The following is a 72089-nucleotide window of genomic DNA, read 5'->3' on the forward strand; positions in this document are numbered from 1 at the left end:
TACTCGGGTTCAACATTCCAGAAGCTTTACTAACACTCTCCCCACTTGGAGAGTCAGTGCATTTAACCTCCTGTTTGGCACACTTTGCAATTTCTGCCCAAGATGAACAGGAATAGGGAGAACCAATGAGAGACTAGCTGTTGGTGTCTGCACGGGCAAATGGAATGCTCATTTCCCACCAGGAAGAGGAATTAACCAAAGGCTCAGCGTGCCCTGCCAGAAACAGACTAGGGCCTGAAGCAATCCTGCGGTTTTGCGGCCAGCTCACAAGAAAGCGTGTTGAGGAAAGGAGCTCAGGGGCACTGTAATTCACAAACCTGCAGAGTTATGAATGACAGCTATCGTCCAAAAATGTATTGAAGTAAGTCTTCGAAGAGGACTTGAAAGCGGGGCAGAATTTCAGGAAAACGATTTCAGGGGGTAGACTGGAATTGCACTTAAAGCATAGGAAAAGAGGCAGAATGTCGACAATGATGCACTTGGCCAAAAAGGGCGTATGCGTTTTCTCCTGAATATATTCAGGAAAAAACGCATACGCCCTTTTTGGCCAACCAAGCAAGCGTGTAAAGGAAATGTGTACTACAATGAAGTCTCACTGCCCCCGGGTCAAAAGGGCCATCTGAAAAATGTGTAAATTCCAGAAAGGCACTACAGGTCATGGAGAACAGGGAGCCTTGTTATGCTGATGGGCGGGATGTAAATTGCCAAAAGCCACTCTGGAGAAGTCTATGGTGTTTCCTGAAACACCTAAGAAACAAAGCAACGGAGACTACGGCACTTCCACTTATGGTCTTATAGATCACGGAAATTAAAATCAAAAATAGACAGCCACCCCAAAGTGTCGGACGGCTCTGTTTACAAGAACCTCGTCTACAGAACAAGTTAAATATCCCAGAAAGCGAAAAATGGATAAAGAAGTGTGGTACGTACGTAGAAATGAATATCACTCACCAATGAAATCTATTTCATCAGGCCCGTCGCGGCATAATGAGTGGATTCAGGTACGATGATTCTAAGTGAAATAAGTCACACAGAAAATGAAACATCATAAGTTATCACTAATACACGGAATGTAAACTTGGCTACACATGAACTGAATTACAAAACAGAACAGGGTCTCAAATTTAGAAAACCAACTTATGCTTGCTTAAGGGGAAAAGTGAGTTGGGGTGCTGCATAAAAGCAGAGATAGAAATTAGCACAGATACCTTTCCATAAGCCAAATATGTAATAGTCAAGACCTACCCCTTGCTCAACGAAATGGACTAAACACCTCATATTCAACGCCTAGGAATACACCTGACTAGTAAGAATCTTCAAACCCATGGATTTATATGTCTCCTTAAGACAATCAAGCGTGTGTACAGCTGCATGATCGCAGGAGAGAAAATTCAATAAATCCCATTATCAAAATGAATTAGAAAAACAAAACACAATGAGAGTGAAATAGAGAGCAATTCTTAAATAATTCATTCAGGGCATGTGATGCAACCTGGATTTACCACATCTACATCCAGAGCTGGGTGAGACATAAGGCTGGACACTTCGGGCTGATAGCATTGGTGAGGTTCGGTGAGCAAACGCAGACCCTTTGAAGTCATACTTCATGGTACCCATTCCATGGGTCCCAACTCTCAAGGTTTAAGGGATTCTTCCTTCAGCTAAAACATGCATGGGAAACCCACAGAACTGTGCACTGTGTGACCGGGAAACGTTTTCAAATGCATCTCAGTTTTCGTCCCCTGGTACTCGGGTTCATTATTACAGACGCTTTACTAACACTCTCCTCACTTGGAGAGTCAGTGCCATTAACCTCCTGTTGGCACAGTTTGCAATTTCTGCGCAAGATGTACAGGAATAGGGAGAACCAATGAGAGACAAGCTGTAAGTGCCTGCATGGGCAAATGGAACGCTCATTTCCGACCAGGAAGAGGAATTAAACAAAGGCTCAGCGTTCCCCCCCGGAAAGAGATTATGGCCTGAAGCAATCCTGCGGTTTTGCGGCCAGCTCACAAGAAAGAGAGTTGAAGAAAGGAGCTCAGGGGCACTGCAATTCACAAACCTGCAGAGTTATGAATGACAGCTATCGTCCAAAAATGTATTGAAGTAAGTCTTAGAAGAGGACTTGAAAGCGGGGCAGAATTTCAGGAAAATGATTTCAGGGGTTAGACTGGAATTGCACTTAAAGCATAGGAAAAGAGGCAGAATGTCGACAAAGATGCACTTGGCCAAAAAGGGCGTATGCGTTTTTTCCTGAATATATTCAGGAAAAAACGCATACGCCCTTTTTGGCCAACCAAGCAAGCGTGTAAATGAAATGTGCACTACAATGAAGTCTCACTGCCCCCCGGTCAAAAGGGCCATCTGAAAAATGTGTAAAATCCAGAAAGGCAGGACAGGTCTTGGAGAACAGGGAGCCTTGTTATGCTGATGGGCGGGATGTAAATTGCCAACAGCCACTCTGGAGAAATATATGGTGTATCCTGAAACACGTAGGAAACAAAGCAACACAGCCTATGTCACTTCCACTTATGGTCCTATAGCTTAAAGAAATTAAAATCAAAAACACACAGCCACCCCAAAGTTTGGGATGGCTCTGTTTACAAGAACCTTGTCTACGGTACAAGTTAAATATCCGAGAAAGGAAAAAATGGATAAAGAAGTTCTGGTACGCACGTACAATGGAATATCATTCAGCAATTAAATCTACGTCTTCAGGCCCGTAGCGGTATAAGGAGTGGATTCAGGTACGATGATTCTACGAGAAATAAGTCACACAGAAAAATAAACATCATAAGATATCAGTAATACACGGAATGTAAACTTGGCTACACATAAACTGAATTACAAAACAGAACAGGGTCTCAAATTTAGAAAACCAACTTATGCTTGCTTATGGGGAAAGGTGAGTTGGGGTGCTGCATAAAACCAGAGATTGGAATTAGCACAGGTACCGTTCCATAAGCCAAATATATTATAGACAAGACCTACTACTTGCTCAACGAAATGGACTCAACACCCCATATTCAACGCCTGGCAAGATACCTGACAAGTAAGAATCTTAAAAACCATGGATTTATATGTCTCCATAAGGAAAAAAAGCGTGTGTACAGCAGCCTAAACGGAACAGTGAAAATCCGGTAAATCCCATTATCAAAATAAATTTCAAAAAAAAAAACACAATGACAGTGAAATAGAGAGCAATTCTTAAATAATTCATTCAGGGCTTGTGATGCAACCTGGATTTACCACATCTACACCCAGAGCTGGGTGAGATATAAGGCTGGACACTTCGGGCTGATAGCATTGGTGAGGTTCGGTGAGCAGACGCAGACCCTTTGAAGTCATACTGCATGTTACCCATTCCATGGGTCCCAACTCTCCAGGTTTAAGGGACTCTTCCTTCAGCTAAAACATGCATGGGAAACCCAGACTATCGTCCGCCGTGTGATTGGGAAACGTTTTCAAATGCATCTCAGTTTTCGTCCCCTGGTACTCGGGTTCACCATTCCAGACACTTTACTAACACTCTCCCCACTTGGAGAGTCATTGCCTTTAACCTCCTGTTTGGCACAGTTTGCAATTTCTGCGCAAGATGAACAGGAATAGGGAGAACCAATGAGAGACTAGCTGTTGGTGTCTGCACGGGCAAATTGAACGCTCATTTCCCACCAGGAAGAGGGATTAAACAAAGGCTCAGGGTGCTCTGCCGGAAACAGATTAGGGCCTGAAGCAATCCTGCGGTTTTGTGGCCAGCTCACAAGAAAGCGAGTTAAAGAAAGGAGCTCAGGGGCACTGTAATTCACAAACCTGCAGAGTTATGAATGACTGCTATCATCCAAAAATGTATTGAAGTAAGTCTTCGAAGAGGACTTGAAAGCGGGGCAGAATTTCAGGAACACGATTTCAGGGGATACACTGGAATTGCACTTAAAGCATAGGAAAAGAGGCAGAATGTCAACAATGATGCACTTGGCCAAAAAGGGCGTATGCGTTTTTTTCTGAATATATTCAGGAAAAAACGCATACGCCCTTTTTGGCAAACCAAGCAAGCGTGTAAAGGAAATCTGCACTACAATGAAGTCTCACTGCCCCCCGGTGAAAAGGGCCATCTGAAAAAAGTGTAAAATCCAGAAAGGCAGGACAGGTCATGGAGAACAGGGAGCCTTGTAATGCTGATGGGCGGGATGTAAATTGCCAACAACCACTCTGGAGAAGTGTATGGTGTTTCCAGAAACACGTAGGAAACAAAGCAACACAGCCTATGGCACTTCCACTTATGGTCCTATAGCTTAGGGAAATTAAAATCAAAAACACACAGCCACCCCAAAGTTTGGGACGGCTCTGTTTACAAGAACCTCGTCTACGGTACAAGTTAAATATCCGAGAAAGCAAAAAATGGATAAAGAAGTTGTGGTACCCATGTACAATGGAATATCACTCAGTAATGAAATCTACGTCATCAGGCCCATAGCGGCATAATGAGTGGATTCAGGTACGATGATTCTACGAGAAATAAGTCACACAGAAAAAGAAATATCATAAGATATCACTAATACACGGAATGTAAACTTGGCTACACATGAACTGAATTACAAAACAGAAGAGTGTCTCAAATTTAGAAAACCAACTTATGCTTGCTTATGGGGAAAGGTGAGTTGGGGTGCTGCATCAAACCAGAAATTGAAATTAGCACAGATACCGTTCCATAAGCCAAATATATAATAGACAAGACCTACACCTTGCTCAACGAAATGGACTCAACACCACATATTCAACGCCTGGGAAGATACCTGACAAGTAAGAATCTTAAAACCCATGGATTTATATGTCTCCATAAGGAAATCAAGCGTGTGTACAGCGGCCTGAACGCAGCAGTGAACATCCGATAAATCCCATTATCAAAATGAATTTCAAAAACAAAACACAATGACAGTGAAATAGAGAGCAATTCTTAAATAATTCATTCAGGGCTTGTGATGCAACCTGGATTTACCACATCTACATCCAGAGCTGGGTGAGACATAAGGCTGGACACTTCGGGCTGATAGCATTGGTGAGGTTCGGTGAGCAAACGCAGACCCTTTGAAGTCATACTGCATGGTTCCCATTCCATGGGTCCCAACTCTCCAGGTTTAAGGGATTCTTCCTTCTGCTAAAACATGCATGGGAAACCCACAGTACTGTGCACTGTGTGACCAGGAAACGTTTTCAAATGCATCTCAGTTTTCACCCCTGGTACTCGGGTTCACCATTCCAGACGCTTTAGTAACACTCTCCCCACTTGGAGAGTCAGTGCCATTAACCTCCTTTTTGGCACAGTTTGCAATTTCTGCGCAAGATGAACAGGAATAGGGAGAAGCAATGAGAGACTAGCTGTAGGTGTCTGCACGGGAAAATGGAACGCTCATTTCCCACCAGGGAGAGGAATTAACCAAAGGCTCAGCGTGCCCTGCCGGAAACAGATTAGGGCCTGAAGCAATCCTGCGGTTTGGCGGCCAGCTCACAAGAAAGCGAGTTGAAGAAATGAGCTCAGGGACACTGTAATTCACAAACCTGCAGAGTTATGAATGACAGCTATCGTCCAAAAATGTATTGAAGTAAGTCTTCCAAGAGGACTTGAAAGCGGGGCAGAATTTCAGGAAAACGATTTCAGGGGGTAGACTGGAATTGTACTAACAGCATAGGAAAAGAGGCAGAATGTCGACAATGATGCACTTGGCCAAAAAGGGCGTATGCGTTTTTTCCTGAATATATTCAGGAAAAAACGCATACGCCCTTTTTGGCCAACCACGAAAGCGTGTAATGGAAATCTGCACTACAATGAAGTCTCACTGCCCCCCGGTCAAAAGGGCCATCTGAAATAAATGTAAAATCCAGAAAGTCAAGACAGGTCATGGAGAACAGGGAGCCTTGTCATGCTGATGGGCGGGATGTAAATTGCCAACAACCACTCTGGAGAAGTGTATGGTGTTTCCAGAAACACGTAGGAAACAAAGCAACACAGCCTATGGTACTTCCACTTATGGTCCTATAGCTTAGGGAAATTAAAATCAAAAACACACAGCCACCCCAAAGTTTGGGATGGCTCTGTTTACAAGAACCTTGTCTACGGTACAAGTTAAATATCCGAGAAAGGAAAAAATGGATAAAGAAGTTCTGGTACGCACGTACAATGGAATATCACTCAGCAATGAAATCTACGTCTTCAGGCCCATAGCGGCATAATGAGTGGATTCAGGTACGATGATTCTACGAGAAAAAAGTCACACAGAAAAAGAAACATCATAATATATCAGTAATACACGGATTGTAAACTTGGCTACACATAAACTGAATTACAAAACAGAACAGGGTCTCAAATTTAGAAAACAAACTTATGCTTGCTTATGGGGAAAGGTGAGTTGGGGTGCTGCATAAAACCAGAGATTGAAATTAGCACAGATACCATTCCATAAGCCAAATATATAATAGACAAGACCTACTCCTTGATCAACGAAATGGACTCAACACCGCATATTCAACGCCTGGCAAGATACCTGACAAGTAAGAATCTTAAAACCCATGGATTTATATGTCTCCATAAGGAAATCAAGCGTGTGTACAGCGGCCTAAACGCAGCAGTGAAAATCCGATAAATCCCATTATCAAAATAAATTTCAAAAACAAAACACAATGACAGTGAAATAGAGAGCAATTCTTAAATAATTCATTCAGGGCTTGTGATGCAACCTGGATTTCCCACATCTACACCCAGAGCTGGGTGAGACATAAGGCTGGACACTTCGGGCTGATAGCATTGGTGAGGTTCGGTGAGCAAACGCAGACCCTTTGAAGACATACTGCATGGAACCCATTCCATGGGTCCCAACTCTCCAGGTTTAAGGGATTCTTCCTTCAGCTAAAACATGCATGGGAAACCCACAGTACAGTGCACTGTGTGACCGGTAAATGTTTTCAAATGCATCTCAGTTTTCGTCCCCTGGTACTCGGGTTCACCATTCCAGACGCTTTACTAACACTCTCCACACATGGAGAGTCAGTGCCATTAACCTCCTGTTTGGCACAGTTTGCAATTTCTGCGCAAGATGTACAGGAATAGGGAGAACCAATGAGAGACTGGCTGTAGGTGCCTGCACGGGCAAAAGGAACGCTCATTTCCGACCAGAAAGAGGAATTAAGCAAAGGCTCAGCATGCCCTGCCGGAAAGAGACTTTGGCATGAAGCAATCCTGCGGTTTTGCGGCCAGCTCACAAGAAAGCGAGTTGAAAACATGAGCTCAGGGCACTGTAATTCACAAACCTGCAGAGTTATGAATGACAGCTATCGTCCAAAAATGTATTGAAGTAAGTCTTCCAAGAGGACTTGTAAGCGGGGCAGAATTTCAGGAAAACGATTTCAGGGGGTAGACTGGAATTGTACTAAAAGCATAGGAAAAGAGGCAGAATGTCGACAACGATGCACTTGGCCAAAAAGGGCGTATGCGTTTTTTCCTGAATATATTCAGGAAAAAACGCATACGCCCTTTTTGGCCAACCAAGCAAGCGTGTAAAGGAAATCTGCACTACAATGAAGTCTCACTGCCCCGCCGGTCAAAACGGCCATCTGAAAAAAGTGTAAAATCCAGAAAGGCAGGACAGGTCATGGAGAACAGGGAGCCTTGTCATGCTGATGGGCGGGATGTAAATTGCCAACAACCACTCTGGAGAAGTGTATGGTGTTTCCAGAAACACGTAGGAAACAAAGCAACACAGCCTATGGCACTTCCACTTATGGCCCTATAGCTTAGGGAAATTAAAAACAAAAACACACAGCCACCCCAGAGTTTGGGACGGCTCTGTTTACAAGAAACTCGTCTACGGTACAAGTAAAATATCCCAGAAAGTAAGAAATGGATAAAGAAGTTGTGGTACGCACGTACAATGGAATATCACTCAGCAATGAAATCTACGTCTTCAGGCCCGTAGCGGCATAATGAGTGGATTCAGGTACGATGATTCTACGAGAAATAAGTCACACAGAAAAAGAAACATCATAATATATCAGTAATACACGAATGTAAACTTGGTTACCCAGGAACTGAATTACAAAACAGAAGAGGGTCTCAAATTTAGAAAACCAACTTATGCTTGCTTATGGGGAAAGGTGAGTTGGGGTGCTGCATAAAACCAGAGATTGAAATTAGCACAGATACCGTTCCATAAGCCAAATATATAATAGACAAGACCTACTCCTTGCTCAACGAAATGGACTCAACACCCCATATTCAACGCCTGGCAAGATACCTGACAAGTAAGAATCTTAAAACCCATGGATTTATATGTCTCCATAAGGAAATCAAGCGTGTGTACAGCGGCCTAAACGTAGCAGTGAAAATCTGATAAATCCCATTATAAAAATAAATTTCAAAAACAAAACACAATGACAGTGAAATAGAGAATAATTCTTAAATAATTCATTCAGGGCTTGTGATGCAACCTGGATTTCCCACATCTACACCCAGAGCTGGGTGAGACATAAGGCTGGACACTTCGGGCTGATAGCATTGGTGAGGTTCGGTGAGCAAACGCAGACCCTTTGAAGTCATACTGCATGGTACCCATTCCATGGGTCCCAACTCTTCAGGTTTAAGGAATTCTTCCTTCAGCTAAAACATGCATGGGAAACCCAGACTATCGTCGGCCGTGTGATTGGGAAACGTTTTCAAATGCATCTCAGTTTTCGTCCCCTGGTACTCGGGTTCACCATTCCAGACGCTTTACTAACACTCTCCCCACTTGGAGAGTCAGTGCCATTAACCTCCTGTTTGGCACAGTTTGCAATTTCTGCGCAAGATGAACAGGCATAGGGAGAACCAATGAGAGACTAGCTGTTGGTGTCTGCACGGGCAAATTGAACGATCTTTTCCCACCAGGAAGAGGAATTAGCCAAAGGCTCAGCGTGCCCGGCCGGAAACATATTAGGGCCTGAAGCAATCCTCCGGTTTTGCGGCCAGCTCACAAGAAAAGGAGTTGAAGAAAGGAGCTCAGGGGCACTGTAATTCACAAACCTGCAGAGTTATGAATGACAGCTATTGTCCAAAAATGTACTGAAGTAAATTTTCAAAGAGGACTTGAAAGCGGGGCAGAATTTCAGGAAAACGATTTCAGGTGGTAGACTGGAATTGCACTTAAAGCATAGGAAAAGAGGCAGAATGTAGACAATGATGCACTTGGCCAAAAAGGGCGTATGCGTTTTTTCCTGAATATATTCAGGAAAAAACGCATACGCCCTTTTTGGCCAACCAAGCAAGCGTGTAAAGGAAATCTGCACTACAATGAAGTCTCACTGCCCCCCGGTCAAAAGGGCCATCTGAAAAAAGTGTAAAATCCAGAAAGGCAGGACAGGTCTTGGAGAACAGGGAGCCTTGTTATGCTGATGGGCGGGATGTAAAGTGCCAACAGCCACTCTGGAGAAATGTATGGTGTATCCTGAAACACGTAGGAAACCAAGCAACACAGCCTATGTCACTTCCACTTATGTTCCTATAGCTTAGGGAAATTAAAATCAAAAACACATAGCCACCCCAAAGTTTGGGATGGCTCTGTTTACAAGAACCTCGTCTACGGTACAAGTAAAATATCCCAGAAAGTAAAAAATGGATAAAGAAGTTGTGGCACGCACGTACAATGGAATATCACTCAGCAATGAAATCTACGTCATCAGGCCCGTAGCGGCATAATGAGTGGATTCAGGTACGATGATTCTACGAGAAATAAGTCACACAGAAAAAGAAACATCATAGGATATCACTAATACACGGAATGTAATGTTGGCTACACATGAACTGAATTACAAAACAGAACAGGGTCTCAAATTTAGAAAACCAACTTATGCTTGCTTATGGGGAAAGGTGAGTTGGGGTGCTGCATAAAACCAGAGATTGAAATTAGCACAGATACCGTTCCATAAGCCAAATATATAATAGACAAGCCCTACTCCTTGCTCAACGAAATGGACACAACAGCCCACATTCAACGCCTGGCAAGATACCTGACAAGTAAGAATCTTAAAACCCATGGATTTATATGTCTCCATAAGGATATCAAGCGTGTGTACAGCGGCGAAAACGCAGCAGTGAACATCGGATAAATCCCATTATCAAAATGAATTTCAAAAACAAAACACAATGAGAGTGAAATAGAGAGCAATTCTTAAATAATTCATTCAGGGCTTGTGATGCAACCTGGAATTACCACATCTACACCCAGAGCTGGGTGAGACATAAGGCTGGACACTTCGGGCTGATAGCATTGGTGAGGTTTGGTGAGCAAACGCAGACACTTTGAAGTCATACTGCATGGTACCCATTCCATGGGTCCCAATTCTCCATGTTTAAGGGATTCTTCTTCAGTTAAAACATGCATGGGAAACCCAGAGTATGGTCAACCGTGTGATTGGGAAACGTTTTCAAATGCATCTCAGTTTTCGTCCCCTGGTACTCGGGTTCACCTTTCCAGACGCTTTACTAACACTCTCCTCACTTGAAGAGTCAGTGCCTTTCACCTCCTGTTTGGCACAGTTTGCAATTTCTGCACAAGATGAACAGGAATAGGGAGAACCAATGAGAGACTAGCTGTAGGTGTCTGCACGGGCAAATGGAATGCTCATTTCCCACCAGGAAGAGGAATTAACCAAAGACTCAACGTGCCCTGCCGGAAACAGATTAGGGCCTGAAGCAATCCTGCGGTTTGGCGGCCAGCTCACATGGAAGCGAGTTGCAGAAAGGAGCTCAGGGGCACTGTAATTCACAAACCTGCAGAGTTATGAATGACAGCCATCGTCCAAAAATGTATTGAAGTAAGTCTTAGAAGAGGACTTGAAAGCGGGGCAGAATTTCAGGAAAACGATTTCAGGGGGTAGACTGGAATTGCACTTAAAGCATAGGAAAAGAGGCAGAATGTCGACAATGATGCACTTGGCCAAAAAGGGCGTATGCGTTTTTTCCTGAATATATTCAGGAAAAAACGCATACGCACTTTTTCGACAACCAAGCAAGCGTGTAAAGGAAATGTGCACTACAATGAAGCCTCACTGCCCCCCGGTCAAAAGGTCCATCTGAAAAATGTGTAAAATCCAGAAAGGCAGGACAGGTTTTGGAGAACAGGGAGCCTTGTTATGCTGATGGGCGGGATGTAAATTGCCAACAGCCACTCTGGAGAAATGTATGGTGTATCCTGAAACACGTAGGAAACAAAGCAACACAGCCTATGTCACTTCCACTTATGGTCCTATAGCTTAAAGAAATTAAAATCAAAAACACACAGCCACCCCAAAGTTTGGGATGGCTCTGTTTACAAGAACCTTGTCTACGGTACAAGTTAAATATCCGAGAAAGGAAAAAATGGATAAAGAAGTTCTGGTACGCACGTACAATGGAATATCATTCAGCAATTAAATCTACGTCTTCAGGCCCGTAGCGGTATAAGGAGTGGATTCAGGTACGATGATTCTACGAGAAATAAGTCACACAGAAAAATAAACATCATAAGATATCAGTAATACACGGAATGTAAACTTGGCTACACATAAACTGAATTACAAAACAGAAGAGGGTCTCAAATTTAGAAAACCAACTTATGCTTGCTTATGGGGAAAGGTGAGTTGGGGTGCTGCATAAAACCAGAGATTGGAATTAGCACAGGTACCGTTCCATAAGCCAAATATATTATAGATAAGACCTACTTCTTGCTCAACGAAATGGACTCAACCGCCCATATTCAACGCCTGGCAAGATACCTGACAAGTAAGAATCTTAAAAACCATGGATTTATATGTCTCCATAAGGAAAAAAAGCGTGTGTACAGCAGCCTAAACGGAACAGTGAAAATCCGGTAAATCCCATTATCAAAATAAATTTCAAAAAAAAAAAAACACAATGACAGTGAAATAGAGAGCAATTCTTAAATAATTCATTCAGGGCTTGTGATGCAACCTGGATTTACCACATCTACACCCAGAGCTGGGTGAGACATAAGGCTGGACACTTCGGGCTGATAGCATTGGTGAGGTTCGGTGAGCAGACGCAGACCCTTTGAAGTCATACTGCATGGTACCCATTCCATGGGTCCCAACTCTCCAGGTTTAAGGGACTCTTCCTTCAGCAAAAACATGCATGGGAAACCCAGACTATCGTCCGCCGTGTGATTGGGAAACGTTTTCAAATGCATCTCAGTTTTCGTCCCCTGGTACTTGGGTTCACCATTCCAGACGCTTTACTAACACTCTCCCCACTTGGAGAGTCAGTGCCTTTAACCTCCTGTTTGGCACAGTTTGCAATTTCTGCGCAAGATGAACAGGCATAGGCAGAACCAATGAGAGACTAGCTGTTGGTGTCTGCACGGGCAAATGGAACGATCATTTCCCACCAGGAAGAGGAATTAACCAAAGGCTCAGCGTGCCCGGCCGGAAACATATTAGGGCCTGAAGCAATCCTGCGGTTTTGCGGCCAGCTCACAAGAAAAGGAGTTGAAGAAAGGAGCTCAGGGGCACTGTAATTCACAAACCTGCAGAGTTATGAATGACAGCTATCGTCCAAAAATGTACTGAAGTAAGTCTTCAAAGAGGACTTGAAAGCGGGGCAGAATTTCAGGAAAACGATTTCAGGGGGTAGACTGGAATTGCACTTAAAGCATAGGAAAAGAGGCAGAATGTCGACAATGATGCACTTGGCCAAAAAGGGCGTATGCGTTTTTTCCTGAATATATTCAGGAAAAAATGCATACGCCCTTTTTGGCAAATGAAGCAAGCGTGTAAAGGAAATCCGCACTACAATGAAGTCTCACTGACCCCCGGTCAAAAGGGCCATCTGAAAAAAGTGTAAAATCCAGAAACGCAGGACAGGTCTTGGAGAACAGGGAGCCTTATTATGCTGATGGGCGGATTTAAATTGCCAACAGCCACTCTGGAAAACTGTATGGTGTTTCCGGAAACACGTAGGAAACAAAGCAACACAGCCTATGGCACTTCCACTTATGGTCCTATAGATTAGGGAAATTAAAATCAAAAACACACAGCCACCCCAAAGTTTGGGATGGCTCTGTTTACAAGAACCTCATCTACGGTAGAAGTTAAATATCCGAGAAAGCATAAAATGGATAAAGAAGTTGTGGTACGCACGTACAATGGAATATCACTCAGCAATGAAATCTACGTCATCAGGACCGTAGAGGCATAATGAGTGGATTCAGGTACGATGATTCTATGAGAAATAAGTCAGACAGAAAATGAAACATCATAAGTTATCACTAATACACGGAATGTAAACTTGGCTATCCATGAACTGAATTACAAAACAGAACAGGGTCTCAAATTTAGCAAACCAACTTATGCTTGCTTATGGGGAAAGGTCAGTTGGGATGCTGCATAAAACCAGAGATTGAAATTAGCACAGATACCGTTCCATAAGCCAAATATATAATAGACAAAACCTACTCCTTGCTCAACGAAATGGACTCAACACCCTATATTCAACACCTGGGAAGAATCCTGACAAGTAAGAATCTTAAAACCCATGGATTTATATGTCTCTATAAGGAAATCAAGCGTGTGTACATTGGCCTAAAAGCAGCAGTGAAAATCCGATAAATCCCATTATCAAAATGAATTTCAAAAACAAAACACAATAACAGTGAAATAGAGAGCAATTCTTAAATAATTCATTCAGGGCTTGTGATGCAACCTGTATTTACCACATCTACACCCAGAGCTGGATGAGACATAAGGCTGGACACTTCGGGCTGATAGCATTGGTGAGGTTCGGTGAACAAACGCAGACCCTTTGAAGTCATACTGCATGGTACCCATTCCATGGGTCCCAACTCTCCAGGTTTAAGGGATTCTTCCTTCAGCTAAAACATGTATGGGAAACCCAGAGTATGGTCCACCATGTGATTGGGAAACGTTTTCAAATGCATCTCAGTTTTCGACCCTGGTACTCGGGTTCAACATTTGAACGCTTTACTAACACTCTCCCCACTTGGAGAGTCAGTGCCATTAACCTCCTGTTTGGCACAGTTTGCAATTTCTGCGCAAGATGAACAGGAATAGGGAGAAGCAATGAGAGACTAGCTGTAGGTGTCTGCACGGGCAAATGGAACGCTCATTTCCCACCAGGAAGAGGAATTAACCAAAGGCTCAGCGTGCCCTGCCGGAAACAGATTAGGGCCTGAAGCAATCCTGCGGTTTTGCGGCAAGCTCACAAGAAAGCGAGTTGAAGAAATGAGCTCAGGGGCACTGTAATTCACAAACCTGCAGAGTTATGAATGACAGCTATCGTCCAAAAATGTATTGAAGTAAGTCTTCGAAGAGGACTTGAAAGCGGGGCAGAATTTCAGGAAAACGATTTCAGGGGGTAGACTGGAATTGTACTAACAGCATAGGAAAAGAGGGAGAATGTCGACAATGATGCACTTGGCCAAAAAGGGCGTATGCGTTTTTTCCTGAATATATTCAGGAAAAAACGCATACGCCCTTTTTGGCCAACCAAGCAAGCGTGTAATGGAAATCTGCACTACAATGAAGTCTCACTGCCCCTTGGTCAAAAGGGTCATCTGAAAAAAATGTAAAATCCAGAAAGTCAAGACAGGTCATGGAGAACAGGGAGCCTTGTCATGCTGATGGGCGGGATGTAAATTGCCAACAACCACTCTGGAGAAGCTTATGGTGTTTCCAGAAACACGTAGGAAACAAAGCAACACAGCCTATGGCACTTCCACTTATGGTCCTATAGCTTAGGGAAATTAAAATCAAAAACACACGGCCACCCCAGAGTTTGGGACGGCTCTGTTTACAAGAACCTCATCTATGGTACAAGTAAAATAACCCAGAAAGCAAAAAATGGATAAAGAAGTTGTGGTACGCACGTACAATGGAATATCACTCAGCAATGAAATCTACGTCATCAGGCCCGTAGCGGCATAATGAGTGGATTCAGGTACGATGATTCTACGAGAAATAAGTCACACAGAAAAAGAAACATCATAAGTTATCACTAATACACGGAATGTAAAGTTGGATACACATGAACTGAATTACAAAACAGAACACGGTCTCAAATTTAGAAAACCAACTTATGCTTGCTTATGGGGAAAGGTGAGTTGGGGTGCTGCATAAAACCAGAGATTGAAATTAGCACAGATACCATTCCATAAGCCAAATATATAATAGACAAGCCCTACTCATTGCTCAACGAAATGGACTCAACACCCCATATTCAACGCCTGGCAAGATACCTGACAAGTAAGAATCTTAAAACCCATGGATTTATATGTCTCCATAAGGAAAACAAGCGTGTGTACAGCGGCCTAAACGTAGCAGTGAAAATCCGATAAATCCCATTATCAAAATAAATTTCAAAAACAAAACGCAATGACAGTGAAATAGAGAGCAATTCTTAAATAATTCATTCAGGGCTTGTGATGCAACCTGGATTTTCCACATCTACACCCAGAGCTGGGTGAGACATAAGGCTGGGCACTTCGGGCTGATAGCATTGGTGAGGTTCGGTGAGCAAACGCAGACCCTTTGAAGTCATACTGCATGGTACCCATTCCATGGGTCCCAACTCTCCAGGTTTAAGGGATTCTTCCTTCAGCTAAAACATGCATGGGAAACCCACAGTACAGTGCACTGTGTGACCGGTAAATGTTTTCAAATGCATCTCAGTTTTCGTCCCCTGGTACTCGGGTTCACCATTCCAGACGCTTTACTAACACTCTCCCCACTTGGAGAGTCAGTGCCATTAACCTCCTGTTTGGCACAGTTTGCAATTTCTGCGCAAGATGTACAGGAATAGGGAGAACCAATGAGAGACTGGCTGTAGGTGCCTGCACGGGCAAAAGAAAAGCTCATTTCCGACCAGGAAGAGGAATTAAACAAAGGCTCAGCATGCCCTGCCGGAAAGAGACTTTGGCCTGAAGCAATCCTGTGGTTTTGCGGCCAGCTCACAAGAAAGCGAGTTGAAGACATGAGCTCAGGGCACTGTAATTCACAAACCTGCAGAGTTATGAATGACAGCTATCGTCCAAAAATGTATTGAAGTAAGTCTTCCAAGAGGACTTGTAAGCGGGGCAGAATTTCAGGAAAACGATTTCAGGGGGTAGACTGGAATTGTACTAAAAGCATAGGAAAAGAGGCAGAATGTCGACAACGATGCACTTGGCCAAAAAGGGCGTATGTGTTTTTTCCTGAATATATTCAGGAAAAAACGCATACGCCCTTTTTGGCCAACCAAGCAAGCGTGTAAAGGAAATCTGCACTACAATGAAGTCTCACTGACCCCCGGTCAAAAGGGCCATCTGAAAAAAGAGTAAAATCCAGAAAGACAGGACAGGTCATGGAGAACAGGGAGCCTTGTCATGCTGATGGGCGGCATGTAAATTGCCAACAACCACTCTGGAGAAGTGTATGGTGTTTCCTGAAACACGTAGGAAACAAAGCAAGACAGCCTATGGCACTTCCACTTATGGTCCTATAGCTTAGGGAAATTAAAATCAAAAACACAGAGCCACCCCAAAGTTTGGGATGGCTCTGTTTACAAGAACCTCATCTACGGTAGAAGTTAAATATCCGAGAAAGCATAAAATGGATAAAGAAGTTGTGGTACGCACGTACAATGGAATATCACTCAGCAATGAAATCTACGTCATCAGGCCCGTAGCGGCATAATGAGTGGATTCAGGTATGATGATTCTACGAGAAATAAGTCACACAGAAAAAGAAACATCATAAGATATCACTAATACACGGAATGTAAACTTGGCTACCCATGAACTGAATTACAAAACAGAAGAGGGTCTCAAATTTAGAAAACCAACTTATGCTTGCTTATGGGGAAAGGTGAGTTGGGGTGCTGCATAAAACCAGAGATTGAAGTTAGCACAGATACCGTTCCATAAGCCAAATATATAATAGACAAGACCTACTCCTTGATCAACGAAATGGACTCAACACCCCATATTCAACGCCTGGCAAGATACCTGACAAGTAAGAATCTTAAAACCCATGGATTTATATGTCACCATAAGGAAATCAAGCGTGTGTACAGCGGCCTAAGCACAGCAGTGAAAATCCGATAAATCCCATTATCAAAATAAATTTCAGAAACAAAATAAAATGACAGTGAAATAGAGAGCAATTCTTAAATAATTCATTCAGGGCTTGTGATGCAACCTGGATTTCCCACATCTACACCCAGAGCTGGGTGAGACATAAGGCTGGACACTTCTGGCTGATAGCATTGGTGAGGTTCGGTGAGCAAACGCAGACCCTTTGAAGTCATACTGCATGGTACCCATTCCATGGGTTCCAAATTTCCAGGTTTAAGGGATTCTTCCTTCAGCTAAAACATGCATGGGAAACCCATAGTATGGTCCACCGTGTGATTGGGAAACGTTTTCAAATGTATCTCAGTTTTCGTCCCCTGGTACTCGGGTTCACCATTCCAGACGCTTTACTAACACTCTCCCCACTTGGAGAGTCAGTGCATTTAACCTCCTGTTTGGCACACTTTGCAATTTCTGCGCAAGATGAACAGGAATAGGGAGAAGCAATGAGAGACTAGCTGTAGGTGTCTGCACGGGCAAATGGAACGCTCATTTCCCACCAGGAAGAGGAATTAAACAAAGGCTCAGCGTGCCCTGCCGGAAACAGATTAGGGCCTGAAGCAATCCTGCGGTTTTGCGGCCAGCTCACAAGAAAGCGAGTTGAAGAAAGGAGCTCAGGGGCAGTGTAATTCAGAAACCTGCAGAGTTATGAATGACAGCTATCGTCCAAAAATGTATAGAAGTAAGTCTTCGAAGAGGACTTGAAAGCGGGGCAGAATTTCAGGAAAACGATTTCAGGGGGTAGACTGGAATTGCACTTAAAGCATAGGAAAAGAGGGAGAATGTCGACAATGATGCACTTGGCCAAAAAGGGCGTATGCGTTTTTTCCTGAATATATTCAGGAAAAAACGCATACGCCCTTTTTGGCCAACCAAGCAAGCGTGTAAAGGAAATCTGCACTACAATGAAGTCTCACTGCCCCCCGGTCAAAAGGGACATCTGAAAAAAGTGTAAAATCCAGAAAGGCAGGACAGGTCATGGAGAACAGTGAGCCTTGTTATGCTGATGGGCGGATTTAAATTGCCAACAGCCACTCTGGAAAACTGTATGGTGTTTCCGGAAACACGTAGGAAACAAAGCAACACAGCCTATGGCACTTCCACTTATGGTCCTATAGCTTAGGGAAATTAAAATCAAAAACACAGAGCCACCCCAAATTTTGGGATGGCTCTGTTTACAAGAACCTCATCTACGGTAGAAGTTAAATATCCGAGAAAGCATAAAATGGATAAAGAAGTTGTGGTACGCACGTACAATGGAATATCACTCAGCAATGAAATCTACGTCATCAGGACGGTAGCGGCATAATGAGTGGATTCAGGTACGATGATTCTATGAGAAATAAGTCAGACAGAAAAAGAAACATCATAAGTTATCACTAATACACGGAATGTAAACTTGGCTACCCATGAACTGAACTACAAAACAGAACAGGGTCTCAAATTAAGCAAACCAACTTATGCTTGCTTATGGGGAAAGGCCAGTTGGGATGCTGCATAAAACCAGAGATTGAAATTAGCACAGATACCGTTCCATTAGCCAAATATATAATAGACAAAAGCTACTCCTTGCTCAACGAAATGGACTCAACACCCTATATTCAACGCCTGGGAAGATACCTGACAAGTAAGAATCTTAAAACCCATGGATTTATATGTCTCCATAAGGAAATCAAGCGTGTGTACAGTGGCCTAAAAGAAGCAGTGAAAATCCGATAAATCCCATTATCAAAATGAATTTCAAAAACAAAACACAATGACAGTGAAATAGAGAGCAATTCTTAAATAATTCATTCAGGGCTTGTGATGCAACCTGGATTTACCACATCTACACCCAGAGCTGGATGAGACATAAGGCTGGACACTTCGGGCTGATAGCATTGGTGAGGTTCGGTGAGCAAACGCAGACCCTTTGAAGTCACACTGCATGGTACCCATTCCATGGGGCCCAACTCTCCAGGTTTAAGGGATTCTTCCTTCAGCTAAAACATGCATGGGAAACCCAGAGTATGGTCCACCATGTGATTGGGAAACGTTTTCAAATGCATCTCAGTTTTCGTCCCCTGGTACTCGGGTTCAACATTTGAACGCTTTACTAACACTCTCCCCACTTGGAGAGTCAGTGCCATTAACCTCCTGTTTGGCACAGTTTGCAATTTCTGCGCAAGATGAACAGGAATAGGGAGAAGCAATGAGAGACTAACTGTAGGTGTCTGCACGGGCAAATGGAACGCTCATTTCCCACCAGGAAGAGGAATTAACCAAAGGCTCAGCGTGCCCTGCGGGAAAGAGATTAGGGCCTGAAGCAATCCTGTGGTTTTGCGGCCAGCTCACAAGAAAGCGAGTTGAAGAAATGAGCTCAGGGGCACTGTAATTCACAAACCTGCAGAGTTATGAATGACAGCTATCCTCCAAAAATGTATTGAAGTAAGTCTTCGAAGAGGACTTGAAAGCGGGGCAGAATTTCAGGAAAACGATTTCAGGGGGTAGACTGGAATTGTACTAAAAGCATAGGAAAAGAGGGAGAATGTCGACAATGATGCACTTGGCCAAAAAGGGCGTATGCGTTTTTTCCTGAATATATTCAGGAAAACACGCATACGCCCTTTTTGGCCAACCAAGCAAGCGTGTAAAGGAAATCTGCACTACAGTGAAGTCTCACTGCCCCCCGGTCAAAAGGGCCATCTGAAAAAAATGTAAAATCCAGAAAGTCAGGACAGGTCATGGAGAACAGGGAGCCTTGTCATGCTGATGGGCGGGATGTAAATTGCCAACAACCACTCTGGAGAAGTGTATGGTGTTTCCAGAAACACGTAGGAAACAAAGCAACAGAGCCTATGGCACTTCCACTTATGGTCCTATAGCTTAGGGAAATTAAAATCAAAAACACACAGCCACCCCAGAGTTTGGGACGGCTCTGTTTACAAGAACCTTGTCTACGGTACAAGTAAAATATCCCAGAAAGCAAAAAATGGATAAAGAATTTGTGGTACGCACGTACAATGGAATATCACTCAGCAATGAAATCTACGTCATCAGGCCCGTAGCGGCATAATGAGTGGATTCAGGTACGATGATTCTACGAGAAATAAGTCACACAGAAAAAGAAACATCATAAGATATCACTAATACACGGAATGTAAAGTTGGATACACATGAACTGAATTACAAAACAGAACAGGGTCTCAAATTTAGAAAACCAACTTATGCTTGCTTATGGGGAAAGGTGAGTTGGGGTGCTGCATAAAACCAGAGATTGAAATTAGCACAGATACCGTTCCATAAGCCAAATATATAATAGACAAGCCCTACTCCTTGCTCAACGAAATGGACTCAACACACCATATTCAACAACTGGCAAGATACCTGACAAGTAAGAATCTTAAAACCCATGGATTTATATGTCTCCATAAGGAAATCAAGCGTGTGTACAGCGGCCTAAACGCAGCAGTGAAAATCCGATAAATCCCATTATCAAAATAAACTACAAAAACAAACACAATGACAGTGAAATAGAGAGCAATTCTTAAATATTTCATTCAGGGCTTGTGATGCAACCTGGATTTACCACATCTACACCTAGAGCTGAGTGAGACATAAGGTTCGACACTTTGGGCTGATAGCATTGGTGAGGTTCGGTGAGAAAATGCAGGCCCTTTGAAGTCATACTGCATGGTACCCATTGCATGGGTCCCACCTCTCCAGGTTTAAGGGATTCTTCCTTCAGGTAAAACACGCATGGGAAACCCAGAATATGGTCCACCGTGTGACCGGGAAACCTTTTTACATGCATCTCAGTTTTCTTCCCCTCATACTCCGTTTTACCATTCCAGACACTTTACTAACTCTTTCCCCAATTGGAGAGTCAGTGCCTTTAACCTCCTGTTTGGCACAGTTTGGAATTTCTGAGCAAGATGAACAGGAATAGGGAGAACCAATGAGAGATTAGCTGTAGGTGTCTGCACGAGCAAATTTAACGCTCATTTCCCATCAGGAAGAGGAATTAGCCAAAGGCTCAACATGCCGTGCCGGAACCAGATTAGGGCCTGAAGCAATCCTGCGGTTTTGCGGCCAGCTCACAAGAAAGCGAGTTGAAGAATGGAGCTCAGGGGCACTGTAATTCACAAACCTGCAGAGTTATAAATGACAGCTATCGTCCAAAAATATATTGAAGTAAGGCTGCAAAGAGGACTTGAACGCGGGGCAGAATTCCAGGAATACGATTTCAGGAGGTAGACGGGAAGTCCTCTGAAAGTATAGGAGAAGAGGCAGAACTTCGACAATGATGCACTTGGTCAAAAAGGGCATATGCGTTTCTTCCAGGGCCCTCATTAAAGAGGGTAGGAGGCTCCCAGCATGCTTCAGTGGCCAACAGAGAGCCTACGTCGCCAAGGCGACGTGAGCCATTCAGGCAGGAGTGACCTCACATCAGAGCGCCCACCTCACAGAAGGGTAAGGAACCCAGTCATGATCAGACTCTCACCAGAGTGCCCACATAAGCAAGGGGCTGGGAATCAGGCACGAGTGTCCTCACACCCGTGGGGCCACATCATCGAAAGTTGAGGTACCCAGCACATGTGGCCTCAAACCAGAAGACCCACATCACCATGGGTCTCAGAGCGAGGCAGGCAGGATTAACCTCAAAACACATGGCCCATTGTATAAAAAGGTGAGGAATCCAGCAGTTGGAACATCCCAGCAGGCGGCCCAGAGCACCGAGGCTATGGGATCCAGGCCGTGATGAACTCACAACAGAGGGCCCTCATCGTGATACTGTAAGCAACCCAGCCGTTGTGACCTCAGAGCACAAGGCCCACATCCCCATGGGGAAGGGAACCAAGCAGGAGTGTCATCGCAGCAGTGGGCACACAACAGAAAATGTGGGGAGCCCAGCAGTTAGGGCCGGACGCCAGAGGGCCCTCATCACTGAGGAGAGGAGGCTCCCAGCAAGCTCCAACTGCTACCAGAGGGCCGACGTCGCCAATGCGGGGTGTGCCAGCCAGGCAGGAGTGACCTCAGAGCAGAGGGCCAACCACACAAAAGTGTGAGGAACCCAAAGAGGATCAGACTCTCACCAGAGGGCCCACATCACCAAGGGAATGGAAACCATGCAGGAGTGTCCTCACACCAGTGTGGCCACATCACCGAAATGTGCGGACCCAGCACACGTGGCCTCAAACTACAGGACACACATCACCAAGGGGCTGGGAGTGAGGCAGGCAGGAGGAGCCTAAAAACAGAGGGCCCATTGCGTAAAAAAGGTGAGGAATCCCGCAGTTGGAACCTCCCAGGAGGCGGCCAGGAGCAGCGAGGCTATGGGATCCAGGCCTGACTGAACTCAAAACAGAGGGCCCTCATCATGAAACTGTGAGCAACCCAGCCGTTGGGACTTTAGAGCAGAAGGCCCACATTCCCATGTGGTTGGGAACTTGGCAGAAGTGTACTCGCACCACAGGGCGCACATCAGAGAATTTTGGGAACCCAGAAATTAGGGCCTGATGCCAGAGGGCCCTCATTACCAAGGGGAGGAGACCCCAAGCAGGCACCAATTCCCTATGGAGGGACCATGTCGCCAAGGTGACGTGCAACAGCCAGGCAGGAGTGACCTCACAGCTGAGGGCCTACCTCACAGAATGGTGAGGAACCCAGCCAGGATAAGACTCTCACCAGAGGGCCCACATCACCAAGGGCATCAGAACCAGGCAGGACTGTCTTCACACCAGGGTGACCACATCATAGAAAGGTGAGGAACCCAGCACATGTGGCCTAAACCAGAGGACCCAGATCTCCAAGGGGTTCGGAGTGAGGCAGGCATGAGTAGCCTCACAACACAGGGTGAATAGAATAAAAAAGCTGAGGAATCCTGCAGTGGGAACCTCCCAGCGGGCGACCCAGAGCACCGAGTCTATGCGATGCAGGCCACAGTGAACTCACAGCAGAGAGCCCACATCATGAAACTGTGAGCAACCCAGCCGTTTGGACCTCAGAGCAGAAGGCCCACATCACCATGGGGTTGGGAACATGGCACGAGTGTCCTCGCACAACTTAGCACGTATCAGAAAATGTGGGTACCCAGCAGTTAGGGCCTGACGCCAGAGGGCCCTCATCACCGAGGGGAGGAGGCTCCCAGTAGGCTCCAACTGCCACAAGAGGGCCGACATTGGCAAGGCGGGGTGTGCCAGCCAGGCAGGAGTGACCTCACAGCAGAGGGCCCACCTCACAGAAGTGTGAGGAACCCAGCCAGGATCAGACTCTCACCAGAGGGCCCACATCACCAAGGGGATAGGAACCAGGCAGGAGTGTCCTCACACCAGTGGGGCCACATCATCGAAAGGTGAGGGACCCAGCACACGTGGCCTCAAACCAGAGGACACACATCACCAAGGGGCTGGGAGTGAGGCAGGCAGGAGGAGTCTCAAAACAGAGGGCCCATAGAAGGAAAAAGGTGAGGAATCCCGCAGTTGGAACTTCCCCGCAGGTGGCCAGGAGCAGCGAGGCTATGGGATCCATGCTGGAGTGAACTCACACCAGAGGGCCCTCATCAAGAAACTGAGCAACCCACGGTTGGGACCTCAGAGCAGAAGGCCCACATTCCCATGGGGTTGGGAACCTGGCAGGAGTGTACTAGCACCACAGGGCGCACAACAGAAAATTTTGGGAGCCCAGGAGTTAGGGTCTGACGCCAGAGGGCCCTCATTACCAAGGGGAGGAGACTCCCAGCAGGCACCAACTCCCAACTGAGGGCCCACGTCGCCAAGGTGACCTGGGCCAGCCAGGCAGGAGTGACCTCACAGCAGAGGGCCTACCTCACAGAAGGGTGAGGAACCCAGCCAGGATAAGACTCTCACCAGAGGGCCCACATCACCAAGGGGATCGGAACAAGGCAGGAGTGTCCTCACACCAGTGGGGCCACATCAGCGAAAGGTGAGGAACACAGCACATGTGGCCTCAAACAAGGGGACACACATCACGAAAGGGCTGGGAGTGAGGCATGCAGGAGGAGACTCAGAACAGAGGGCCCATAGAATAAAAAAGGTGAGGAACCCCGCAGTTGGAAGCTCCAAGCAGGTGGCCCAGAGCACCGAGGTTATGGGATCCATGCCGGAGTGAACTCAGAGCAGAGGGCCCACATTCTGACACTGTGAGCAACCCAGCCGTTGGGACCACAGAACAGAAAGCCCACATCCCCTAGGGAAGGGACCCTGGCTGGAGTGTACTCACACGACAGGGCGCACATCAGAAAATTTTGGGAGCCCATGAGTTAGGGCCTGACGCCAGAGGACCCTCATTACCGAGGGGAGGAGACTCCCAGCAGGCACCAACTCCCAACTGAGGGCCCACATCGCCAAGGTGACGTGTGCCAGCCAGGCAGGAGTGACCTCACAGCAGAGGGCCCACCTCCCAGAAGTGTGAGGAATCCAGACAGGATCAGACTCTCACAAGAGGGCCCCAATCACCAAGGGGATGGGAACCAGGCAGGAGTGTCCTCACACCAGTGGGGCCACATCAATAAAGGTGAGGAAACCGGTACATGTGGCCTTAAACCAGAGGACCTACATCACAAAGGGGCTGGGAGTGAGTCAGGAAGTAGGAGCATGAAAACACAGGACCCAAAGAATAAAAAAGGTAAGGAATCCAGCAGTAGGAACCTCCCAGCAGTCGGCTCAGAGCACAGAGTCTAAGGGATCTAGGCCTGAGTGAACTAACACCAGAGAGCCAACATCATGAAACGGTGAACAACACAGGTGTTGGGACCTTAGAGCAGAAGGCCCACATGCCCATGGGGATGGGAACCTCGCAGGAGTGTCCTCGCACCACTTAGCACATATCAGAAAATGTGGGTACCCAGCAGTTAGGTCCTGACGCTAGAGGGCCCCCATCACCGAGGGGAGGAGGCTCCCAGCAGGCTCCAAGTGCCACAAGAGGGCCGATGTTGCCCAGGTGGGGTGTGCCAGCCAGGCAGGAGTGAGCTCACAGCAGAGGGCCCACCTCACAGAAGGGTGAGGAACCCAGCCAGGATCAGACTCTCACCAGAGGGCCCACATCATCAAGGGGATAGGAAGCAGGCAGGAGTGTCCTCACACCAGTGTGGCCACATCATCCAAAGGCGAGGGACCCAGCACACGTGGCCTCACACCAGAGGACACACATCACCAAGGGACTGGGAGTGAGGCAGGCAGGAGGAGTCTCAAAACAGAGGGTCCATAGAAGAAAAAAGGTGAGGAATCCCGCAGTTGGAACCTCCCAGCAGGTGGCCAGGAGCAGCGAGGCTATGGGATCCAGGCCGGAGAGAACTCACAGCAGAGGGCCCTCATCATGAAACTGAGCAACCCACGGTTGGGACCTCAGAGCAGAAGGCCCACATTCCCATGGGGTTGGGAACCTGGCAGGAGTGTACTCGAACCACAGGGCGCATATCAGAAAATATTGGGAGCCCAGGAATTAGGGCCTGACGCCAGAGGGCCCTCATTACCGAGGGCAGGAGACACCCAGCAGGCACCAAATCCCACCAGAGGGCCGACTTCGCCAAGGCGGGGTGTGCCAGCCAGGCAGGAGTGACCTCAGAGAAGAGGGCCCACCTCACAGAAGTGTGAGGAACCCAACCAGGATCAGACTCTCACCGGATGGCCCACATCACCAAGGGGATGGGAACCAGGCAGGTGTGTCCTCACACCAGTGGGGCCACATCAGCCAAAGGTGAGGAACCCAGCACATGTGGCCTCAAACCACAGGACACACATCACCAAGGGGCTGGGAGTGAGGCAGGTGTCCGGAGGGGCACATTTAACTCTAATTTCCCACCAGGAAGAGGAATTAACCAAAGGCTCAGAGTGCCGTGCCAGACCCTGATTATGGCCTAAAGCAAACCTGCGGTTCTGTGGCCAGCTTTCAAGGAAACGAGTTAAGAAAGGAAATCACAGGCACTGTAATTCACAAACCTGCAGATTTATAAATGACAGCTATTGGCAAAAATATACTGAAGTAAGTCTGCAAAGAGGACTTCAAAACGAGGCAGAATTGCAGGAATCATATTTCAGGAGGTAGATTGGAATTGCGTTTAAAGCATGTGAAAAGCGGCAGATCTTTGACAGTGATGCACTTGGACAAAAGTGCGTAAACATTTTTTTCCTGAATATATTCAGGAAAAAACACATATGCCCTTTTTGGCCAACCAAGCACTCGAGCAATGGAAATCCGCACTACAATGAAGTCTCATCTCCCATTCGTCAAAAGGGCCATCTGAAAAAAGTGTAAAAACCAGAAACACAGGACAGGCCATGGAGAACAGGGAGCCTTGTTATGCTGATGGGCGGGATGTAAATTGCCAACAGACACTCTGGAGATGTTTATGGTGTATCCTGAAACATCTGAAAAACAAAGCTACAGACCCTAGGGCACTTCCACTTTTGGCCCTATAGCTTAGGAAAATTAAAATCAACAAGACACAGCCAACACCATATTTAGGGCTGCTGTGTTTACAAGAACCTTGAGTCCAGTACAAATTAAATATCCCAGAAAGAAAAATATGGATAAAGGAGTTGTGCTACTTACGTACAATGGAATATCACTCAGCAATGAAATCAATGTCATCAGGCCTGTAGCAGCAAATTGAGTGGATTTAAGTATGATGATTCTAAGAGAAATATGTCACACAGAGAAAGGTAATTATCATAAGATATCACTAATAGAGAGAGTGTAAACTTGGCTACACATCAACTGAATTCCAAAACCGAACAGAGTCTCACATTTAGATAAAAACTTATGCTTGCTTAAGGGGAAAGTTGAGTTGCGGTGCTGTATAAAACCAGAGATTGAAATTAGCACACATACCGTTCCATAAGCCAAATATGTAATAGACAAGACCTACTCTTTGCTCAACGAAATAGACTCATCCATGGTGTATCACCTCACACCTGTTAGAATGGGCATCATAAGAAAATCTACAAACAGCAAATGCTGGAAAGGGTGTGGAGATAAGGAACCCTTTTCCGCTATTGTTGGGAATGAAATTGATACAGTCACTGTGGAGAAAGTTATGGAGTTTCTTATAAAACTAAGAATAGAATTACCATATGATACAGCAGTCCCACTACTGGGCATATACCCAGACAAAACCATAAATCAAAAAGAGACATTCACCGCAATGTTCATTGCATCACTATTTACAATATCCAGGTAATGGAAGCAACCTAAATGCCCACAGACAGACGAATGCATAAAGACGTGGTACATATATAAAATGGAATATTACTAAGCCATAAAAAGGAATGAAATTGGGTCATTTGTAGAGACGTTGATGGATCTAGAGACTGTCATACAGAGTGAAGTAAGTCAGAAAGAGAAAAAGAAATCTTGTCTATTAATGGCTATATGTGGAACCTAGACAAATTGTACAGATGAACCGTTTTGCAAGGCAGAAATAGAGCAACAGATGTAGACAACAAACGTATGGACACCAAGGGGGGAAAGCTGTTGGGGGGTGGTGGTGGGAGGAGTTGAGAGATTGGGATTGGCATGTATACATTTATATGTATAAAATAGATAACCAAAAAGAACCTGCTGTATAAAAAAATAAAATAAAATTCAAATTACAAAAAGTAAAACAGAAAAACTATTCTTCCCTTCACATACATGTATTTATATGAATAAATTATTTCCATGCTTATATCTGTAAATACAAAAAAGAGGAATAAAATCTACCTTGAACCAAAAAAGAAAAAAAAACAGAACCCACCAGCTACACAGAGGAAAACCGTATCAGGGCACTTGCTCCAGTTGTAAACAATTCTGAAGTTGGTCAGTGGTGGGGAATCATCTCCCATTCAGCCAGCAGGCCCCACGCAACAAGCGTCCTCATTGCAAAGCTGGGGGACCGTGCCGAGGCATCTGTGAGTAAACGTGGGCTGAGCCCCAGGCCAGCTGCTGCTGAAATGTTCCCACCCTTCCCAGGTAAAACACCTGAATATGTACAAGGACTTGAAAGCCTAGAGGAAGGGCCATGGAGCCACATGAGCGACAGCATGCCAGCCGACTTGGTGCCTGCAGGCCAGCCAGGATGGTCCTGGTCCTGGGTGCTCTTCTGGAAGCTTTCCATTTCCCTGCCTGAGATACCCCTGCTGTCCCGGCCCCCACTGCTTTCTTCCTCACTCACCTCTGCCCAGGGAGAAATTCCAGCGGCAGGTATGGGTGACACATCCTCTTCTTTAGCAGGTGGCATCTTGGCAACTGCTGCAGAAAGTCCAGCAGAGCCCCACTCACACTGGGCCACCCACAAAGCCGTGGCCTCTCACTCCCTCCCACCAGTCCAGCCCCAAGACTGCTGACAGGGCAGAGAAAATGGCGTCAGGCACAGCTGCAGGGGCTCTTGCTGCCTGGAGCGGTGTTTATATTGATCTGAACCCAGGCACACCTGGGGAGGGCTGGCCGGCACGGTCAGGCTTCCCAGGCCAGCCAATAATCACCCCTCAGGGGCTCACAGTTGCAGAAACTGGAACTTGCTGAATCGGCCAGGTCCAAGGAACAGGTGTGGGCTCTTGAGAGTCAGGATAGGCAAGGGGCTGCAGCTCTGGCTTGTTTTCTAATTATATTATCTGGCCCATGAGTGGGAGACAACTTCAAGAAAACCCTCTCCTAATGAGAGGAACCCAGGAGTCAGGGAGAGGAGGGGTGGCTGGTGGGTGGAGACAGAGGCCTGGTGCCCCGGGTGCAGTGGAAGTCTCTGGAAAACCAGGTGGAGGGAGGCCACACAGAGTGATGCCCAGGGTCACAGACCTGTCGGAGCTGCTGTTTGTTAGTTCAAGTCCTGCTCTGAGGTGCTCTGTGTCAGATCTGAGTGACAGGTGAGATGGGAGTGCTCTGCAATGAGGGCGATATGCACGGTTCCTGTGTTCCCAGCCCTGCCATGGTACCTGCAAGGGTAGCTCTGTATCCTGGGAGGGGCCTGACCACGAGAGCCCCATGGGCTGCAGGGGGACCTGCCCAGGGAACCCCATATCCTGGGAGGGTCCTGAACACGAGAGCCCCGTGGGCTGGGGTGGGGTACCTGCCCAGGTGAGCTCCATATCCTGGGATTGGCCTGACCTCGAGAGCCCCATGGGCTGCTGGAGTCCTGGTAAAGGATGTCAGGACAGTCAGTGAAGCCACCGAGGATATACCTCCAGTAGTTCCTAAATCCTACACCCTGCTGGTCATTCTACCAACCACCAGGACATGGTATTCTGTATTAGTCTTCAATGATGCCTTCTTTTGTATTCTATTGGTCCCAGAGTCACAAGAAATTTTGGCTTGTGAGTGGCAGGACTCAACATACAACTAAAACAATACTTCCGGGCCGTGTTGCCCCAAGGGTTCAAAAATTCCCACACCATCTTTGGGGAAAGCTCAGCTAAAGACCTAAAAGTTCTACCTCTGGAAAAGGAAACACTCCTTCAATATGCAGACGACATTCTGATCGCCAGCCCTACTAAGGAGACCTCTGAACTACCAAGCCAATAAAGGATACAAGTTGTCCAAGAAAAAGCTCAAATATCACAGACTACGGTGACCTGCCTGGGCTTCATTCTCACAGAAGGTCGGAGAAGCCCATCCCAGGAAAGGGAAGAAACAATTTACAGCCTTACCCATTTCTAAAACTAGAAGACAGCTTAGGGGTTCCTGGGGAGGCCAGGGTTTGCTGCTTCTGGATCCCTAACTACAGTCTACTAGCTCGGCCTCTATATGAAACACTGAAAGGAAAAGGTGATGATCCTTTTGAATAGAATGCAGAAGTGGCCTTTCAAGAATGGAAAGAGCAGTCAATTCAGACCCTTGCCCTGGAACTCCCTAATTTAGCTAAACCCTTTGACCTTTACATTCCTGGTGAACTGTGAATCGCCACTGGAGTATTAGTGCAAAACCTGGGACCACTTGAAATGGAACAATGCAAGAATGCGATCCAGGTAGGATAAACTACGGTCACCAAGGGGCTTGGCCCACCGCCACATCTGGCCAAGATACTGGCAGTATTTGATAACCTGGAAATCAGCAGCCCAAAAGTCCACCTCCCTCCTAAGGGAAAAGGAACCCTCGTGGTGATCCTAACCCCCAACCATGCACTGAAGTTGCAGGGTTGGCTCCATGGGCACACTGATCTTGAGTGAGGAGGCCCTCCAACTCCAACCTCCATAGAGTTAACCGGGGCAAAGGGGCACCATGACGACTCATGTGAAGGTGTCTGCACATGCAAATTTAACGCTCATTTCCCACCAGGAAGAGGAATTAACCAAAGGTTCAGCATGCCATGCCGGAACTTTATTAGGGCCTGAAGCAATCCTGCGGGTTTGTGGCCAGCTCACAAGAAAGCGAGTTGAAGAAAGGAGCTCAGGGGCACTGTAATTCACAAACCTGCAGAGTAATGAATGACAGCTATCGTCCAAAAATGTTTTGAAGTAAGTCTTCGAAGAGGACTTGAAATCGGGGCAGAATTTCAGGAAAACGATTTCAGGGGGTAGACTGGAATTGCACTTAAAGAATAAGATTAGAGGCAGAATGTCGACAATGACGCACTTGGCCAAAAAGGGCGTATGCGTTTTTTCCTGAATATATTCAGGAAAAAACGCATACGCACTTTTTGGCCAACCAAGCAACCGTGTAAAGGAAATGTGCACTACAATTAAGTCTCACTGCCCCCCGGTCAAAAGGGCCATCTGAAAAATGTGTAAATTCCAGAAAGGCACGACAGGTCATGGAGAACAGGGAGCCTTGTTATGCTGATGGGCGGGATGTAAATTGCCAACAGCCACTCTGGAGAAGTGTATGGTGTTTCCTGAAACACGTAGGAAAAAAAGCAACACAGACTATGGCACTTCCACTTATGGTCCTATAGCTTAGGGAAATTAAAATCAAAAACACACAGCCACCCCAAAGTTTGGGACGGCTCTGTTAACAAGAACCTTGTCTACGGTATAAGTTAACTATCCGAGAAAGCAAAAAACGGATAAAGAAGTTATGGTACTCACGTACAATGGAATATCACTCAGCAATGAAATCTACAACATCAGGTCCATAGCGGCATAATGAGTGGATTCAGGAACGATGATTCTACGAGAAATAAGTCACACAGAAAAAGAAACATCATAAGATATCACTAATACACGGAATGTAAACTTGGCTACACATGAACTGAATTACAAAACAGAAAAGGGTCTCAAATTTAGAAAAACAACTTATTCTTGCTTATGGGGAAAGGTGAGTTGGGGTGCTGCATAAAACCAGAGATTGAAATTAGCACAGATACCGTTTCATAAGGCAAATATATAATAGACAAGACCTACTCCTTGCTCAACGAAATGGACTCAACAACCCATATTCAACGCTTGGGAAGATACCTGACAAGTAAGAATCTTAAAACCCATGGATTTATATGTCTCCATAAGGAAATCAAGCGTGTGTACAGCGGCCTAAACGCAGCAGTGAACATCCGATAAATCCCATTATCAAAATGAATTTCAAAAACAAAACACAATGACAGTGAAATAGAGAGCAATTATTAATAATTCATTCAGGACTTGTGATGCAACCTGGATTTACCACATCTACACCCAGAGCTGGGTGAGACATAAGGCCGGACACTTTGGGCTGATAGCATTGGTGAGGTTCGGTGAGCAAACGCAGACCCTTTGAAGTCATACTGCATGGTACCCATTCCATGGGTCCCAACTCTCCAGGTTTAAGGGATTCTTCCTTCAGCTAAAACATGCATGGGAAACCCACAGTACAGTGCACTGTGTGACCGGGAAACGTTTTCAAATGCATCTCAGTTTTCGTCCCCTGGTACTCGGGTTCATCATTCCAGACGCTTTACTAACACTCTCCCCACTTGGAGAGTCAGTGCCATTAACCTCCTGTTTGGCACAGTTTGCAATTTCTGCGCAAGATGTACAGGAATAGGGAGAACCAATGAGAGACTAGCTGTAGGTGCCTGCACGGGCAAATGGAACGCTCATTTCCGACCAGGAAGACGAATTAAACAAAGGCTCAGCGTTCCCCCCCGGAAAGAGATTATGGCCTGAAGAAATCCTGCGGTTTTGCGGCCAGCTCACAAGAAAGAGAGTTGAAGAAAGGAGCTCAGGGGCACTGCAATTCACAAACCTGCAGAGTTATGAATGACAGCTATCGTCCAAAAGTGTATTGAAGTAAGTCTTCGAAGAGGACATGAAAGCGGGGCAGAATTTCAGGAAAACGATTTCAAAGGGTAGACAGGAATTGCACTTAAAGCATACGAAAAGAGGCAGAATGTCGACAATGATGCACTTGACCAAAAAGGGCGTATGCGGTTTTTCCTGAATATATTCAGATAAAAACGCATACGCACTTTTTTGCCAACGAAGCAAGTGTTTAAAGGAAATCTGCACTACAATGAAGTCTCACTGCCCCCGGTCAAAAGGGCCATCTGAAAAATGTGTAAAATCCAGAAAGGCACGACAGGTCATGGAGAACAGGGAGCCATGTTATGCTGATGGGCGTGATGTAAATTGCCAACAGCCACACTGGAGAAGTTTATGGTGTTTCCTGAAACACGTAGGAAAGAAAGCAACACAGTCTATGGCACTTCCACTTATGGTCCTATAGCTTACGGAAATTAAAATCAAAAACACAGCCACCCCAAAGTTTGGGATGGCTCTGTTTACAAGAACCTCGTCTACGGTACAAGTTAAATATCCGAGAAAGCAAAAACTGTATAAAGCAGTTGTGGTACGCACATACAATGGAATATCACTCAGCAATGAAATCTACGTCATCAGGCCCGTAGCGGCATAATGAGTGGATTCAGGTACGATGATTCTACGAGAAATAAGTCACACAGAAAAAGAAACATCATAAGATATCACTAATACACGGAATGTAAACTTGGCTACACTTGAACTGAATTACAAAACAGAACAGGGTCTCAAATTGAGAAAACCAACTTATGCTTGCTTATGCGGAAAGGTGAGTTGGGGTGCTGCATAAAACCAGAGATTGAAATTAGCACACATACCGTTCCATAAGCCAAATATATAATAGACAAGACCTACTCCTTGCTCAACGAAATGGACTCAACACCCCATATTCAACGCCTTGAAAGATACCTGACAAGTAAGAATCTTAAAACCCATGGATTTATATGTCTCCATAAGGGAATCAAGCTAGTGTACAGCGGCCTAAACGCAGCAGTGAAATTCCGATAAATCCCATTATCAAAATAAATTTCAAAAACAAAACACAATGATAGTGAAATAGAGAGCAATTCTTAAATAATTCATTCAGGGCTTGTGATGCAACCTGGATTTACCATATCTACACCCAGAGCTGGGTGAGACATAAGGCTGGACACTTCGGGCTGATAGCATTGGTGAGGTTCGGTGAGCAAACGCAGACCCTTTGAAGTCACCCTGCATGGTATCCATTCCATGGGTCCCAAATCTCCAGGTTTAAGGGATTCTTCCTTCAGGTAAAACATGCGTGGGAAACCCAGAGTATGGTCCACCGTGTGATTGGGAAACGTTTTCAAATGCATCTCAGTTTTCGTCCCCTGGTACTCGGGTTCACCATTCCAGACGCTTTACTAACACTATCCCCACTTGGAGAGTCAGTGCCTTTAACCTCCTGTTTGGCACAGTTTGCAATTTCTGCGCAAGATGAACAGGAATAGGGAGAACCAATGAGAGACTAGCTGTAGTTGTCTGCACGGGCAATTGGAACGCTCATTTACCACCAGGAAAAGGAATTTACCAAAGGCTCAGCGTGCCCTGCCGGAAACAGATTAGTCCCTGAAGCAATCCTGCAGTTTTGCGGCCAGCTCACAAGAAAGCGAGTTGAAGAAAGGAGCTCTGGGACACCGTAATTCACAAACCTGCAGAGTTATGAATGACAGCTATCATCCAAAAATGTACTGAAGTAAGTCTTCGAAGAGGACTTGAAAGCGGGACAGAATTTCAGGAAAACTATTTCAGGGGGCAGACTGGAATTGCACTTACAGCATAGGAAACGAGGCAGATTGTCGACAATGATGCACTTGGCCAAAAAGAGCGTATGCGTTTTTTCCTGAATATATTCAGGAAAAAACGCATATGCCGTTTTTGGACAACCAAGCAAGCGTGTAAAGGAAATCTGCACTACAATGAAGTCTCACTGCCCCCCGGTCAAAAGGGCCATCTGAAAAAAGTTTAAAATCCAGAAAGGCAGGACAGGTCATGGAGAACAGGGAGCCTTGTTATGCTGATGGGCGGGATGTAAATTGCCAACAGCCACTCTGGAGAAGTGTATGGTGTTTCCTGAAACGCCTAAAAAACAAAGCAAGGGAGCCTATGGCACTTCCACTTATGGTCCGACAGCTTAGGGAAATTAAAATCAAAAACACAAAGCAACCCCAAAGTTTGGAACGGCTCTGTTTACAAAAACCTCGTCTACGGTACAAGTTAAATATCCGAGAAAGCAAAAAATGGATAAAGAAATTGTGGTACGTACGTACAATGGAATATCACTCAGCAATGAAATCTACGTCATCAGGCCCGTAGCGGCATAATGAGTGGATTCAGGTACGATGATTCTACGAGAAATAAGTCACACAGAAAAAGAAACATCATAAGATATCACTAATACACGGAATGTAAACTTGGCTACACGTGAAATGAATTACAAAACAGGACAGGGTTTCAAATTTAGAAAACCAACTTATGCTTGCTTATGGGGAAAGGTGAGTTGGGGTGCTGCATAAAACCAGAGATTGAAATTAGCACAGATACCGTTCCATAAGCCAAATATATAATAGACAAGACCTACTCCTTGCTCAACGAAATGGACTCAACACCCCATATTCAACGCCTGGGAAGATACCTGACAATTAAGAATCTTAAACCCCATGGATTTATATGTCTCCATAAGGAAATCAAGCATGTGTACAACGGCCTAAACGCAGCAGTGAAGATCCGAAAAATCCCATTATCAAAATTAATTTCAAAAACAAAACACAGAGGGGGGACCTTGAAGATGGCGGAATAGTAAGACGCGGAGATCGCCTTCCTCCCCACGGATACACCAGAAATACATCTACACGTGGAACAACTCCTACAGAACACCTACTGAAGGCTGGCAGAAGACCTCAGACGTCCCAAAAGGCAAGAAACTCCCCACGTACCTGGGTAGGGCAAAAGAAAAAACAGAGACAAAAGAATAAGGACGGCACCTGCGCCAGTAGGAGGGAGCTGTGAAGGAGGAAAAGTTTCCACACACTTGGAAGCCCCTCCGCGGGCGGAGACTGCGGGAGGCGGAGGGGGGGGCTTCGGGACCGAGGAGTAGTGCACAGCGACGGGTGCGGAGGGCAAAGCGGGGAGATTCCCGCACAGAGGATCGGTGCCGACCGGCACTCACCAGCCCGAGAGGCTTGTCTGCTCACCCGCCCGGGCGGGCGGGGCTGCGAGCTGAAGCTCGGGTTTCGGTTTTGGACGGAGCGCAGGGAGAGGACTGGGGTTGGCGGCTTGAACATAGCCTGAAGGGGTTAGTGCACCAGGACTAGCCGGGAGGGAGTTCGGGGAAAAGCCTGCACCTGCCGAAGAGGCAAGAGACTTTTTCTTCCCTCTTTGTTTCCTGGTGCGCGAGGAGAGGGGTTTAAGAGCGCTGCTTAAAGGAACTCCAGAGACGGGCGCGAGCCGCGGCTAAAAGCGTGAACCCCAGAGACGGGCGCGAGCCGCGGCTAAAAGCGCGAACCCCAGAGACGGGCGCGAGCCGCGGCTAAAAGCGCGGACCCCAGAGACGGGCGGGAGACGCTAGGGCTGCTGCTGCCGCCACCAAGGGGCCTGTGCAGCCCGCCCCTGCCAGGTTCCCGGGAACCTCCACACCCCTCTTCCGCGGAGCCTGTGCAGCCCGCCACTGCCAGGTTCCCGGGAACCAGGGACAACTTCCCCGGGAGAACGCACGGCGGGCCTCAGGCTGGTGCAACGTCACGCCGGCCTCTGCCGCAACGTCACGCCGCCTCTGACGCCGCAGGCCCGCCCCGCACGCAGTGCCCCTCCTTCCCCCCCCTCACCCCCGGCCTGAGTGAGCCTGAGCCCCCGAATTAGCGGCCCCTTTAACCCTTTCCTGTCTGAGCAAAAAACAGACGCCCTCCAGCGACCTACACGCAGAGGCAGGGCCAAATCCAAAGCTGAGCTCCTGTGAGCTGTGAGAACAAAGAAGAGAAAGGGAAATCTCCCCCAGCAGCCTCAGAAGCAGCGGATTAAAGCTCCACAATCAACTTGATATACCCTGCATCTGTGGAATACCTGAATAGACAAGAAATGATCCCAAATTGAAGAGGTGGAATTTAGGAGCGAGATCTATGATTTTTTTCCCTTTTCCTCTTTTTGTGAATGTGTACGTGTATGTTTATGTGTGAGATCTTGTCTGTATACTCTTGCTTCCACCATTTGTCCTAGGGCTCTATCCGTCCATGGTTTTTAAAAAAAAAATTTTTTTTTCTCAATAATTTTAATTGTAATAACTTTATTGTACTTTACCGTCGTTCCTTCTTTCTTTCTTTCTTTCTTTCCGTCCTTCCCTCCTTTAGACAACGAATCACCCCAAATTGAGGAGGTGGTCTCTGAGAGCAAGATTTATGATTTTTCCCCCTTTACCTCTTTTTGTGAAGGTGTATGTGTATGCTTCTGTATAAGATTTTCTCTGTATAGCTTTGCTTCCAACATTGGTCCTAAGGTTCTATCCGTCCCTCTTTTTTTTTTTTTTTTCTAAATATTTTTTAATTCAATAAATATATTATACTTTATTTTATTTTTACTGTATCTTCTTTCTTTCTGTCTTTTTTCCTTCTTTCCCTCCTTCCTTCCTTCCTTCCTTCCTTCCTTCCTCCCTCCCTCCCTCCTTTCTTTCCTTCTTTGCTTCTTTCTTCCTTCCTTCCTTTCCTCCTTTCCTTCTTTCTTTCCTCATACATCTACTAATTCTCTCTACTTTTTCTCCCTTTTATTCTGAGCCGTGTGGATGAAAGGCTCTTGGTGCTCCAGCCAGGAGTCAGGGCTCTGCCTCTGAGGTAGGAGAGCCAACTTCAGGACACTGGTCAAAAGAGACCTCCCAGCTCCACATAATATTAAACGGTGGAAATCTCCCAGTGACCTCCATCTTAACACCAGCACCCAGCTTCACTCAACGACCAGCAAGCCACAGTGCTAGACAACCTATGCCAAACAACTAGCAAAACAGGAACACAACCCCACCCATTAGCAGAGAGGCTGCCTAAAATCATAATAAGGCCACAGACACCCCAAAACACACCACCAGACGTGAACCTGCCCACTAGAGAGACAAGATCCAGCCTCATCCACCACAACACAGGCACTAGTCCCCTCCACCAGGAAGCCTACACAACCCACTGAAACAACCTTAGCCACTGGAGACAGACATCAAAAACAACGGGAACTACGAACGTGCAGCCTGCAAAAAGGAGACCCCAAACACAGTAAGATAAGCAAAATGAGAAGACAGAAAAACACACAGCAGATGAAGGAGCAAGATAAAAATGCACCAGACCTAACAAATGAAGAGGAAATAGGCAGTCTACCTGAAAAAGAATTCAGAATAATGATAGTAAGGATGATCCGAAATCTTGGAAGTAGAATGGACAAAATGCAAGAAGCAGTTAACAAGGACCTAGAAGAAATAAAGGTGAAACAAGCAATGATGAACAACGCAATAAATGAAATTAAAAGTACTCTAGATGGGATCAATAACAGAATAACTGAGGCAGAAGAACGGATAAGTGACCTGGAAGATAAAATAGTGGAAATAACTACTGCAGAGCAGAATAAAGAAAAAAGAATGAAAAGAACTGAGGACAGTCTCAGAGACCTCTGGGACAACATTAAACGCACCAACATTCGAATTATAGGGGTTCCAGAAGAAGAAGAGAAAAAGAAAGGGACTGAGAAAATATTTGAAGAGATTATAGTTGAAAACTTCCCTAATATGGGAAAGGAAATAGTTAATCAAGTCCAGGAAGCACAGAGAGTCCCATACAGGATAAATACAAGGAGAAATACGCCAAGACACATATTAATCAAACTGTCAAAAATTAAATACAAAGAAAGCATATTAAAAGCAGCAAGGGAAAAACAGCAAATAACACACAAGGGAATCCCCATAAGGTTAACAGCTGATCTCTCAGCAGAAACCCTACAAGCCAGAAGGGAGTGGCAGGACATACTGAAAGTGATGAAGGAGAAAAACCTGCAACCAAGGCTACTTTACCCAGCAAGGATCTCATTCAGATTTGATGGAGAAATTAAAACCTTTACAGACAAGCAAAAGCTGAGAGAGTTTAGCACCACCAAACCAGCTTTACAGCAAATGCTAAAGGAACTTCTCTAGACAAGGAACACAAGAGAAGGAAAAGACCTATAATAACGAACCCAAAACAATATAGAAAATGGGAATAGGAACATACATATCGATAATTACCTTAAATGTAAATGGACTAAATGCTCCCACCAAAAGACACAGATTGGCTGAATGGATACAAAAACAAGACCCTTATATATGCTGTCTACAAGAGACCCACTTCAGACCTAGAGACACATACAGACTGAAAATAAGGGGATGGAAAAAGATATTCCATGTAAATGGAAACCAAAAGAAAGCTGGAGTAGCAATTCTCATATCAGACAAAATAGACTTTAAAATAAGGACTATTACAAGAGACAAAGAAGGACACTACATAATGATCAAGGGATCGATTCAAGAAGAAGATATAACAATTGTAAATATTTATGCACCCAACATAGGAGCACCTCAATACATAAGGCAAATACTAACAGCCATAAAAGGGGAGATTGACAGTAACACATTCATAGTAGGGGACTTTAACACCCCACTTTCACCCATGGACAGATCATCCAAAATGAAAATAAATAAGGAAACACAAGCTTTAAATGATACATTAAACAAGATGGACTTAATTGATATTTATAGGACACTCCATCCAAAAACAACAGAATACACATTTTTCTCAAGTGCTCATGGAACATTCTCCAGGATAGATCATATCTTGGGTCACAAATCAAGCCTTGGTAAATTTAAGAAAATTGAAATTGTATCAAGTATCTTTTCTGACCACAACGCCATGAGACTAGATATCAATTACAGGAAAAGATCTGTAAAAAATACAAACACATGGAAGCTAAACAATACACTACTTAATAATGAAGTGATCACTGAAGAAATCAAAGAGGAAATAAAAAAATACCTAGAAACAAATGACAATGGAGACACAACGACCCAAAACCTATGGGATGCAGCAAAAGCAGTTCTAAGGGGAAAGTTTATAGCAATACAAGCCCACCTTAAGAAGCAGGAAACATCTCGAATAAACAACCTAACCTTGCACCTCAAGCAATTAGAGAAAGAAGAACAAAAAAACCCCAAAGCTAGCAGAAGGAAAGAAATCATAAAAATCAGATCAGAAATAAATGAAAAAGAAATGAAGGAAACGATAGCAAAGATCAATAAAACTAAAAGCTGGTTCTTTGAGAAGATAAACAAAATAGATAAACCACTAGCCAGACTCATCAAGAAAAAAAGGGAGAAGACTCAAATCAATAGAATTAGAAATGAAAAAGGAGAAGTAACAACTGACACTGCAGAAATAAAAAAAATCATAAGAGATTACTACAAGCAACTCTATGCCAATAAAATGGACAATCTGGAAGAAATGGACAAATTCTTAGAAATGCACAACCTGCCAAGACTGAATCAGGAAGAAATAGAAAATATGAACAGACCAATCACAAGCACTGAAATTGAAACTGTCATTAAAAATCTTCCAACAAACAAAAGCCCAGGACCAGATGGCTTCACAGGTGAATTCTATCAAACGTTTAGAGAAGAGCTAACACCTATCCTTCTCAAACTCTTCCAAAATATAGCAGAGGGAGGAACACTCCCAAATTCCTTCTACAAGGCCACCATCACCTTGATACCAAAACCAGACAAGGATGTCACAAAGAAAGAAAACTACAGGCCAATATCACTGATGAACATAGATGCAAAAATCCTCAACAAAATACTAGCAAACAGAATCCAACAGCACATTAAAAGGATCATACACCATGATCAAGTGGGGTTTATTCCAGGAATGCAAGGATTCTTCAATATACGCAAATCTATCAATGTGATAAACCATATTAACAAATTGAAGGAGAAAAACCATATGATCATCTCAATAGGTGCAGAGAAAGCTTTCGACAAAATTCAACACCCATTTATGCTAAAAACCCTGCAGAAAATAGGCATAGAGGGAACTTTCCTCAACATAATAAAGGCCATATATGACAAGCCCACAGCAAACATCATCCTCAATGGTGAAAAACTGAAAGCATTTCCACTAAGATCAGGAACAAGACAAGGTTGCCCACTCTCACCACTCTTATTCAACATAGTTTTGGAAGTTTTAGCCACAGCAATCAGAGAAGAAAAGGAAATAAAAGGAATCCAAATCGGAAAAGAAGAAGTAAAGCTGTCACTGTTTGCAGATGACATGATACTATACATAGAGAATCCTAAAGATGCTACCAGAAAACTACTAGAGCTAATCAATGAATTTGGTAAAGTAGCAGGATACAAAGTTAATGCACAGAAATCTCTGGCATTCCTATATACTAATGATGAAAAATCTGAAAGTGAAATCAAGAAAACACTTCCATTTACCATTGCAACAAAAAGAATAAAATATCTAGGAATAAACCTACCTAAGGAGACGAAAAACCTGTATGCAGAAAATTATAAGACACTGATAAAAGAAATTAAAGATGATACAAATAGATGGAGAGATATACCATGTTCTTGGATGGGAAGAATCAACATTGTGAAAATGACTCTACTACCCAAAGCAATCTACAGATTCAATGCAATCCCTATCAAACTACCACTGGCATTTTTCACAGAACTAGAACAAAAAATTTCACAATTTGTATGGAAACACAAAAGACCCCGAATAGCCAAAGCAATCTTGAGAACGAGAAAAGGAGCTGGAGGAATCAGGCTCCCTGACTTCAGACTATACTACAAAGCTACAGTAATCAAGACAGTATGGTACTGGCACAAAAACAGAAAGATAGATCAATGGAACAGGATAGAAAGCCCAGCGATAAACCCACGCACATATGGACACCTTATCTTTGATAAAGGTGGCAGGAATGTACAGTGGAGAAAGGACAGCCTCTTCAATAAATGGTGCTGGGAAAACTGGACAGGTATATGTAAAAGTATGAGATTAGATCACTCCCTAACACCATACACCAAAATAAGCTCAAAATGGATTAAAGACCTAAATGTAAGGCCAGAAACTATCAAACTCTTAGAGGAAAACATAGGCAGAACACTCTATGACATAAATCACAGCAAGATCCTTTCTGACCCACCTCCTAGAGTAATGGAAATAAAAACAAAAATAAACAAATGGGACCTAATGAAACTTCAAAGCTTTTGCACAGCAAAGGAAACCATAATCAAGACCAAAAGACAACCCTCACAATGGGAGAAAATATTTGCAAATGAAGCAACTGACAAAGGATTAATCTCCAAAATTTACAAGCAGCTCATGCAGCTCAATAACAAAAAAACAAACAACCCAATCCAAAAATGGGCAGAAGACCTAAATAGACATTTCTCCAAAGAAGATATACAGAATGCCAACAAACACATGAAAGAATGCTCAACATCATTAATCATTAGAGAAATGCAAATCAAAACTACAATGAGATATCATCTCACACCAGTCAGAATGGCCATCATCAAAAAATCTAGAAACAATAAATGCTGGAGAGGGTGTGGAGAAAAGGGAACACTCTTGCACTGCTGGTGGGAATGTGAATTGGTTCAGCCACTATGGAGAACAGTATGGAGGTTCCTTAAAAAACTACAAATAGAATTACCATATGACCCAGCAATCCCACTACTGGGCATATACCCTGAGAAAACCATAATTCAAAAAGAGTCATGTACCAAAATGTTCATTGCAGCTCTATTTACAATAGCCCGGAGATGGAAACAACCTAAGCGCCCATCATCGGATGAATGGATAAAGAAGATGTGGCACATATATACAATGGAATATTACTCAGCCTTAAAAAGAAATGAAATTGAGCTATTTGTAATGAGATGGATAGACCTAGAGTCTGTCATACAGAGTGAAGTAAGTCAGAAAGAAAAAGACAAATACCGTATGCTAACGCATATATATGGAATTTAAGGGGGAAAAAAATGTCATGAAGAACCTAGGGGTAAGACAGGAATAAAGACGCAGACCTACTGGAGAACGGACTTGAGGATATGGGGAGGGGGAAGGGTGAGCTTTGACAGGGCGAGAGAGAGTCATGGACATATACACACTAACAAACGTAGTAAGGTAGATAGCTAGGGGGAAGCAGCCGCAAGGCACAGGGATATTAGCTCGGTGCTTTGTGACAGCCTGGAGGAGTGGGATAGGGAGAGTGGGAGGGAGGGAGACGCAAGAGGGAAGACATATGGGAACATATGTATATGTATAACTGATTCACTTTATTATAAAGCAGAAACTAACACACAATTGTAAAGCAATTATACCCCAATAAAGATGTTTAAAAAAAAAAACCACAATGACAGTGAAATAGAGAGCAATTATTAAATAATTGAGTCAGGGCTTGTGATGCAACCTGGATTTACCACATCTACACCCAGACCTGTGTGAGACATAAGGCTGGACACTTCAGGCTGATAGCATTGGTGAGGTTCACTGAGCAAACGCAGACCCGTTGAAGGCATACTGCATGGTACCCATTCCATGGGTCCCAACTCTCCAGGTTTAAGGGATTCTTCCTTCAGCTAAAACATGCATGGGAAACCCAGAGTATGGTCCACCGTGTGATTGGGAAACGTTTTCAAGTGCATCTCAGTTTTCGTCCCCTGGCACTCGGGTTCACTATTCCAGACGCTTTACTAACACTCTCCCCACTTGGAGAGTCAGTGCCTTTCACCTCCTGTTTGGCACAGTTTGCAATTTCTGCGCAAGATGAACAGGAATAGGGAGAACCAATGACAGACTAGCTGTAGGTGTCTGCACGGGCAAATGGAACGCTCATTTCCCACCAGGAAGAGGAATTAACCAAAGGCTCAGTGTGCCCCGCCGGAAACATATTAGGGCCTGAAGCAATCCTGTGGTTTTGCGGCCAGCTCACTAGAAAGACAGTTGAAGAAAGGAGCTCAGGGGCACTGTAATTCACAGACCTGCAGAGTTATGAATGACAGCTATCGTCCAAAAATGTACTGAAGTAAGTCTTCGAAGAGGACTTGAAAGCGGGGCAGAATTTCAGGAAAACGATTTCAGGGGGTAGACTGGAATTGCACTTAAAGCATAGGAAAAGAGGCAGAATGTCGACAATGATGCACTTGGCCAAAAAGGGCGTATGCGGTTTTTCCTGAATATATTCAGGAAAAAACGCATACACCCTTTTTGGCCTACCAAGCAAGTGTGTAAAGGAAATCTGCACTACAATGAAGTCTCACTGCCCCCCGGTCAAAAGGGCCATCTGAAAAAAGTGTAAAATCCAGGAAGGCAGGACAGGTCATGGAGAACACGGAGCATTGTTATGCTGATGGGCGGGATGTAAATTGCCAGCAGCCACTCTCGAGAAGTGTACGGTGTTTCTTGAAACATGTAGGAAACAAAGCAACACAGCCTATGGCACTTCCACTTATGGTCCTATAGCTTAGGGAAATTAAAATCAAAAACACACAGCCACCCCAAAGTTTGGGACGGCTCTGTTTACAAGAACCTCGTCTACGGTACAAGTTAAATATCCGAGAAAGCAAAAAATGGATAAAGAAGTTGTGGTACGCACGTACAATGGAATATCACTCAGCAATGAAATCTACATCATCAGGTCCCTATCAGCATAATGAGTGGTTCAGGTACGATGATTCTACGAGAAATAAGTCACACAGAAAAAGAAACATCATAAGATATCACTAATACACGGAATGTAAACTTGGCTACACATAAACTGAATTACAAAACAGAACAGGGTCTGAAATTGAGAAAACCAACTTATGCTTGCTTATGGGGAAAGGTGAGTTGGGGTGCTGCACAAAACCAGAGATTGAAATTAGCACAGATACCTTTCCATTAGCCAAATATATAATAGACAAGACCTACTCCTTGCTTAACGAAATGGATTCAACACCACATATTCAACGCCTGGGAAGATACCTGACAAGTAAGAATCTTAAAACCCATAGATTTATACGTCTCCATAAGGAAATCAAGCATGTGTACAACGGCCTAAACGCAGCAGTGAAGATCCGAAAAATCCCATTATCAAAATTAATTTCAAAAACAAAACACAATGACAGTGAAAATGAGAGCAATTCTTAAATAATTGATTCAGGGCTTGTGACGCAACATGGATTTACCATATCTACACCCAGAGCTGGGTGAGACATAAGGCTCGACACTTCAGGCTGAAAGCATTGGTGAGGTTCGGTGAGCAAACGCAGACACTTTGAAGTCATACTGCATGGTACCCATTCCATGGGTCCCAACTCTCCAGGTTTAAGGGATTCTTCTTCAGTTAAAACATGCATGGGAAACCCAGAGTATGGTCAACCATGTGATTGGGAAACGTTTTCAAATGCATCTCAGTTTTCGTCCCCTGGTACTCGGGTTCACCATTCCAGACGCTTTACTAACACTCTCCCCACTTGGAGAGTCAGTGCCTTTCACCTCCTGTTTGGCACAGTTTGCAATTTCTGCGCAAGGTGAACAGGAATAGGGAGAACCAATGAGAGACTAGCTGTAGGTGTCTGCACGGGCAAATGGAACACTCATTTCCCACCAGGAAGAGGAATTAACCAAAGGCTCAGCGTGGCCTGCCGGAAACAGATTAGGGCCTGAAGCAATCCTGCGGTTTGGCGGCCAGCTCACAAGGAAGCGAGGTGAAGAAAGGAGCTCAAGGGCACTGTAATTCACAAACCTGCAGAGTTATGAATGACAGCTATCGACCAAAATGTACTGAAGTAAGTCTTCGAAGAGGACTTGAAAGCGGGGCAGAATTTCAGGAAAACGATTTCAGGGGGTAGACAGGAATTGCGCTTAAAGCATAGGAACAGAGGCAGAATGTCGACAATGTTGCACTTGGCTAAAAAGGGCATATGCGTTTTTTCCTGAATATATTCAGGAAAAAACGCAAACGCACTTTTTGGCCAACCAAGCAAGCGTGTAAATGAAATCGGCACTACAATGAAGTCTCACTGCCCCCCGTTCAAAAGGGCCACCTGAAAAAATTGTAAAATCCAGAAAAGCAGGATAGGTCATGGAGAACAGGGAGCCTTGTTATGCTGACGGGCGGATGAAAATTGCCAACAGCCACTCTGGAGAAGTGTATCGTGTTTCCTGAAACAGGTAGGAAACAAAGCAACACAGCCTATGGCACTTCCACTTATGGTCCTATAGCTTACGGAAATTAAAATCAAAAACACAGCCACCCCAAAGTTTGGGATGGCTCTGTTTACAAGAACCTCGTCTACGGTACAAGTTAAATATCCGAGAAAGCAAAAACTGTATAAAGCAGTTGTGGTACGCACATACAATGGAATATCACTCAGCAATGAAATCTACGTCATCAGGCCCGTAGCGGCATAATGAGTGGATTCAGGTACGATGATTCTACGAGAAATAAGTCACACAGAAAAAGAAACATCATAAGATATCACTAATACACGGAATGTAAACTTGGCTACACTTGAACTGAATTACAAAACAGAACAGGGTCTCAAATTGAGAAAACCAACTTATGCTTGCTTATGCGGAAAGGTGAGTTGGGGTGCTGCATAAAACCAGAGATTGAAATTAGCACACATACCGTTCCATAAGCCAAATATATAATAGACAAGACCTACTCCTTGCTCAACGAAATGGACTCAACACCCCATATTCAACGCCTTGAAAGATACCTGACAAGTAAGAATCTTAAAACCCATGGATTTATATGTCTCCATAAGGGAATCAAGCTAGTGTACAGCGGCCTAAACGCAGCAGTGAAATTCCGATAAATCCCATTATCAAAATAAATTTCAAAAACAAAACACAATGATAGTGAAATAGAGAGCAATTCTTAAATAATTCATTCAGGGCTTGTGATGCAACCTGGATTTACCATATCTACACCCAGAGCTGGGTGAGACATAAGGCTGGACACTTCGGGCTGATAGCATTGGTGAGGTTCGGTGAGCAAACGCAGACCCTTTGAAGTCACCCTGCATGGTATCCATTCCATGGGTCCCAAATCTCCAGGTTTAAGGGATTCTTCCTTCAGGTAAAACATGCGTGGGAAACCCAGAGTATGGTCCACCGTGTGATTGGGAAACGTTTTCAAATGCATCTCAGTTTTCGTCCCCTGGTACTCGGGTTCACCATTCCAGACGCTTTACTAACACTATCCCCACTTGGAGAGTCAGTGCCTTTAACCTCCTGTTTGGCACAGTTTGCAATTTCTGCGCAAGATGAACAGGAATAGGGAGAACCAATGAGAGACTAGCTGTAGTTGTCTGCACGGGCAATTGGAACGCTCATTTACCACCAGGAAAAGGAATTTACCAAAGGCTCAGCGTGCCCTGCCGGAAACAGATTAGTCCCTGAAGCAATCCTGCAGTTTTGCGGCCAGCTCACAAGAAAGCGAGTTGAAGAAAGGAGCTCTGGGACACCGTAATTCACAAACCTGCAGAGTTATGAATGACAGCTATCATCCAAAAATGTACTGAAGTAAGTCTTCGAAGAGGACTTGAAAGCGGGACAGAATTTCAGGAAAACTATTTCAGGGGGCAGACTGGAATTGCACTTACAGCATAGGAAACGAGGCAGATTGTCGACAATGATGCACTTGGCCAAAAAGAGCGTATGCGTTTTTTCCTGAATATATTCAGGAAAAAACGCATATGCCGTTTTTGGACAACCAAGCAAGCGTGTAAAGGAAATCTGCACTACAATGAAGTCTCACTGCCCCCCGGTCAAAAGGGCCATCTGAAAAAAGTTTAAAATCCAGAAAGGCAGGACAGGTCATGGAGAACAGGGAGCCTTGTTATGCTGATGGGCGGGATGTAAATTGCCAACAGCCACTCTGGAGAAGTGTATGGTGTTTCCTGAAACGCCTAAAAAACAAAGCAAGGGAGCCTATGGCACTTCCACTTATGGTCCGACAGCTTAGGGAAATTAAAATCAAAAACACAAAGCAACCCCAAAGTTTGGAACGGCTCTGTTTACAAAAACCTCGTCTACGGTACAAGTTAAATATCCGAGAAAGCAAAAAATGGATAAAGAAATTGTGGTACGTACGTACAATGGAATATCACTCAGCAATGAAATCTACGTCATCAGGCCCGTAGCGGCATAATGAGTGGATTCAGGTACGATGATTCTACGAGAAATAAGTCACACAGAAAAAGAAACATCATAAGATATCACTAATACACGGAATGTAAACTTGGCTACACGTGAAATGAATTACAAAACAGGACAGGGTTTCAAATTTAGAAAACCAACTTATGCTTGCTTATGGGGAAAGGTGAGTTGGGGTGCTGCATAAAACCAGAGATTGAAATTAGCACAGATACCGTTCCATAAGCCAAATATATAATAGACAAGACCTACTCCTTGCTCAACGAAATGGACTCAACACCCCATATTCAACGCCTGGGAAGATACCTGACAATTAAGAATCTTAAACCCCATGGATTTATATGTCTCCATAAGGAAATCAAGCATGTGTACAACGGCCTAAACGCAGCAGTGAAGATCCGAAAAATCCCATTATCAAAATTAATTTCAAAAACAAAACACAGAGGGGGGACCTTGAAGATGGCGGAATAGTAAGACGCGGAGATCGCCTTCCTCCCCACGGATACACCAGAAATACATCTACACGTGGAACAACTCCTACAGAACACCTACTGAAGGCTGGCAGAAGACCTCAGACGTCCCAAAAGGCAAGAAACTCCCCACGTACCTGGGTAGGGCAAAAGAAAAAACAGAGACAAAAGAATAAGGACGGCACCTGCGCCAGTAGGAGGGAGCTGTGAAGGAGGAAAAGTTTCCACACACTTGGAAGCCCCTCCGCGGGCGGAGACTGCGGGAGGCGGAGGGGGGGGCTTCGGGACCGAGGAGTAGTGCACAGCGACGGGTGCGGAGGGCAAAGCGGGGAGATTCCCGCACAGAGGATCGGTGCCGACCGGCACTCACCAGCCCGAGAGGCTTGTCTGCTCACCCGCCCGGGCGGGCGGGGCTGCGAGCTGAAGCTCGGGTTTCGGTTTTGGACGGAGCGCAGGGAGAGGACTGGGGTTGGCGGCTTGAACATAGCCTGAAGGGGTTAGTGCACCACGACTAGCCGGGAGGGAGTTCGGGGAAAAGCCTGCACCTGCCGAAGAGGCAAGAGACTTTTTCTTCCCTCTTTGTTTCCTGGTGCGCGAGGAGAGGGGTTTAAGAGCGCTGCTTAAAGGAACTCCAGAGACGGGCGCGAGCCGCGGCTAAAAGCGTGAACCCCAGAGACGGGCGCGAGCCGCGGCTAAAAGCGCGAACCCCAGAGACGGGCGCGAGCCGCGGCTAAAAGCGCGGACCCCAGAGACGGGCGGGAGACGCTAGGGCTGCTGCTGCCGCCACCAAGGGGCCTGTGCAGCCCGCCCCTGCCAGGTTCCCGGGAACCTCCACACCCCTCTTCCGCGGAGCCTGTGCAGCCCGCCACTGCCAGGTTCCCGGGAACCAGGGACAACTTCCCCGGGAGAACGCACGGCGGGCCTCAGGCTGGTGCAACGTCACGCCGGCCTCTGCCGCAACGTCACGCCGCCTCTGACGCCGCAGGCCCGCCCCGCACGCAGTGCCCCTCCTTCCCCCCCCTCACCCCCGGCCTGAGTGAGCCTGAGCCCCCGAATTAGCGGCCCCTTTAACCCTTTCCTGTCTGAGCAAAAAACAGACGCCCTCCAGCGACCTACACGCAGAGGCAGGGCCAAATCCAAAGCTGAGCTCCTGTGAGCTGTGAGAACAAAGAAGAGAAAGGGAAATCTCCCCCAGCAGCCTCAGAAGCAGCGGATTAAAGCTCCACAATCAACTTGATATACCCTGCATCTGTGGAATACCTGAATAGACAAGAAATGATCCCAAATTGAAGAGGTGGAATTTAGGAGCGAGATCTATGATTTTTTTCCCTTTTCCTCTTTTTGTGAATGTGTACGTGTATGTTTATGTGTGAGATCTTGTCTGTATACTCTTGCTTCCACCATTTGTCCTAGGGCTCTATCCGTCCATGGTTTTTAAAAAAAAAATTTTTTTTTCTCAATAATTTTAATTGTAATAACTTTATTGTACTTTACCGTCGTTCCTTCTTTCTTTCTTTCTTTCTTTCCGTCCTTCCCTCCTTTAGACAACGAATCACCCCAAATTGAGGAGGTGGTCTCTGAGAGCAAGATTTATGATTTTTCCCCCTTTACCTCTTTTTGTGAAGGTGTATGTGTATGCTTCTGTATAAGATTTTCTCTGTATAGCTTTGCTTCCAACATTGGTCCTAAGGTTCTATCCGTCCCTCTTTTTTTTTTTTTTTTTCTAAATATTTTTTAATTCAATAAATATATTATACTTTATTTTATTTTTACTGTATCTTCTTTCTTTCTGTCTTTTTTCCTTCTTTCCCTCCTTCCTTCCTTCCTTCCTTCCTTCCTTCCTCCCTCCCTCCCTCCTTTCTTTCCTTCTTTGCTTCTTTCTTCCTTCCTTCCTTTCCTCCTTTCCTTCTTTCTTTCCTCATACATCTACTAATTCTCTCTACTTTTTCTCCCTTTTATTCTGAGCCGTGTGGATGAAAGGCTCTTGGTGCTCCAGCCAGGAGTCAGGGCTCTGCCTCTGAGGTAGGAGAGCCAACTTCAGGACACTGGTCAAAAGAGACCTCCCAGCTCCACATAATATTAAACGGTGGAAATCTCCCAGTGACCTCCATCTTAACACCAGCACCCAGCTTCACTCAACGACCAGCAAGCCACAGTGCTAGACAACCTATGCCAAACAACTAGCAAAACAGGAACACAACCCCACCCATTAGCAGAGAGGCTGCCTAAAATCATAATAAGGCCACAGACACCCCAAAACACACCACCAGACGTGAACCTGCCCACTAGAGAGACAAGATCCAGCCTCATCCACCACAACACAGGCACTAGTCCCCTCCACCAGGAAGCCTACACAACCCACTGAAACAACCTTAGCCACTGGAGACAGACATCAAAAACAACGGGAACTACGAACGTGCAGCCTGCAAAAAGGAGACCCCAAACACAGTAAGATAAGCAAAATGAGAAGACAGAAAAACACACAGCAGATGAAGGAGCAAGATAAAAATGCACCAGACCTAACAAATGAAGAGGAAATAGGCAGTCTACCTGAAAAAGAATTCAGAATAATGATAGTAAGGATGATCCGAAATCTTGGAAGTAGAATGGACAAAATGCAAGAAGCAGTTAACAAGGACCTAGAAGAAATAAAGGTGAAACAAGCAATGATGAACAACGCAATAAATGAAATTAAAAGTACTCTAGATGGGATCAATAACAGAATAACTGAGGCAGAAGAACGGATAAGTGACCTGGAAGATAAAATAGTGGAAATAACTACTGCAGAGCAGAATAAAGAAAAAAGAATGAAAAGAACTGAGGACAGTCTCAGAGACCTCTGGGACAACATTAAACGCACCAACATTCGAATTATAGGGGTTCCAGAAGAAGAAGAGAAAAAGAAAGGGACTGAGAAAATATTTGAAGAGATTATAGTTGAAAACTTCCCTAATATGGGAAAGGAAATAGTTAATCAAGTCCAGGAAGCACAGAGAGTCCCATACAGGATAAATACAAGGAGAAATACGCCAAGACACATATTAATCAAACTGTCAAAAATTAAATACAAAGAAAGCATATTAAAAGCAGCAAGGGAAAAACAGCAAATAACACACAAGGGAATCCCCATAAGGTTAACAGCTGATCTCTCAGCAGAAACCCTACAAGCCAGAAGGGAGTGGCAGGACATACTGAAAGTGATGAAGGAGAAAAACCTGCAACCAAGGCTACTTTACCCAGCAAGGATCTCATTCAGATTTGATGGAGAAATTAAAACCTTTACAGACAAGCAAAAGCTGAGAGAGTTTAGCACCACCAAACCAGCTTTACAGCAAATGCTAAAGGAACTTCTCTAGACAAGGAACACAAGAGAAGGAAAAGACCTATAATAACGAACCCAAAACAATATAGAAAATGGGAATAGGAACATACATATCGATAATTACCTTAAATGTAAATGGACTAAATGCTCCCACCAAAAGACACAGATTGGCTGAATGGATACAAAAACAAGACCCTTATATATGCTGTCTACAAGAGACCCACTTCAGACCTAGAGACACATACAGACTGAAAATAAGGGGATGGAAAAAGATATTCCATGTAAATGGAAACCAAAAGAAAGCTGGAGTAGCAATTCTCATATCAGACAAAATAGACTTTAAAATAAGGACTATTACAAGAGACAAAGAAGGACACTACATAATGATCAAGGGATCGATTCAAGAAGAAGATATAACAATTGTAAATATTTATGCACCCAACATAGGAGCACCTCAATACATAAGGCAAATACTAACAGCCATAAAAGGGGAGATTGACAGTAACACATTCATAGTAGGGGACTTTAACACCCCACTTTCACCCATGGACAGATCATCCAAAATGAAAATAAATAAGGAAACACAAGCTTTAAATGATACATTAAACAAGATGGACTTAATTGATATTTATAGGACACTCCATCCAAAAACAACAGAATACACATTTTTCTCAAGTGCTCATGGAACATTCTCCAGGATAGATCATATCTTGGGTCACAAATCAAGCCTTGGTAAATTTAAGAAAATTGAAATTGTATCAAGTATCTTTTCTGACCACAACGCCATGAGACTAGATATCAATTACAGGAAAAGATCTGTAAAAAATACAAACACATGGAAGCTAAACAATACACTACTTAATAATGAAGTGATCACTGAAGAAATCAAAGAGGAAATAAAAAAATACCTAGAAACAAATGACAATGGAGACACAACGACCCAAAACCTATGGGATGCAGCAAAAGCAGTTCTAAGGGGAAAGTTTATAGCAATACAAGCCCACCTTAAGAAGCAGGAAACATCTCGAATAAACAACCTAACCTTGCACCTCAAGCAATTAGAGAAAGAAGAACAAAAAAACCCCAAAGCTAGCAGAAGGAAAGAAATCATAAAAATCAGATCAGAAATAAATGAAAAAGAAATGAAGGAAACGATAGCAAAGATCAATAAAACTAAAAGCTGGTTCTTTGAGAAGATAAACAAAATAGATAAACCACTAGCCAGACTCATCAAGAAAAAAAGGGAGAAGACTCAAATCAATAGAATTAGAAATGAAAAAGGAGAAGTAACAACTGACACTGCAGAAATAAAAAAAATCATAAGAGATTACTACAAGCAACTCTATGCCAATAAAATGGACAATCTGGAAGAAATGGACAAATTCTTAGAAATGCACAACCTGCCAAGACTGAATCAGGAAGAAATAGAAAATATGAACAGACCAATCACAAGCACTGAAATTGAAACTGTCATTAAAAATCTTCCAACAAACAAAAGCCCAGGACCAGATGGCTTCACAGGTGAATTCTATCAAACGTTTAGAGAAGAGCTAACACCTATCCTTCTCAAACTCTTCCAAAATATAGCAGAGGGAGGAACACTCCCAAATTCCTTCTACAAGGCCACCATCACCTTGATACCAAAACCAGACAAGGATGTCACAAAGAAAGAAAACTACAGGCCAATATCACTGATGAACATAGATGCAAAAATCCTCAACAAAATACTAGCAAACAGAATCCAACAGCACATTAAAAGGATCATACACCATGATCAAGTGGGGTTTATTCCAGGAATGCAAGGATTCTTCAATATACGCAAATCTATCAATGTGATAAACCATATTAACAAATTGAAGGAGAAAAACCATATGATCATCTCAATAGGTGCAGAGAAAGCTTTCGACAAAATTCAACACCCATTTATGCTAAAAACCCTGCAGAAAATAGGCATAGAGGGAACTTTCCTCAACATAATAAAGGCCATATATGACAAGCCCACAGCAAACATCATCCTCAATGGTGAAAAACTGAAAGCATTTCCACTAAGATCAGGAACAAGACAAGGTTGCCCACTCTCACCACTCTTATTCAACATAGTTTTGGAAGTTTTAGCCACAGCAATCAGAGAAGAAAAGGAAATAAAAGGAATCCAAATCGGAAAAGAAGAAGTAAAGCTGTCACTGTTTGCAGATGACATGATACTATACATAGAGAATCCTAAAGATGCTACCAGAAAACTACTAGAGCTAATCAATGAATTTGGTAAAGTAGCAGGATACAAAGTTAATGCACAGAAATCTCTGGCATTCCTATATACTAATGATGAAAAATCTGAAAGTGAAATCAAGAAAACACTTCCATTTACCATTGCAACAAAAAGAATAAAATATCTAGGAATAAACCTACCTAAGGAGACGAAAAACCTGTATGCAGAAAATTATAAGACACTGATAAAAGAAATTAAAGATGATACAAATAGATGGAGAGATATACCATGTTCTTGGATGGGAAGAATCAACATTGTGAAAATGACTCTACTACCCAAAGCAATCTACAGATTCAATGCAATCCCTATCAAACTACCACTGGCATTTTTCACAGAACTAGAACAAAAAATTTCACAATTTGTATGGAAACACAAAAGACCCCGAATAGCCAAAGCAATCTTGAGAACGAGAAAAGGAGCTGGAGGAATCAGGCTCCCTGACTTCAGACTATACTACAAAGCTACAGTAATCAAGACAGTATGGTACTGGCACAAAAACAGAAAGATAGATCAATGGAACAGGATAGAAAGCCCAGCGATAAACCCACGCACATATGGACACCTTATCTTTGATAAAGGTGGCAGGAATGTACAGTGGAGAAAGGACAGCCTCTTCAATAAATGGTGCTGGGAAAACTGGACAGGTATATGTAAAAGTATGAGATTAGATCACTCCCTAACACCATACACCAAAATAAGCTCAAAATGGATTAAAGACCTAAATGTAAGGCCAGAAACTATCAAACTCTTAGAGGAAAACATAGGCAGAACACTCTATGACATAAATCACAGCAAGATCCTTTCTGACCCACCTCCTAGAGTAATGGAAATAAAAACAAAAATAAACAAATGGGACCTAATGAAACTTCAAAGCTTTTGCACAGCAAAGGAAACCATAATCAAGACCAAAAGACAACCCTCACAATGGGAGAAAATATTTGCAAATGAAGCAACTGACAAAGGATTAATCTCCAAAATTTACAAGCAGCTCATGCAGCTCAATAACAAAAAAACAAACAACCCAATCCAAAAATGGGCAGAAGACCTAAATAGACATTTCTCCAAAGAAGATATACAGAATGCCAACAAACACATGAAAGAATGCTCAACATCATTAATCATTAGAGAAATGCAAATCAAAACTACAATGAGATATCATCTCACACCAGTCAGAATGGCCATCATCAAAAAATCTAGAAACAATAAATGCTGGAGAGGGTGTGGAGAAAAGGGAACACTCTTGCACTGCTGGTGGGAATGTGAATTGGTTCAGCCACTATGGAGAACAGTATGGAGGTTCCTTAAAAAACTACAAATAGAATTACCATATGACCCAGCAATCCCACTACTGGGCATATACCCTGAGAAAACCATAATTCAAAAAGAGTCATGTACCAAAATGTTCATTGCAGCTCTATTTACAATAGCCCGGAGATGGAAACAACCTAAGCGCCCATCATCGGATGAATGGATAAAGAAGATGTGGCACATATATACAATGGAATATTACTCAGCCTTAAAAAGAAATGAAATTGAGCTATTTGTAATGAGATGGATAGACCTAGAGTCTGTCATACAGAGTGAAGTAAGTCAGAAAGAAAAAGACAAATACCGTATGCTAACGCATATATATGGAATTTAAGGGGGAAAAAAATGTCATGAAGAACCTAGGGGTAAGACAGGAATAAAGACGCAGACCTACTGGAGAACGGACTTGAGGATATGGGGAGGGGGAAGGGTGAGCTTTGACAGGGCGAGAGAGAGTCATGGACATATACACACTAACAAACGTAGTAAGGTAGATAGCTAGGGGGAAGCAGCCGCAAGGCACAGGGATATTAGCTCGGTGCTTTGTGACAGCCTGGAGGAGTGGGATAGGGAGAGTGGGAGGGAGGGAGACGCAAGAGGGAAGACATATGGGAACATATGTATATGTATAACTGATTCACTTTATTATAAAGCAGAAACTAACACACAATTGTAAAGCAATTATACCCCAATAAAGATGTTTAAAAAAAAAAACCACAATGACAGTGAAATAGAGAGCAATTATTAAATAATTGAGTCAGGGCTTGTGATGCAACCTGGATTTACCACATCTACACCCAGACCTGTGTGAGACATAAGGCTGGACACTTCAGGCTGATAGCATTGGTGAGGTTCACTGAGCAAACGCAGACCCGTTGAAGGCATACTGCATGGTACCCATTCCATGGGTCCCAACTCTCCAGGTTTAAGGGATTCTTCCTTCAGCTAAAACATGCATGGGAAACCCAGAGTATGGTCCACCGTGTGATTGGGAAACGTTTTCAAGTGCATCTCAGTTTTCGTCCCCTGGCACTCGGGTTCACTATTCCAGACGCTTTACTAACACTCTCCCCACTTGGAGAGTCAGTGCCTTTCACCTCCTGTTTGGCACAGTTTGCAATTTCTGCGCAAGATGAACAGGAATAGGGAGAACCAATGACAGACTAGCTGTAGGTGTCTGCACGGGCAAATGGAACGCTCATTTCCCACCAGGAAGAGGAATTAACCAAAGGCTCAGTGTGCCCCGCCGGAAACATATTAGGGCCTGAAGCAATCCTGTGGTTTTGCGGCCAGCTCACTAGAAAGACAGTTGAAGAAAGGAGCTCAGGGGCACTGTAATTCACAGACCTGCAGAGTTATGAATGACAGCTATCGTCCAAAAATGTACTGAAGTAAGTCTTCGAAGAGGACTTGAAAGCGGGGCAGAATTTCAGGAAAACGATTTCAGGGGGTAGACTGGAATTGCACTTAAAGCATAGGAAAAGAGGCAGAATGTCGACAATGATGCACTTGGCCAAAAAGGGCGTATGCGGTTTTTCCTGAATATATTCAGGAAAAAACGCATACACCCTTTTTGGCCTACCAAGCAAGTGTGTAAAGGAAATCTGCACTACAATGAAGTCTCACTGCCCCCCGGTCAAAAGGGCCATCTGAAAAAAGTGTAAAATCCAGGAAGGCAGGACAGGTCATGGAGAACACGGAGCATTGTTATGCTGATGGGCGGGATGTAAATTGCCAGCAGCCACTCTCGAGAAGTGTACGGTGTTTCTTGAAACATGTAGGAAACAAAGCAACACAGCCTATGGCACTTCCACTTATGGTCCTATAGCTTAGGGAAATTAAAATCAAAAACACACAGCCACCCCAAAGTTTGGGACGGCTCTGTTTACAAGAACCTCGTCTACGGTACAAGTTAAATATCCGAGAAAGCAAAAAATGGATAAAGAAGTTGTGGTACGCACGTACAATGGAATATCACTCAGCAATGAAATCTACATCATCAGGTCCCTATCAGCATAATGAGTGGTTCAGGTACGATGATTCTACGAGAAATAAGTCACACAGAAAAAGAAACATCATAAGATATCACTAATACACGGAATGTAAACTTGGCTACACATAAACTGAATTACAAAACAGAACAGGGTCTGAAATTGAGAAAACCAACTTATGCTTGCTTATGGGGAAAGGTGAGTTGGGGTGCTGCACAAAACCAGAGATTGAAATTAGCACAGATACCTTTCCATTAGCCAAATATATAATAGACAAGACCTACTCCTTGCTTAACGAAATGGATTCAACACCACATATTCAACGCCTGGGAAGATACCTGACAAGTAAGAATCTTAAAACCCATAGATTTATATGTCTCCATAAGGAAATCAAGCATGTGTACAACGGCCTAAACGCAGCAGTGAAGATCCGAAAAATCCCATTATCAAAATTAATTTCAAAAACAAAACACAATGACAGTGAAAATGAGAGCAATTCTTAAATAATTGATTCAGGGCTTGTGACGCAACATGGATTTACCATATCTACACCCAGAGCTGGGTGAGACATAAGGCTCGACACTTCAGGCTGAAAGCATTGGTGAGGTTCGGTGAGCAAACGCAGACACTTTGAAGTCATACTGCATGGTACCCATTCCATGGGTCCCAACTCTCCAGGTTTAAGGGATTCTTCTTCAGTTAAAACATGCATGGGAAACCCAGAGTATGGTCAACCATGTGATTGGGAAACGTTTTCAAATGCATCTCAGTTTTCGTCCCCTGGTACTCGGGTTCACCATTCCAGACGCTTTACTAACACTCTCCCCACTTGGAGAGTCAGTGCCTTTCACCTCCTGTTTGGCACAGTTTGCAATTTCTGCGCAAGGTGAACAGGAATAGGGAGAACCAATGAGAGACTAGCTGTAGGTGTCTGCACGGGCAAATGGAACACTCATTTCCCACCAGGAAGAGGAATTAACCAAAGGCTCAGCGTGGCCTGCCGGAAACAGATTAGGGCCTGAAGCAATCCTGCGGTTTGGCGGCCAGCTCACAAGGAAGCGAGGTGAAGAAAGGAGCTCAAGGGCACTGTAATTCACAAACCTGCAGAGTTATGAATGACAGCTATCGACCAAAATGTACTGAAGTAAGTCTTCGAAGAGGACTTGAAAGCGGGGCAGAATTTCAGGAAAACGATTTCAGGGGGTAGACAGGAATTGCGCTTAAAGCATAGGAACAGAGGCAGAATGTCGACAATGTTGCACTTGGCTAAAAAGGGCATATGCGTTTTTTCCTGAATATATTCAGGAAAAAACGCAAACGCACTTTTTGGCCAACCAAGCAAGCGTGTAAATGAAATCGGCACTACAATGAAGTCTCACTGCCCCCCGTTCAAAAGGGCCACCTGAAAAAATTGTAAAATCCAGAAAAGCAGGATAGGTCATGGAGAACAGGGAGCCTTGTTATGCTGACGGGCGGATGAAAATTGCCAACAGCCACTCTGGAGAAGTGTATCGTGTTTCCTGAAACAGGTAGGAAACAAAGCAACACAGCCTATGGCACTTCCACTTATGGTCCTATAGCTTAGGGAAATTAAAATCAAAAACACACAGCCACCGCAAATTTTCGGACGGCTCTGTTTTCAAGAACCTCGTCTACGGTACAAGTTAAATATCCAAGAAAGCAACAAATGGATAAAGAAGTTGTGGTACGCACGTACAATGGAATATCACTCAGCAATGAAATCTAAGTCATCAGGTCCCTAGCGGCATAATGAGTGGATTCAGGTACCATGATTCTACGAGAAATAAGTCACACAGAAAAAGAAACATCATTAGATATCCCTAATACACGGAATGTAAACTTGGCTACACATGAACTGAATTACAAAACAGAACAGGGTCTCAAATTGAGAAAACCATCTTATGATTGCTTATGGGGAAAGGTGAGTTGGGGTGCTGCATAAAACCAGAGATTGAAATTAGCACAGATACCGTTCGATAAGCCAAATATATATAACAGACAAGACCTACTCCTTGCTCAACGAAATGGACTCAACGCCCCATATTCAACGCCTGGGAAGATACCTGACAAGTAAGAACCTTAAAACCCATGGATTTATATGTCTCCATAAGGAAATCAAGAGTGTGTACAGCGGCCAAAATGCAGCAGTGAAAATCCGATAAATCCCATTATCAAAATAAATTTCAAAAACCAAACGCAATGACAGTGAAATAGAGAGCAATTCTTAAATAATTCATTAAGGTCTTGTGATTCAACCTGGATTTACCACTTCTACACCCAGAGCTGGGTGAGACATAAGGCTGTACACTTCGGGCTGATAGCATTGGTGAGGTTCGGTGAGCAAACGCAGACCCTTTGAAGTCATACTGCATGGTACCCATTCCATGGGTCCCAACTCTCCAGGTTAAAGGGATTCTTCCTTCAGCTAAAACATGCATGGGAAACCCAGAGTATGGTCCACCGTGTGATTGGGAAACGTTTTCAAATGCATCTCAGTTTTCGCCCCTGGTACTCGGGTTCACCATTCCAGATGCTTTACTAACACTCTCCCCACTTGGAGAGTCAGTGCCTTTAACCTCCTGTCTGGCACAGTTTGCAATTTCTGCGCAACATGAACAGGAATAGGGAGAACCAATGACAGACTAGCTGTAGGTGTCTGCACGGGCAAATGGAACGCTCATTTCCCACCAGGAAGAGGAATTAACCAAAGGCTCAGTGTGCCCCGCCGGAAACATATTAGGGCCTGAAGCAATCCTGCGGTTTTGCGGCCAGCTCACTAGAAAGACAGTTGAAGAAAGGAGCTCAGGGGCACTGTAATTCACAGACCTGCAGAGTTATGAATGACAGCTATCGTCCAAAAATGTACTGAAGTAAGTCTTCGAAGAGGAATTGAAAGCGGGGCAGAATTTCAGGAAAACGATTTCAGGGGGTAGACTGGAATTGCACTTAAAGCATAGGAAAAGAGGCAGAATGTCGACAATGATGCACTTGGCCAAAAAGGGCGTATGCGGTTTTTCCTGAATATATTCAGGAAAAAACGCATACGCCCTTTTTGGCCAACCAGGCAAGTGTGTAAAGGAAATCTGCACTACAATGAAGTCTCACTGCCCCCCGGTCAAAAGGGCCATCTGAAAAAAGTGTAAAATCCAGGAAGGCAGGACAGGTCATGGAGAACACGGAGCATTGTTATGCTGATGGGCGGGATGTAAATTGCCAGCAGCCACTCTCGAGAAGTGTACGGTGTTTCCTGAAACATGTAGGAAACAAAGCAACACAGCCTATGGCACTTCCACTTATGGTCCTATAGCTTAGGGAAATTAAAATCAAAAACACACAGCCACCCCAAAGTTTGGGACGGCTCTGTTTACAAGAACCTCGTCTACGGTACAAGTTAAATATCCGAGAAAGCAAAAAATGGATAAAGAAGTTGTGGTACGCACGTACAATGGAATATCACTCAGCAATGAAATCTACATCATCAGGTCCCTATCAGCATAATGAGTGGTTCAGCTACGATGATTCTACAAGAAATAAGTCACACAGAAAAAGAAACATCATAAGATATCACTAATACACGGAATGTAAACTTGGCTACACATAAACAGAATTACAAAACAGAACAGGGTCTGAAATTGAGAAAACCAACTTATGCTTGCTTATGGGGAAAGGTGAGTTGGGGTGCTGCATAAAACCAGAGATTGAAATTAGCACAGATACCTTTCCATTAGCCAAATATATAATAGAAAAGACCTACTCCTTGCTTAACGAAATGGATTCAACACCACATATTCAACGCCTGGGAAGATACCTGACAAGTAAGAATCTTAAAACCCATAGATTTATATGTCTCCATAAGGAAATCAAGCATGTGTACAACGGCCTAAACGCAGCAGTGAAGATCCGAAAAATCCCATTATCAAAATTAATTTCAAAAACAAAACACAATGACAGTGAAATAGAGAGCAATTCTTAAATAATTCATTCAGGGCTTGTGATGCAACCTGGATTTACCACATCTACACCCAGAGCTGGGTGAGACATAAGGCTGTACACTTCGGGCTGATAGCATTGGTGAGGTTCGGTGAGCAAACGCAGACCCATTGAAGTCATACTTCATGGTACCCATTCCATGAGTCCCAACTCTCCAGGTTTAAGGGATTCTTCCTTCAGCTAAAACATGCATGGGAATCCCAGAGTATGGTCCACCGTGTGATTGGGAAACGTTTTCAAATGCATCTCAGTTTTCGCCCCTGGTACTCGGGTTCACCATTCCAGACGCTTTACTAACACTCTCCCCACTTGGAGAGTCAGTGCCTTTAACCTCCTGTTTGGCACAGTTTGCAATTTCTGCGCAAGATGAACAGGAATAGGGAGAACCAATGAGAGACTAGATGTAGGTGTCTGCACGGGCAAATGGAACGCTCATTTCCCACCAGGAAGAGGAATTAACCAAAGGCTCAGCGTGCCATGCCATAAAGAGATTATGGCGTGAAGCAATCCTGCGGTTTTGCGGCCAGCTCACAAGAAAGCGAATTGAAGAAAGGAGCTCAGGGGCAGTGTAATTCAGAAACCTGCAGAGTTATGAATGACAGCTATCGTCCAAAAATGTATTGAAGTAAGTCTTCGAAGAGGATTTGAAAGCGGGGCAGAATTTCAGGAACACGATTTCAGGGGTAGACTGGAATTGCACTTAAAGCATAGGAAAAGAAGCAGAATGTCGACAATGATGCACTTGGCCAAAAAGGGCGTATGCGTTTTTTCCTGAATATATTCAGGAAAAAACGCATACGCCCTTTTTGGCCAACTAAGCAAGCGTGTAAAGGAAATCTGCACTACAATGAAGTCTCACTACCCCCGGTCAAAAGGGCCATCTGAAAAAATTGTAAAATCCGGAAAGGCAGGACAGGTCATGGAGAACAGGGAGCCTTGTTATGCTGATGGGCGGGATGTAAATTGCCAACAACCACTCTGGAGAAGTGTATGGTGTTTCCAGAGACACGTAGGAAACAAAACAACACAGCCTATGGCACTTCGACTTATGGTCCTATAGCTTAGGGAAATTAAAATCAAAAAGACACAGCCACCCCAAAATTTGGGACGTCTCTGTTTACAAGAACGTCCTCTACGGTACAAGTTAAATATCCGAGAAAGCAAAAAATGGATAGAGAAGTTGTGGTACGCACGTACAGTGGAATATCACTCAGCAGTGAAATCTACGTCATCAGGCACGTAGGGGCATAATGAGTGGATTCAGGTACGATGATTCTACATGAAATAAGTCACACAGAAAAAGAAACATCATAAGATATCACTAATACACGGAATGTAAACTTGGCTACACATGAACTGAATTACAAAACAGAACAGGGTCTCAAATTGAGAAAACCAACTGATGCTTGCTTATGGGGAAAGGTGTGGTGGGGTGCTGAAATAAAACCAGAGATTGAAATTAGCACAGATACCTTTCCATAAGCCAAATATATAATAGACAAGACCTACTCCTTGCTCAACGAAATGGACTCAACACCCCATATTCAACGCCTGAGAAGATACGTGACAAGTAAGAATCTTCAAACCCATGGATTTATATGTCTCCGTAAGAGAATCAAGTGTGTGTACAGCTGCATGAAGGCAGCAGAGAAAATCCGATAAATCCCATTATCAAAATAAACTACAAAAACAAACACAATGACAGTGAAATAGAGAGCAATTCTTAAATAATTCATTCAGGGCTTGTGATGCAACCTGGATTTACCACATCTACACCTAGAGCTGAGTGAGACATAAGGTTCGACACTTTGGGCTGATAGCATTGGTGAGGTTCGGTGAGAAAATGCAGGCCATTTGAAGTCATACTGCATGGTACCCATTGCATGGGTCCCACCTCTCCAGGTTTAAGGGATTCTTCCTTCAGGTAAAACACGCATGGGAAACCCAGAATATGGTCCACCGTGTGACCGGGAAACCTTTTTAAATGCATCTCAGTTTTCTTCCCCTCATACTCGGTTTTACCATTCCAGACGCTTTACTAACTCTTTCCCCAATTGGAGAGTCAGTGCCTTTAACCTCCTGTTTGGCACAGTTTGGAATTTCTGAGCAAGATGAACAGGAATAGGGAGAACCAATGAGAGATTAGCTGTAGGTGTCTGCACGAGCAAATTTAACGCTCATTTCCCATCAGGAAGAGGAATTAGCCAAAGGCTCAACATGCCGTGCCGGAACCAGATTAGGGCCTGAAGCAATCCTGCGGTTTTGCGGCCAGCTCACAAGAAAGCGAGTTGAAGAATGGAGCTCAGGGGCACTGTAATTCACAAACCTGCAGAGTTATAAATGACAGCTATCGTCCAAAAATATATTGAAGTAAGGCTGCAAAGAGGACTTGAACGCGGGGCAGAATTCCAGGAATACGATTTCAGGAGGTAGATGGGAAGTCCTCTGAAAGTATAGGAGAAGAGGCAGAACTTCGACAATGATGCACTTGGTCAAAAAGGGCATATGCGTTTCTTCCAGGGCCCTCATTAAAGAGGGTAGGAGGCTCCCAGCATGCTTCAGTGGCCAACAGAGGGCCTACGTCGCCAAGGCGACGTGAGCCATCCAGGCAGGAGTGACCTCACATCAGAGCGCCCACCTCACAGAAGGGTAAGGAACCCAGTCATGATCAGACTCTCACCAGAGTGCCCACATAAGCAAGGGGCTGGGAATCAGGCACGAGTGTCCTCACACCCGTGGGGCCACATCATCGAAAGTTGAGGTACCCAGCACATGTGGCCTCAAACCAGAAGACCCACATCACCATGGGTCTCAGAGCGAGGCAGGCAGGATTAACCTCAAAACACATGGCCCATTGTATAAAAAGGTGAGGAATCCAGCAGTTGGAACATCCCAGCAGGCGGCCCAGAGCACCGAGGCTATGGGATCCAGGCAGTGATGAACTCACAACAGAGGGCCCTCATCGTGATACTGTAAGCAACCCAGCCGTTGTGACCTCAGAGCACAAGGCCCACATCCCCATGGGGAAGGGAACCAAGCAGGAGTGTCATCGCACCAGTGGGCACACAACAGAAAATGTGGGGAGCCCAGCAGTTAGGGCCGGACGCCAGAGGGCCCTCATCACTGAGGAGAGGAGGCTCCCAGCAAGCTCCAACTGCTACCAGAGGGCCGACGTCGCCAATGCGGGGTGTGCCAGCCAGGCAGGAGTGACCTCAGAGCAGAGGGCCAACCACACAAAAGTGTGAGGAACCCAAAGAGGATCAGACTCTCACCAGAGGGCCCACATCACCAAGGGAATGGAAACCAGGCAGGAGTGTCCTCACACCAGTGGGGCCACATCACCGAAATGTGACGGACCCAGCACATGTGGCCTCAAACTACAGGACACACATCACCAAGGGGCTGGGAGTGAGGCAGGCAGGAGGAGCCTCAAAACAGAGGGCCCATTGCGTAAAAAAGGTGAGGAATCCCGCAGTTGGAACCTCCCAGCAGGCGGCCAGGAGCAGCGAGGCTATGGGATCCAGGCCTGACTGAACTCAAAACAGAGGGCCCACATTCTGACACTGTGAGCAACCCAGCCGTTGGGACCACAGAGCAGAAAGCCCACATCCCCTAGGGAAGGGACCCTGGCTGGAGTGTACTCACACGACAGGGCGCACATCAGAAAATTTTGGGAGCCCATGAGTTAGGGCCTGACGCCAGAGGGCCCTCATTACCGAGGGGAGGAGACTCCCAGCAGGCACCAACTCCCAACTGAGGGCCCACATCGCCAACGTGACGTGTGCCAGCCAGGCAGGAGTGACCTCACAGCAGAGGGCCCACCTCCCAGAAGTGTGAGGAATCCAGACAGGATCAGACTCTCACAAGAGGGCCCCAATCACCAAGGGGATGGGAACCAGGCAGGAGTGTCCTCACACCAGTGGGGCCACATCAATAAAGGTGAGGAAACCGGTACATGTGGCCTTAAACCAGAGGACCTACATCACAAAGGGGCTGGGAGTGAGTCAGGAAGTAGGAGCATAAAAACACAGGACCCAAAGAATAAAAAAGGTAAGGAATCCAGCAGTAGGAACCTCCCAGCAGTCGGCTCAGAGCACAGAGTCTATGGGATCTAGGCCTGAGTGAACTAACACCAGAGAGACAACATCATGAAACGGTGAACAACACAGGTGTTGGGACCTTAGAGCAGAAGGCCCACATGCCCATGGGGATGGGAACCTCGCAGGAGTGTCCTCGCACCACTTAGCACGTATCAGAAAATGTGGGTACCCAGCAGTTAGGGCCTGACGCTAGAGGGCCCCCATCACCGAGGGGAGGAGGCTCCCAGCAGGCTCCAAGTGCCACAAGAGGGCCGATGTTGCCCAGGTGGGGTGTGCCAGCCAGGCAGGAGTGAGCTCACAGCAGAGGGCCCACCTCACAGAAGGGTGAGGAACCCAGCCAGGATCAGACTCTCACCAGAGGGCCCACATCATCAAGGGGATAGGAAGCAGGCAGGAGTGTCCTCACACCAGTGTGGCCACATCATCCAAAGGCGAGGGACCCAGCACACGTGGCCTCACACCAGAGGACACACATCACCAAGGGACTGGGAGTGAGACAGGCAGGAGGAGTCTCAAAACAGAGGGTCCATAGAAGAAAAAAGGTGAGGAATCCCGCAGTTGGAACCTCCCAGCAGGTGGCCAGGAGCAGCGAGGCTATGGGATCCAGGCCGGAGAGAACTCACAGCAGAGGGCCCTCATCATGAAACTGAGCAACCCACGGTTGGGACCTCAGAGCAGAAGGCCCACATTCCCATGGGGTTGGGAACCTGGCAGGAGTGTACTCGAACCACAGGGCGCATATCAGAAAATATTGGGAGCCCAGGAATTAGGGCCTGACGCCAGAGGGCCCTCATTACCGAGGGCAGGAGACCCCCAGCAGGCACCAAATCCCACCAGAGGGCCGACTTCGCCAAGGCGGGGTGTGCCAGCCAGGCAGGAGTGACGTCAGAGAAGAGGGCCAACCTCACAGAAGTGTGAGGAACCCAACCAGGATCAGACTCTCACCGGATGGCCCACATCACCAAGGGGATGGGAACCAGGCAGGAGTGTCCTCACACCAGTGGGGCCACATCAGCCAAAGGTGAGGAACCCAGCACATGTGGCCTCAAACCACAGGACACACATCACCAAGGGGCTGGGAGTGAGGCAGGTGTCCGGAGGGGCACATTTAACTCTAATTTCCCACCAGGAAGAGGAATTAACCAAAGGCTCAGAGTGCCGTGCCAGACCCTGATTATGGCCTAAAGCAAACCTGCGGTTCTGTGGCCAGCTTTCAAGGAAACGAGTTAAGAAAGGAAATCACAGGCACTGTAATTCACAAACCTGCAGAGTTATAAATGACAGCTATTGGCAAAAATATACTGAAGTAAGTCTGCAAAGAGGACTTCAAAACGAGGCAGAATTGCAGGAATCATATTTCAGGAGGTAGATTGGAATTGCGTTTAAAGCATGTGAAAAGCGGCAGATCTTTGACAGTGATGCACTTGGACCAAAGTGCGTAAACATTTTTTCCTGAATATATTCAGGAAAAAAACACATATGCCCTTTTTGGCCAACCAAGCACTCGAGCAATGGAAATCCGCACTACAATGAAGTCTCATTTCCCATTCGTCAAAAGGGCCATCTGAAAAAAGTGTAAAAACCAGAAACACAGGACAGGCCATGGAGAACAGGGAGCCTTGTTATGCTGATGGGCGGGATGTAAATTGCCAACAGACACTCTGGAGATGTTTATGGTGTATCCTGAAACATCTGAAAAACAAAGCTACAGACCCTAGGGCACTTCCACTTTTGGCCCTATAGCTTAGGAAAATTAAAATCAACAAGACACAGCCAACACCAAATTTAGGGCTGCTGTGTTTACAAGAACCTTGAGTCCAGTACAAATTAAATATCCCAGAAAGAAAAATATGGATAAAGGAGTTGTGCTACTTACGTACAATGGAATATCACTCAGCAATGAAATCAATGTCATCAGGCCTGTAGCAGCAAATTGAGTGGATTTAAGTATGATGATTCTAAGAGAAATATGTCACACAGAGAAAGGTAATTATCATAAGATATCACTAATAGAGAGAGTGTAAACTTGGCTACACATCAACTGAATTCCAAAACCGAACAGAGTCTCACATTTAGATAAAAACTTATGCTTGCTTAAGGGGAAAGTTGAGTTGCGGTGCTGTATAAAACCAGAGATTGAAATTAGCACACATACCGTTCCATAAGCCAAATATGTAATAGACAAGACCTACTCTTTGCTCAACGAAATAGACTCATCCATGGTGTATCACCTCACACCTGTTAGAATGGGCATCATCAGAAAATCTACAAACAACAAATGCTGGAAAGGGTGTGGAGATAAGGAACCCTCTTCCGCTATTGTTGGGAATGAAATTGATACAGTCACTGTGGAGAAAGTTATGGAGTTTCTTATAAAACTAAGAATAGAATTACCATATGATACAGCAGTCCCACTACTGGGCATATACCCAGACAAAACCATAAATCAAAAAGAGACATTCACCGCAATGTTCATTGCATCACTATTTACAATATCCAGGTAATGGAAGCAACCTAAATGCCCACAGACAGACGAATGCATAAAGACGTGGTACATATATAAAATGGAATATTACTAAGCCATAAAAAGGAATGAAATTGGGTCATTTGTAGAGACGTTGATGGATCTAGAGACTGTCATACAGAGTGAAGTAAGTCAGAAAGAGAAAAAGAAATCTTGTCTATTAATGGCTATATGTGGAACCTAGACAAATTGTACAGATGAACCGTTTTGCAAGGCAGAAATAGAGCAACAGATGTAGACAACAAACGTATGGACACCAAGGGGGGAAAGCTGTTGGGGGGTGGTGGTGGGAGGAGTTGAGAGATTGGGATTGGCATGTATACATTTATATGTATAAAATAGATAACCAAAAAGAACCTGCTGTATAAAAAAATAAAATAAAATTCAAATTACAAAAAGTAAAACAGAAAAACTATTCTTCCCTTCACATACATGTATTTATATGAATAAATTATTTCCATGCTTATATCTGTAAATACAAAAAAGAGGAATAAAATCTACCTTGAACCAAAAAAGAAAAAAAAACAGAACCCACCAGCTACACAGAGGAAAACCGTATCAGGGCACTTGCTCCAGTTGTAAACAATTCTGAAGTTGGTCGGTGGTGGGGAATCATCTCCCATTCAGCCAGCAGGCCCCACGCAACAAGCGTCCTCATTGCAAAGCTGGGGGACCGTGCCGAGGCATCTGTGAGTAAACGTGGGCTGAGCCCCAGGCCAGCTGCTGCTGAAATGTTCCCACCCTTCCCAGGTAAAACACCTGAATATGTACAAGGACTTGAAAGCCTAGAGGAAGGGCCATGGAGCCACATGAGCGACAGCATGCCAGCCGACTTGGTGCCTGCAGGCCAGCCAGGATGGTCCTGGTCCTGGGTGCTCTTCTGGAAGCTTTCCATTTCCCTGCCTGAGATACCCCTGCTGTCCCGGCCCCCACTGCTTTCTTCCTCACTCACCTCTGCCCAGGGAGAAATTCCAGCGGCAGGTATGGGTGACACATCCTCTTCTTTAGCAGGTGGCATCTTGGCAACTGCTGCAGAAAGTCCAGCAGAGCCCCACTCACACTGGGCCACCCACAAAGCCGTGGCCTCTCACTCCCTCCCACCAGTCCAGCCCCAAGACTGCTGACAGGGCAGAGAAAATGGCGTCAGGCACAGCTGCAGGGGCTCTTGCTGCCTGGAGCGGTGTTTATATTGATCTGAACCCAGGCACACCTGGGGAGGGCTGGCCGGCACGGTCAGGCTTCCCAGGCCAGCCAATAATCACCCCTCAGGGGCTCACAGTTGCAGAAACTGGAACTTGCTGAATCGGCCAGGTCCAAGGAACAGGTGTGGGCTCCTGAGAGTCAGGATAGACAAGGGGCTGCAGCTCTGGCTTGTTTTCTAATTATATTATCTGGCCCATGAGTGGGAGACAACTTCAAGAAAACCCTCTCCTAATGAGAGGAAACAAGGAGTCAGGGAGAGGAGGGGTGGCTGGTGGGTGGAGACAGAGGCCTGGTGCCCCGGGTGCAGTGGAAGTCTCTGGAAAACCAGGTGGAGGGAGGCCACACAGAGTGATGCCCAGGGTCACAGACCTGTCGGAGCTGCTGTTTGTTAGTTCAAGTCCTGCTCTGAGGTGCTCTGTGTCAGATCTGAGTGACAGGTGAGATGGGAGTGCTCTGCAATGAGGGCGATATGCACGGTTCCTGTGTTCCCAGCCCTGCCATGGTACCTGCAAGGGTAGCTCTGTATCCTGGGAGGGGCCTGACCACGAGAGCCCCATGGGCTGCAGGGGGACCTGCCCAGGGAACCCCATATCCTGGGAGGGTCCTGAACACGAGAGCCCCGTGGGCTGGGGTGGGGTACCTGCCCAGGTGAGCTCCATATCCTGGGATTGGCCTGACCTCGAGAGCCCCATGGGCTGCTGGAGTCCTGGTAAAGGATGTCAGGACAGTCAGTGAAGCCACCGAGGATATAACTCCAGTAGTTCCTAAATCCTACACCCTGCTGGTCATTCTACCAACCACCAGGACATGGTATTCTGTATTAGTCTTCAATGATGCCTTCTTTTGTATTCTATTGGTCCCAGAGTCACAAGAAATTTTGGCTTGTGAGTGGCAGGACTCAACATACAACTAAAACAATACTTCCGGGCCGTGTTGCCCCAAGGGTTCAAAAATTCCCACACCATCTTTGGGGAAAGCTCAGCTAAAGACCTAAAAGTTCTACCTCTGGAAAAGGAAACACTCCTTCAATATGCAGACGACATTCTGATCGCCAGCCCTACTAAGGAGACCTCTGAACTACGAAGCCAATAAAGGATACAAGTTGTCCAAGAAAAAGCTCAAATATCACAGACTACGGTGACCTGCCTGGGCTTCATTCTCACAGAAGGTCGGAGAAGCCCATCCCAGGAAAGGGAAGAAACAATTTACAGCCTTACCCATTTCTAAAACTAGAAGACAGCTTAGGGGTTCCTGGGGAGGCCAGGGTTTGCTGCTTCTGGATCCCTAACTACAGTCTACTAGCTCGGCCTCTATATGAAACACTGAAAGGAAAAGGTGATGATCCTTTTGAATAGAATGCAGAAGTGGCCTTTCAAGAATGGAAAGAGCAGTCAATTAAGACACTTGCCCTGGAACTCCCTAATTTAGCTAAACCCTTTGACCTTTACATTCCTGGTGAACGGTGAATCGCCATTGGAGTATTAGTGCAAAACCTGGGACCACTTGAAATGGAACAATGCAAGAATGCGATCCAGGTAGGATAAACTACGGTCACCAAGGGGCTTGGCCCACCGCCACATCTGGCCAAGATACTGGCAGTATCTGATAACCTGGAAATCAGCAGCCCAAAAGGCCACCTCCCTCCTAAGGGAAAAGGAACCCTCGTGGTGATCCTAACCCCCAACCATGCCCTGAAGTTGCAGGGTTGGCTCCGTGGGCACACTGATCTTGAGTGAGGAGGCCCTCCAACTCCAACCTCCATAGAGTTAACCGGGGCAAAGGAGCACCATGACGACTCATGTGAAGGTGTCTGCACATGCAAATTTAACGCTCATTTCCCACCAGGAAGAGGAATTAACCAAAGGTTCAGCATGCCATGCCGGAACTTTATTAGGGCCTGAAGCAATCCTGCGGGTTTGCGGCCAGCTCACAAGAAAGCGAGTTGAAGAAAGGAGCTCAGGGGCACTGTAAATCACAAACCTGCAGAGTAATGAAAGACAGCTATCGTCCAAAAATGTTTTGAAGTAAGTCTTCGAAGAGGACTTGAAATCGGGGCAGAATTTCAGGAAAACGATTTCAGGGGGTAGACTGGAATTGCACTTAAAGAATAAGATTAGAGGCAGAATGTCGACAATGACGCACTTGGCCAAAAAGGGCGTATGCGTTTTTACCTGAATATATTCAGGAAAAAACGCATACGCACTTTTTGGCCAACCAAGCAACCGTGTAAAGGAAATGTGCACTACAATTAAGTCTCACTGCCCCCCGGTCAAAAGGGCCATCTGAAAAATGTGTAAATTCCAGAAAGGCACGACAGGTCATGGAGAACAGGGAGCCTTGTTATGTTGATGGGCGGGATGTAAATTGCCAACAGCCACTCTGGAGAAGTGTATGGTGTTTCCTGAAACACGTAGGAAAAAAAGCAACACAGACTATGGCACTTCCACTTATGGTCCTATAGCTTAGGGAAATTAAAATCAAAAACACACAGCCACCCCAAAGTTTGGGACGGCTCTGTTAACAAGAACCTTGTCTACGGTATAAGTTAACTATCCGAGAAAGCAAAAAACGGATAAAGAGGTTGTGGTACTCACGTACAATGGAATATCACTCTGCAATGAAACCTACATCATCAGGTCCATAGCGGCATAATGAGTGGATTCAGGAATGATGATTCTACGAGAAATAAGTCACACAGAAAAAGAAACATCATAAGATATCACTAATACACGGAATGTAAACTTGGCTACACATGAACTGAATTACAAAACAGAACAGGGTCTCAAATTTAGAAAAACAACTTATGCTTGCTTATGGGGAAAGGTGAGGTGGGGTGCTGCATAAAACCAGAGATTGAAATTAGCACAGATACCGTTTCATAAGGCAAATATATAATAGACAAGACCTACTCCTTGCTCAACGAAATGGACTCAACAACCCATATTCAACGCTTGGGAAGATACCTGACAAGTAAGAATCTTAAAACCCATGGATTTATATGTCTCCATAAGGAAATCAAGCATCTGTACAGCGGCCTAAACGCAGCAGTGAACATCCGATAAATCCCATTATCAAAATGAATTTCAAAAACAAAACACAATGACAGTGAAATAGAGAGCAATTCTTAAATAATTCATTCAGGGCTTGTGATGCCACCTGGATTTACCACATCTACACCCAGAGCTGGGTGAGACATAAGGCTGGACACTTCGGGCTGATAGCATTGGTGAGGTTCGGTGAGCAAACGCAGACCCTTTGAAGTCATACTGCATGGTACCCATTCCATGGGTCCCAACTCTCCAGGTTTAAGGGATTCT

Source organism: Delphinapterus leucas, unplaced genomic scaffold, assembly GCF_059928025.1.
Source record: "Delphinapterus leucas isolate spDelLeu-1000000601 "Yukka" unplaced genomic scaffold, BTC_Dleu_Yukka2 spDelLeu_asBTCV2_sq31, whole genome shotgun sequence".
Classification (NCBI taxonomy): domain Eukaryota; kingdom Metazoa; phylum Chordata; class Mammalia; order Artiodactyla; family Monodontidae; genus Delphinapterus; species Delphinapterus leucas.